The 60,948-nt window shown below is 40.2% G+C and overlaps 1 protein-coding gene across 2 annotated transcripts; it reads left to right on the forward strand.

Annotated features, from left to right (window-relative positions):
- The first annotated feature begins 32,687 nt into the window (after positions 1-32,687).
- On the forward strand, positions 32,688-59,624 carry Tlr8 (toll like receptor 8). Of its 2 annotated transcripts, XM_052170535.1 has the most exons (3): positions 32,688-32,809; positions 33,069-33,208; positions 54,988-59,624. In XM_052170535.1, exons 2-3 carry the CDS (start codon positions 33,206-33,208, stop codon positions 58,081-58,083), a joined length of 3,099 nt encoding a protein of 1,032 aa, XP_052026495.1. In that variant the 5' UTR covers positions 32,688-32,809; positions 33,069-33,205; the 3' UTR covers positions 58,084-59,624. The 2 variants fall into 2 exon arrangements, with proteins under 2 accessions (XP_052026495.1, XP_052026496.1); XM_052170536.1 differs by lacking the exon at positions 33,069-33,208.
- The last annotated feature ends 1,324 nt before the right edge of the window (positions 59,625-60,948 follow it).

The following is a 60,948-nucleotide window of genomic DNA, read 5'->3' on the forward strand; positions in this document are numbered from 1 at the left end:
TTAATCTCAGACCTCCTACAAGGAGATGGGAGGTGGTAACATTACAGTCTCCAGAAGCTTGATGACTAGCTAGATTAAAGTCAAAGAAACTCTGTCACAGACAAAATGGAAAGTGAGGACTAACACACAAAGTTGTCTTCTGACCTCCACATATGCACTGTGACATGAATATAATTCACACACACAAAAAGTAATGAATATAATTTAAAAATATTAAAATATTTGTGTACAAAGGCAGAGAAACTGGGTGGTTATGGTGAGAGTATTATAAAAGAGCTAGGAAGTAAAGACAGGACACTGGTTGAAATAGATGAAAAACTCATGACCAGCCCTTCCTCAAAACAGTAACAGAATGCTTCATGTCATCCAATTTTTAACTTGGGATATTAGTGAAGAGAGATATTGAAAATGATCAGAGCAGAACTTGAGTGGTTAGAGTTGCAATACTGACTTTCCCTGTATTGAACCCTTGTTCTTTGGTCCCAGTTCCCTTACCCATAAGATCTGACGACCCTTTGTAGCTTTTAACTGCTGTGGTTACTTGTCATTATTTGAAAGAGTCTGGCTTAAGGAAATACAGAAAATAATGGGAACTGGGAGGAAGACCTGAGTCTCAGATAATTATTCTTTAGCTCTAGAGGGACTCAAGAATGTATTTGTCAAGAACTGTGTTGGGATCTTGCATTCTCTTGTATCTGTGCAGTTATACTAACCATAGGAAAGGGAAAGGCCCCTTCATCACAGTCAAATGCATTATTGTACACAGTTACAAAGATTATCCTCCACACAACTACATGGTCAAGTAAGTCTGTCATTTAGCCCTCCTTCCTCTTACCTCACTCTGTTCCCTGATTTGGAACTATATCAGCTCACATAGAAGAAGCTAAGTCATTTACCTAAAGAACCATCCATTCCTAATGAGCACTGAGAAGTTGTAGAGTCAAACACTTTGAGCTTGGAGTTGGAGTGAGGAATGAATATGGAAATGGAAAACAACCACTGAGGCTGTGAATGATTAGGGGGTAAATGGTTCACTAGAGAAAAGGGAAAGATGGAATTGGGAGGTATCTAATAGCTTTATTCCTTGCAGGGAAGGGCAGGATACAGAATGTAGAGCAATTCCAGCAGTTACCAATACTAACTCTTGGGCTTGGTCCCACCTTCCCTATCAATTCTTTGTTCATTTTCATCATTGGCTGGGAACAATAATGATTTTTATGCACTTTCCTGGAAGACAAAAGACTGTGTGAGTGTGGTTTGTGCTTGCATGAAATTGTGTGCTTCTTATTAACAGTTCTATAATTGGTTGGTGTTTTGCACCTTTGGACCAAGACTACAAGAGTCAGATTCTTCTATCTAATCCATGATACTCTGCTCAGCCATCTAGACTCACTACTTTTCTGTTTGTGCTGTCATTGTTGCTTATAGTGTTGAGTTTCTAAAATAGGATGTCAGCATGACTTGGAACGCACTATGGAAACCAGGCTGTCTTCAAATGCATGGGAATCCTCCTGCCTTTAACTTCCAAGTGCTCAGACTACAGTGTGAACCATCATACTTGCTTAGAACTTTCTTTTGAACAGTGTTCAGGAGAAACAAAAAAAGTGAGGTGTCTAAATATAGCCTTTGATTCTGAGGCCCTTCACCCCTGAGGCCATGCTTTCCCTGTGGTAATGAATCATATTGATTCTTAAGCTGTAAGCCAAAATAAATCTTTCCCGTTTTATTTTTTCCCCCGATATATTTTTTATTTACATTTCAAATGATTTCCCCTTTTCTAGTCCCCCACTCCCCGAAAGGTCCCGTAAGCCCCCTTTTCTCCCCCTGTCCTCCCACCCACCCCTTCCCACTTCCCCGTTCTGGTTTTGCTCTATACTGCTACACTGAGTCTTTCCAGAACAAGGGGCCACTCCTGTGTTCTTCTTCTACCTCATTTGATGTGTGGATTGTTTTGGGCATTCCAGTTTTCTAGGTTATTGTCCACTTATTAGTGAGTGCATACCATGATTCACCTTTTGAGTCTGGGTTACCTCACTTAGTATGATGTTCTCTAGCTCCATCCATTTGCCTAAGAATTTCATGAATTCATTGTTTCTAATGGCTGAATAGTACTCCATTGTGTAGATATACCACAGTTTTTGCATCCACGCTTCTGTTGAGGGATACCCGGGTTCTTTCCAGCATATGGCAATTATAAATAGGGCTGCTATGAACATAGTAGAGCATGTATCCTTACTACAGGGTGGGGAATCCTCTGGGTATATGCCCAGGAGTGGTATAGCAGGATCTTCTGGAAGTGAGGTGCCCAGTTTTCGGAGGAACCGCCAGACTAAATTTCCAGAGTGGTTGTGCCAATTTGCAACCCCACCAGCAGTGGAGGAGTGTTCCTCTTTCTCCACACCCTCTCCAACACCTGCTGTCTCCTGAATTTTTAATCTTAGCCATTCTGACTGGTATAAGGTGAAATCTCAGGGTTGTTTTGATTTGCATTTCCCTAATGACTAATGAAGTTGAGCATTTTTTAAGATGCTTCTCCGCCATCCGAAGTTCTTCAGGTGAGAATTCTTTGTTTAACTCTGTACCCCATTTTTTAATAGGGTTGTTTGGTTTTCTGGAGTATAACTTCTTGAGTTCTTTATATATATTCGATATTAGCCCTCTATCTAATGTAGGATTGGCGAAGATCTTTTCCCAATTTGTTGGTTGCCGATTTGTCCACTTGATGGTGTCCTTTGCCTTACAGAAACTTTATAATTTTATGAGGTCCCATTTGTCAATTCTTACTCTTAGAGCATACGCTATTGGTGTTCTGTTCAGAAACTTTCTCCCTGTACCGATGTCCTCAAGGGTCTTCCCCAGTTTCTTTTCTATTAGCTTCAGATTGTCTGGCTTTATGTGGAGGTCCTTGATCCATTTGATTTGAGCTTAGTACAAGGAGACAAGGATGGATCAATTCGAATTCTTCTGCATGCTGACCTCCAATTGAACCAGCACCATTTGTTGAAAAGGCTATCTTTTTTCCATTGGATGTTTTCAGCCACTTTGTCTAGGATCAAGTGGCCATAGGTGTGTGGATTCATTTCTGGATCTTCAATCCTGTTCCATTGATCCTCCTGCCTGTCACTGTACCAATACCATGCAGTTTTTAACACTATTGCTCTGTAGTATTGCTTGAGGTCAGGGATAGTGATTCCCCCAGACTTTCTTTTGTTGCTGAGAATAGTTTTAGCTATCATTGGTTTTTTGTTATTCCAGATGAATTTGATAATTGCTCTTTCTAAATCTCTGAAGAATTGAGTTGGGATTTTGATGGGTATTGCATTGAATCTGTATATTGCTTTTGGCAAAATGGCCATTTTAACTATATTGATTCTACCGATCCATGAGCATGGGAGGTTTTCCCATTTTGTGAGGTCTTCTTCCATTTCCTTCTTCAGAGTCTTGAAGTTCTTGTCATGTAGATCTTTCACATGTTTGGTAAGAGTCACCCCAAGATACTTTATACTGTTTGTGGCTATTGTGAAGGGGGTCATTTCCCTAATTTCTTTCTCAGCCTGCTTATCCTTTGAGTATAGGAAGGCCACTGATTTACTTGAGTTGATTTTATAACCTACCACAGTGCTGAAGTTGTTTATCAGCTGTAGGAGTTCTCTAGTGGAGTTTTTTGGGTCACTTAGGTAGACTATCATGTCATCTGCAAATAATGATAGTTTGACTTCTTCCTTTCCAATTTGTATCCCTTTGACCTCCTTATGTTGTCGAATTGCCCGAGCTACTACCTCAAGTACAATATTGAAAAGATAAGGAGAAAGGGGGCAGCACTGTCTAGTCCCCGATTTTAGTGGGATTGCTTCAAGTTTCTCTCCATTTAGTTTGATGCTGGCTACCGGTTTGCTGTATATTGCTTTTACTATGTTTAGGTATGGGCCTTGAATTCCTATTCTTTCCAAGACTTTAAGCATGAAAGGATGCTGAATTCTGTTAAATGCTTTTTCAGCATCCAATGAAATGACCATGTGTTTTTTTTTCTTTGAGTTTGTTTATGTAGTGGATTGCATTGATGGATTTCCATATATTGAACCAACCCTGCATTCCTGGGATAAAGCCTACTTGATCATGGTGGATGATCATTTTGATGTGTTCTTGGATTCGGTTGGCAAGAATTTTATTGAGTATTTTTGCATCTATGTTCATAAGGGAAATTGGTCTGAAGTTCTCTTTCTTTGTTGGATCTTTGTGTGGTTTTGGTATCAGCGTAATTGTGGCTTCGTAGAAGGAATTGGGTAGTATTCCTTCTGTTTCTATTTTGTGGAATAGTTTGAAGAGTATTGGTGTTAAGTCTTCTTTGAAGGTCTGATAGAATTCAGCACTGAAACCATCTGGTCCTGTGCTTTTTTTGGTTGGAAGACTTTCTATGACTCCTTCTATTTCTTTAGGCGTCATGGGACTGTTTAGATGATCTATTTGGTCCTGATTTAATTTTGGTATTTGGTATCTGTCAAGGAAATTGTCCATTTCCTCCAGATTCTCCAGTTGTGTTGAGTACAGGGTCTTGTAGTAGGATCTGATGATTTTTTTGGATTTCCTCAGTTTCTGTTGTTATATCTCCCTTTTCAGTTCTAAGTTTGTTAATTTGGATACTTTCTCTGTGCCCTTTGGTCAGTCTGGCTAAGGGTTTATCTATCTTGTTGATTTTCTCAAAGAACCAGCTCCTGGTTTTGTTGATTTTTTGTATGGTTCTCTTTGTTTCTACTTGATTGATTTCGGCCCTGAGTTTGATGATTTCCTGCCTTCTACTCCTCCTGGGTGAAATAACTTCTTTTTGTTCCAGGGCTTTCAGGTGTGTCATTAAGCTGGTAATGTATGCTCTCTCCATTTTCTTTTTGGAGGCACTCAGGGCTATGAGTTTTCCTCTTAGCACTGCTTTCATTATGTCCCATAGATTTGGGTATGTTGTGTCTTTTCATTGTGTTCTAAAAAGTCTTTAATTCTTTCTTTATTTCTTCCTTGACCAAGATATCATTGAGTAGAATATTGTTCAGTTTCCACTTGTATGTGGGTTTCCTTTGTTTTTGTTGCTATTGAAGACCACTTTTACTCCATAGTGATCTGATAGGAGGCATGGGATTAGTTCAATCTTCTTATATTTTTGTTGAGGTCTGTCTTGTGACCAATTATATGGTCGACTTTGGAGAAGGTACCATGAGGTGCTAAGAAAAAGGTATATTCTTTTGCTTTAGGATAGAATGTTCTATATATATCTGTTAAATCTAATTGGTCAAAGCTTCAATTAGTTTCATTGTGTCCCTGTTTAGTTTCTGTTTTCCTGATCGGTACATTGAGGAAAGTGTAGTGTTGAAGTCACCCACAATTATTGTGTTAGGTGCAATGTGTGCTTTGAGCTTTAATAAAGTTTCTTTTACGAAAAAGGGTTTCCTTGCATTTGGAACATAGATGTTCAGGATTAAGAGTTCTTCTTGTTGTATTTTTCCTTTGACCAGCAAGAAGTATCCCTCAGAGTCTCTTTTGATGACTTTGGGTTGAAATTCAATTTTATCTGATATTAGAATGGCTACACCAGCTTGTTTCCTGAGACCCTTTGCTTGTAAAATTGTCTTCCAGCCTTTTACTCTAAGGTAGTGTTTGTCCTTGACCCTGAGGTGTGTTTCCTGTAAGCAGCAAAATGTAGGGTCCTGTTTACGTATCCAGTCAGTTAGTCTATGTCTTTTTATTGGGGAATTGAGTCCATTGATGTTAAGAGATATTAAGGAATAGTGATTGTTACTTCCTGTCATTTTTGACATTATTTTTTAAATTTGATTGGTTAACTTCTTTTGGGTTTGATGAAAGGTTATTATCTTGCTTTTTCCAAGGTGAAGTTTTCCTCCTTGTATTGGTGTTTTCCTCCTATTATCCTTTGTAGGGCTGGGTTTGTGGATAGATATTGGGTAAACTTGGTTTTGTCATGGAATATCTTAGTTTCTCCATCTATGGTGATTGAGAGTTTTGCTGGATATAGTAGTTTTGGCTGGCATTTGTGTTCTCTTAGAGTCTGCATGAGATCTGCCCAGGATCTTCTAGCCTTCATAGTCTCAGGTGAAAAGTCTGCTGTGATTCTGATAGGTCTTCCTTTATATGTTACTTGGCCTTTTTGTCTTACTGCCTTTAATATTCTTTCTTTGTTTAGTACATTTGGTGTTTTGATTATGATGTGACAGGAAGTATTTCTGTTCTCGTCCAGTCTGTTTGGAGTTCTGTAAGCTTCTTGTATATTCATGGGCATCTCTCTCTTTAGGTTAGGGAAGTTTTCTTCCATAATTTTATTGAAGATATTTGCTGGCCCTTTAAGTTGGAAATCTTCACTCTCATCTATGCCTATAATCCTTAGGTTTGGTCTTCTCATTGTGTCCTGGATTTCCTGGATATTTTGGGTTACAAGCTTTTTGCATTTTTCATTTTCTTTAACTGTTGAATCCATGGATTCTATGGTATCTTCAGCATCTGAGATTCTTTCTTCTATCTCTTGTATTCTGTTGTTGATATTTGCATCTATGTCCCCTGATTTCTTCCCAAGGCTTTCTATCTCCAAAGTTGTCTCCCTTTGAGTTTTCTTAGTTGTTTCTACTTCTGATTTTAGATCCTGGATGGTTTTGCTTAGCTCCTTCACTTGCTTGTTTGTGCTTTCCTGTAATTCTTTAAGAGATTTTTGTGTTTCCTCTTTCATGACCTCAGCCTGTTGACCAAAGTTCTCCTGTATTTCTTTAAGCATTTTTTGCGTTTCCTTATTATTGGCTTTTGTATTCTCCTGGATTTCTTTCAATGATTTTGTGTTTCCCTTGCAAGGGCTTCTAACTTTTGATCCATTTTCTCCTGAATTTCTTTAAGTATGTCCTTCATGTGTTCCTGTACCAGCATCATGACCAGTGATTTTAAATCCAAATCTTGTTTTACTGGTGTGGTGGGGTATCCAGGACATGCTGGTAAAGGAGAATTGGGTTCAGAAGTTGCCATATTGCCTTGATTTCTGTTAGTGACGTTCCTGTGTTTGCCTTTTGCCATCTAGTTCTCACTGGTGTTAGTTGGTCTTGTCAATGCTGGACTCACCAGTGCAAGCTGCCCTTTCCCAGGTGGCCTCTGGTGCACAGCTTACCCCCTGCACTGCCTGGAGTCAGGGTGCTGTTGCCCAGGCTGTTCAGATCCTGAAGCAGACACCTGAAGGCTCCCGCTGGGGCCTGCTGGATTCACTGGAGCACACCGACTTCTCCCCGCTGGCCACCCGGAAGCCCCTCTTGCCTCTTTCAGGACCTGGAGATGTGGTGTTGCCGCCCAGGCTGATCTGGATCCGGAAGCGGAGAGATCTGAGTGCTCCCGCCAGAGGCCTCAGGACTGGAACCTAAGCTCCTTGCCACAGGAGCAAGCAGAGCTCTGCTGTGTGCCTTTGGGTGCACACCAGGTCTCCCGCACTTCCTGGAGACCGGGTGCTGTGGCCCAGGCTGTTCAGATCCCAAACCAGGCACCTGAAGGCTCCTGCTGGGGCCTGCTGGATTCACCGGAGCACACCGATTTCTCCCACCTGGCCGTCCGGAAGACCCTCTTGCCTCTTGCAGGACCTGGAGATGTGGTGTTGCTGCCCAGGCTGATCTGGATCTGGAAGTGGAGAGATCTGAGTGCTCCCCCCCTCCCAATTTTATTTTTTTTAAAAAAAAGATTTCTGGTTATGTCCCAAATGCCTAAGCTGTCTATGTTCCTTAATGACCTAGTTCCTAGAAAGCTCTCTCCAACCATGGCCCAACCTTGGATTCCTCAGGGACTAATCCTCAGAAGTCAGTCTAGGAAAGGAAACCCAAGGCATTCTGTGACTTCCGCAAGGCACTTTTTCCTAACCAGGCTTTCTGTGGTTCACATATCTTCGAATGACAAGCAGTGTGATTACCTCTTAACTGGTAGGAGAGGGTTCTATCAGACAGAGCACCTTACTCTGACTTACTCCTTTCTCCAGAGGCCAGCAAGGACTTTCTGTAAAATGTTGGCTTTGGGGGACAAGAGGTGAATTTTTGATATCATGTATATCCTTACATGGTAACTGAAAAACAATGTCCCACATTTATTTCATTTATAAAATTCAAAACAGAATGATAACTGAGGACAGTATTGTACTATGTGCCTGGTGATTAAAAAATTATATTTTTTAAATATAATTAAAAATTATAATTAGTTTATGAGAAGGGTGTTTTTATAATTAGAGATTGAAGCTAATGCTTTTATTCAAGGTGTCAAATTGCCAAATGTTCCTTAGTAAATTTTTGGGTTTTGGTTTTGTGTATGTGTGTGTGTGTGTGTATGTGTGTGTATGTGTGTATTTACTTGTAGGCCAGATTTTGCTCCAGGATTCTTGGATTGTGGATACCTTTCTAAGGGCTATGTGGTGAGGCCCTGGCCCTAGAAGCTTCAAGTCTAATTTTATCCAACCAAATCAGAAAAGGGAAAATCCCCAGCCTCTAGAGTGCTCATCCAATCACTCATTCTCTCACTCAATGAGCATTTCTTTTATTTTTTTGAATGAGCATTTTTGAAAAGCATGTTCTTTTATTGAAAAGAGAAGCAAAAATGTTTTATGATAAAATTGAAGGTTTACATGAAAAATATTTCTGATAAAATAAAAGAGATATAGAGAAAAACACGTGAAAATTGACTATTTTCATGGAAAATTAAAGAATAAAGTGGTAGACATAAAAACATTGCTGAATTAATTGAAAAAGGAAGTAAAACATTTTATGATAGAATTGAAGATATGTATGGATAATATTTCTTTTTTTTTCTTTTTTTCTTTTTTTTATTCGATATAATTTATTTACATTTCAAATGATTTCCCCTTTTCTAGCCCCCCCCCACTCCCCGAAAGTCCCGTAAGCCCCCTTCTCTTCCCCTGTCCTCCCACCCACCCCTTCCCACTTCCCCGTTCTGGTTTTGCTGAATACTGTTTCACTGAGTTTTTCCAGAACCAGGGGCTACTCCTCCTATCTTCTTGTACCTCATTTGATGTGTGGATTATGTTTTGGGTATTCCAGTTTTCTAGGTTAATATCCACTTATTAGTGAGTACATACCATGATTCACCTTTTGAGTCTGGGTTACCTCACATAGTATGATATTCTCTAGCTCCATCCATTTGCCTAAGAATTTCATGAATTCATTGTTTCTAATGGCTGAATAGTACTCCATTGTGTAGATATACCACATTTTTTGCATCCACTCTTCTGTTGAGGGATACCTGGGTTCTTTCCAGCATCTGGCAATTATAAATAGGGCTGCTATGAACATAGTAGAACATGTATCCTTATTACATGGTGGGGAGTCTTCTGGGTATATGCCCAGGAGTGGTATAGCAGGATCTTCTGGAAGTGAGGTGCCCAGTTTTCGGAGGAACCGCCAGACTGATTTCCAGAGTGGTTGTACCAATTTGCAACCCCACCAGCAGTGGAGGAGTGTTCCTCTTTCTCCACACCCTCTCCAACACCTGCTGTCTCCTGAATTTTTAATCTTAGCCATTCTGACTGGTGTAAGATGAAATCTTAGGGTTGTTTTGATTTGCATTTCCCTAATGACTAATGAAGTTGAGCATTTTTTAAGATGCTTCTCCGCCATCCGAAGTTCTTCAGGTGAGAATTCTTTGTTTAACTCTGTACCCCATTTTTAATAGGGTTGTTTGGTTTTCTGGAGTATAACTTCTTGAGTTCTTTATATATATTGGATATTAGTCCTCTATCTGATGTAGGATTGGTGAAGATCTTTTCCCAATTTGTTGGTTGCCAATTTGTCCTCTTGATGGTGTCCTTTGCCTTACAGAAACTTTGTAATTTTATGAGGTCCCATTTGTCAATTCTTGCTCTTAGAGCATACGCTATTGGTGTTCTGTTCAGAAACTTTCTCCCTGTACCGATGTCCTCAAGGGTCTTCCCCAGTTTCTTTTCTATTAGCTTCAGATTGTCTGGCTTTATGTGGAGGTCCTTGATCCATTTGATTTGAGTTTAGTACAAGGAGACAAGGATGGATCAATTCGCATTCTTCTGCATGCTGACCTCCAGTTGAACCAGCACCATTTGTTGAAAAGGCTATCTTTTTTCCATTGGATGTTTTCAGCCTCTTTGTCGAGGATCAAGTGGCCATAGGTGTGTGGGTTCATTTCTGGATCTTCAATCCTGTTCCATTGATCCTCCTGCCTGTCACTGTACCAATACCATGCAGTTTTTAACACTATTGCTCTGTAGTATTGCTTGAGGTCAGGGATACTGATTCCCCCAGATTTTCTTTTGTTGCTGAGAATAGTTTTAGCTATCCTGAGTTTTTTATTGTTCCAGATGAATTTGATAATTGCTCTTTCTAACTCTGTGAAGAATTGGGTTGGGATTTTGATGGGTATTGCATTGAATCTGTATAGTGCTTTAGGCAAAATGGCCATTTTAACTATATTGATTCTACCGATCCATGAGCATGGGAGGTTTTCCCATTTTTTGAGGTCTTCTTCCATTTCCTTCTTCAGAGTCTTGAAGTTCTTGTCATACAGATCTTTCACATGTTTGGTAAGAGTCACCCAAAGATACTTTATACTGTTTGTGGCTATTGTGAAGGGGGTCATTTCCCTAATTTCTTTCTCAGCCTGCTTATCCTTTGAGTATAGGAAGGCCACTGATTTGCTTGAGTTGATTTTATAACCTGCCACTTTGCTGAAGTTGTTTATCAGCTGTAGGAGCTCTCTAGTGGAGTTCTTTGGATCACTTAGGTAGACGATCATGTCGTCTGCAAATAATGATAGTTTGACTTCTTCCTTTCCAATTTGTATCCCTTTGACCTCCTTATGTTGTCGAAATGCCCGAGCAAGTACATCAAGTACAATATTGAAAAGATAAGGAGAAAGGGGGCAGCCTTGTCTGGTCCCTGATTTCAGTGGGATTGCTTCAAGTTTCTCTCCATTTAGTTTGATGCTGGCTACCGGTTTGCTGTATATTGCTTTTACTATGTTTAAGTATGGGCCTTGAATTCCTGTTCTCTCCAAGACTTTAAGCATGAAGGGATGCTGAATTTTGTCAAATGCTTTTTCAGCATCCAATGAAATGACCATGTGGTTTTGTTCTTTGAGTTTGTTTATGTAGTGGATTGTATTGATGGATTTCCGTATATTGAACCAACCCTGCATTCCCGGGATAAAGCCTACTTGATCGTGGTGGATGATCGTTTTAATGTGTTCTTGGATTCGGTTGGCAAGAATTTTATTGAGTATTTTTGCATCGATGTTCATAAGGGAAATTGGTCTGAAGTTCTCTTTCTTTGTTGGATCTTTTTGTGGCTTTGGTATCAGCGTAATTGTGGCTTCGTAGAAGGAATTGGGTAGTGTTCCTTCTGTTTCTATTTTGTGGAATAGTTTGAAGAGTATTGGTGTTAACTCTTCTTTGAAGGTCTGGTAGAATTCTGCACTGAAGCCATCTGGTCCTGTGCTTTTTTTGGTTGGAAGACTTTCTATGACTCCTTCTATTTCTTTAGGCATTATGGGACTGTTTAGATGGTCTAGTTGGTCCTGATTTAATTTTGGTATTTGGTATCTGTCAAGGAAATTGTCCATTTCCTCCAGATTCTCCAGTTGTGTTGAGTACAGGCTCTTGTAGTAGGATCTGATGATTTTTTGGATTTCCTCAGTTTCCGTTGTTATATCTCCCTTTTCATTTCTAAGTTTGTTAATTTGGATACTTTCTCTGTGCCCTTTGGTCAGTCTGGCTAAGGGTTTATCTATCTTGTTGATTTTCTCAAAGAACCAGCTCCTGGTTTTGTTGATTTTTTGTATGGTTCTCTTTGTTTCTACTTGATTGATTTCGGCCCTGAGTTTGATGATTTCCTGCCTTCTACTCCTCCTTGGCGAAATAGCTTCTTTTTGTTCTAGGGCTTTCAGGTGTGTCATTAAGCTGGTAATGTATGCGCTCTCCATTTTCTTTTTGGAGGCACTCAGGGCTATGAGTTTTCCTCTTAGCACTGCTTTCATTGTGCCCCATAGATTTGGGTATGTAGTGTTTTCATTTTCATTGTGTTCTAAAAAGTCTTTAATTTCTTTCTTTATTTCTTCCTTGACCAAGGTATCATTGAGTAGAGTATTGTTCAGTTTCCACGTGTATGTGGGTTTTCTGTTGTTTCTGTTGCTATTGAAGACCACTTTTCCTCCATAGTGATCAGATAGGAGGCATGGGATTAGTTCTATCTTCTTATATTTGTTGAGGTCTGTCTTGTGAGCAATTATATGGTCGATTTTGGAGAAGGTACCATGAGGTGCTGAGAAAAAGGTATATTCTTTTGTTTTAGGATAGAATGTTCTATATATATCTGTTAAATCTAATTGGTCCAAAGCTTCAATTAGTTTCATTATGTCCCTGTTTAGTTTCTGTTTTCCTGATCGGTCCATTGAGGAAAGTGCAGTGTTGAAGTCACCCACAATTATTGTGTTAGGTGCAATGTGTGCTTTGAGCTTTAATAAAGTTTCTTTTACGAAAGAGGGTGCCCTTGCATTTGGGGCATAGATGTTCAGGATTGACAGTTCTTCTTTTTGTATTTTTCCTTTGACCAGCAAGAAGTGTTCCTCAGGGTCTCTTTTGATGACTTTGGGTTGGAAGTCAATTTTATCTGATATTAAAATGGCTACTCCAGCTTGTTTCCTGAGACCATTTGCTTGTAAAATTGTCTTCCAGCCTTTTACTCTAAGGTAGTGTTTGTCTTTGACCCTGAGGTGTGTTTCCTGTAAGCAGCAAAATGTAGGGTCCTGTTTACGTATCCAGTCAGTTAGTCTGTGTCTTTTTATTGGGGCATTAAGTCCATTGATGTTAAGAGATATTAAGGAATAGTGATTGTTACTTCCTATCATTTTTGACGTTATTTTTTAAATTTGAATGCTTAACTTCTTTTGGGTTTGATGAAAGGTTACTATCTTGCTTTTTCCAGGGTGAGGTTTCCCTCCTTGTATTGGTGTTGTCCTCCTATTATCCATTTTAGGGCCGGGTTTGTGGATAGATATTGGGTAAACTTGGTTTTGTCATGAAATATCTTAGTTTCTCCATCTATGGTGATTGAGAGTTTTGCTGGATATAGTAGTTTTGGTTGGCATTTGTGTTCTCTCAGAGTCTGCATGAGATCTGCCCAGGACCTTCTAGCCTTCATAGTCTCAGGTGAAAAGTCTGCTGTGATTCTGATAGGTCTTCCTTTATATGTTACTTGGCCTTTTTCTCTTACTGCCTTTAGTATTCTTTCTTTGTTTCGAACATTTGGTGTTTTGATTATTATGTGACGGGAAGTATTTCTGTTCTGGTCCAGTCTGTTTGGAGTTCTGTAGGCTTCTTGTATATTCATGGGCATCTCTCTCTTTAGGTTAGGGAAGTTTTCTTCCATAATTTTATTGAAGATGTTTGCTGGCCCTTTAAGTTGTAAATCTTCACTCTCATCTATGCCTATAATCCTTAGGTTTGGTCTTCTCATTGTGTCCTGGATTTCCTGGATATTTTGGGTTACAAGTTTTTTGCATTTTGCATTTTCTTTAACTGTTGAGTCCATGGTTTCTATGGAATCTTCAGCATCTGAGATTCTTTCTTCTATCTCTTGTATTCTGTTGTTGATATTTGCATCTCTGTCCCCTGATTTCTTCCCAAGGCTTTCTCTTTCCAAAGTTGTCTCCCTTTGAGTTTTCTTAGTTGTTTCTACTTCTGATTTTAGATCCTGGATGGTTTTGCTTAGCTCCTTCACTTGCATGTTTGTGTTTTCCTGTAATTCTTTAAGAGATTTTTGTGTTTCCTCTTTCATGACTTCAGCCTGTTGACCAAAGTTCTCCTGTATTTCTTTAAGAGATTTTTGTGTTTCGTCTTTCATGACCTCAGCCTGTTGACCAAAGTTCTCCTGTATTTCTTTAAGTGTTTTTTGCATTTCCTCCTTGTTGGCTTTTGTATTCTCCTGGATTTCTTTCAATGATTTTTGTGTTTCCCTTGCAAGGGCTTCTAACTTTTGATCCATTTTCTCCTGAATTTCTTTAAGTATGTCCTTCATGTGTTCCTGTACCAGCACCATGACCAGTGATTTTAAATCCAAATCTTGTTTTACTGGTGTGATGGGGTATTCAGGACATGTTGGTAGAGGGGAATTGGGTTCAGATGTTGCCATATTGCCTTGATTTCTGTTAGTGACGTTCCTGCGTTTGCCTTTTGCCATCTAGTTCTCACTGGTGTTAGTTTGTCTTGTCAGTGCTGGACTCACCAGTGTAAGCTGCCCCTTCACAGTTGGCCTCTGTTGCACAGCTTACCTCCTGCACTGCTTGTAGACAGGGTGCTGCTGCCCAGGCTGTTCAGATCCCAAAGCAGGCACCCGAAGGCTCCCGCTGGGGCCCGCTGGACTCACTGGAGCACACTGACTTCTCCCCGCTGGCCGCCCGGAAGCCCAGCTAGCCACTTGCAGGACTTGGAGATGTGGTACTGCCGCCCAGGCTGATCTGGATCCGGAAGCGGGGAGAGTAGAGCTGAGGGCTTCTGCCTGAGGCCTTGCCCCAGATTGTGTCTGTGGACCAGATGGAGCCCGTGTGCACCCCCAGGGAGTGCCGACGGTGTATGCTGCTGTGACCTCCCCTGTGTTCCGCTCACTCCGCCGGGCAGCCGATCCGCCAACCAGGCTGTCGCACACAAGGTTAGCCTGTCTGCCCAGTCCCTGAGTCCAGGCAAAAGCCTGGGAGGCCAAGGTCCGAGCAAAGTTCCCCTAGGGCTATGACTGTTAATTGGGTCCGCCAGGTGACTAGGATGGCGGGCGTGCGCGCCCGCGCTCCCTGAAAGTGCCGGGAGAGTCTGCTGTGCTAACAATCACCTGTGCGGGTTGACTCACAGATGGCCCACCAAGCCGCCCAGTTCTTGGGGTCAGCCCTGTGCCTTTTGGGGCCTAGACCCCCTTTGTTAGTCTCAGGCTATGCCTGTTACAGGTCTGCCCGCCAGAGCTCTCTGTCGTCCTGCAGGCAAAATGGCGGCGGCGCGCACGCAGGCCTGGGCAAAAAACCTCCTGGCTGGGTTGGCACCCCTATGCCCCCCCCCCCCCCCGACCAGCCCAGGGCCTGTGTGCAGGGCTCAGACCACCGCAGTGTTGGCCTCGGATTATGTTTGTGTACCTCAGTCTGTCCGATCCCTGGAGTACGGAACCAAGATGGATGCACCTCTCCTGGCTGGTGGGAGGCCGAGTTCTGAAGTGGCTTCCGTGCAGGAAAGGCGCCGCACAACTGCAGTTGCTTGCTGCCCGGCTGGTCAGCGAAGGTCAGTGGTCGTGGGCGCAGGGCCTAGCTGGTCCCTGTGTCGCCTTGGTTCCACTGCTGATGGTCCTTCAGCTGGACCAGCTACTGCTGCACTGGAAAATATTTCTGATAAAACTGTAGAAAAATGTAGAGAAACATGTTAAAATTGAAGATTATCATGGAAAAAAAATTTTTTTTATTCGATATAATTTATTTACATTTCAAATGATTTCCCCTTTTCTAGCCCCCCCCCTCCCCGAAAGTCCCGTAAGCCCCCTTCTCTTCCCCTGTCCTCCCTCCCACCCCTTCCCAGTTCCCCGTTCTGGTTTTGCCAAATACTGTTTCACTGAGTCTTTCCAGAACCAGGGACCACTCCTGCTTTCTTCTTGTATCTCATTTGATGTGTGGATTATGTTTTGGGTATTCCAGTTTTCTAGGTTAATAACCACTTATTAGTGAGTGCATACCATGATTCACCTTTTGAGTCTGGGTTACCTCACTTAGTATGATGTTCTCTAGCTCCATCCATTTGCCTAAGAATTTCATGAATTCATTGTTTCTAATGGCTGAATAGTACTCCATTGTGTAGATATACCACATTTTTTGTATCCACTCTTCTGTTGAGGGATACCTGGGTTCTAATTTTATATAAAAATAATAATGGTAGGCATAAATGTATTCCTAGGTTGATTGACAGTGGAATTATAATCATTTTCTGATAAAGTTGAAGATTTACATGGAAAATATTTGAGAAAATTGAAGAAATATAGAAAAAACATGTTAAAACTGAAGATTATCATGGAAAATTATACAGACAAAATGGTGGGCATAAAAATAATTCTAAGTTGATTGAAAGTAGAATTATAAATGTTTTCATGTAAAATTGAAGATTTACATGGAAAATATTTCTGATAAAATTCAAGAAATATAAGCTGTGGAAAGAGAGAAGCCTCCGCAGCCATATTTGCTGTCTGCAGGGACACAAAAGGATCACTAGGTACTGTAACACCCTGAGCCTTAGATTTCTGGTGGTGCAAACCACCAGGGGTCTGCCTGCACTCAGGAACTGAGCACATAGGCGGCTTTTGTCTGCCAGCCCACCGGGCTGGGGCCAGTGTCCTGCCCAGGAAGCTGTGGAAGGAGAGAAGCCCCGCAGCCATATTTGCTGTCTGCAGGGACACAAAAGGATCACTAGGTACTGTAGAACCCTGAGCCTTAGATTTCCGGTGGTGCAAACCACCAGGGGTCTGCCTGCACTCAGGAACTGAGCACATAGGCAGCTTTTGTCTGCCAGCACGCTGGGCTGGGGCCCGTGTCCTGCCCAGGAAGCTGTAGAAGGAGAGAAGCCCCGCTGCCAAACTCGCTGTCTGCAGGGACACAAAAGGATCTCTAGGTACTGTAACACCCTGAGCCTTAGATTTCTGGTGGTGCAAACCTCCAGGGGTCTGCCTGCACTCAGGAACTGAGCACAAAGGTGGCTTTTGTCTGCCAGCCCGCCGGACTCAGGGCCTGTGTCCTGCCTAGGAAGCTGTAGAAGGAGAGAAGCGCTGCTGCCAAACTCACTGTCTGCAGGGACACAAAAGGATCTCTAGGTACTGTAACACCCTGAGCCTTAGATTTCTAGTGGTGCAAACCGCCAGGGGTCTGCCTGCACTCAGGAACTGAGCACATAGGCGGTTCATCTGCAAGCCAGTCCATCGCAGGACCTGTGTCCTATGTGAGAATCAACAGAGGGAGTGACTCCCACCACAACTTCTTCCCTCCATAATAGAGCAGACAGAGAATACCTGGTCGACCTTGACAACCTAAGTATAGCATTGGTTGAGGCATGATTGAGAAGGGCTCCAAAGGCACAAAAGAGGAAGCCAGCATATCAGTAATCTGTGCCAGAAGAAACCCAGACATCCAGTGTTGCAGAAATAACCTTAAAGATCCATAGTAGGTTGAAGCTCCAGCCAGTGACAATAAGACCATCTAACTCCTGGGAGAACCAGATGGCTAAAGGCAAATGTAGGAACGTTACTAACAGAAACCAAGGCATTATGGCAGCATCTGAACCCAATTCTCCAACATTAGCAAGTCCTGGATACCCCAACACACCAGGAAAACAAGATTTGGATTTAAAATCACTGGTCATGATGCTAGTACAGGAACACATGAAGGACATACTTCAAGAAATTCAGGAGAAAATGGATCAAAAATTAGAAGCCCTTACAAGGGAAACACAAAAATCATTGAAAGAAATTCAGGAGAATACAAAAGCCAATAAGGAGGAAACACAAAAATCACTTAAAGAAATACAGGAGAACTTTGATCAACAGGCAGAAGTCATGAAAGAGGAAACACAAAAATCGCTTAAAGAATTAGAGGAAAACACAAACAAGCAAATGACAGAACTGAGTAAAAATTTCCAGGATCTAAAAACAGAAGTAGAAACAACTAAGAAAGCACAAATGGAGACAACTTTGGAGATAGAAAACCTTGGGAAGAAATCAGGGACCATAGATGCAAATATCAACAACAGAATACAAGAGATAGAAGAAAGAATCTCAGATGCCGAAGATACCATAGAAACCATGGACTTAACAGTTAAAGAAAATGCAAAATGCAAAAAGCTTGTAACCCAAAATATCCAGGAAATCCAGGACACAATGAGAAAGCCAAATCTAAGGATCATAGGTATTGATGAGAGTGAAGATTTACAACTTAAAGGGCCAGCAAATATCTTCAACAAAATTATGGAAGAAAACTTCCCTAACCTAAAGAGAGAGATGCCCATGAATATACAAGAAGCCTAAAGAACTCCAAACAGACTGGACCAGAACAGAAATACCTCCTGTCACATAATAATCAAAACCCCAAATGTACTAAACAAAGAAAGAATACTTAGGGCAGTAAAAGAAAAAGGACAAGTAACATATAAAGGACGACCTATCAGAATTACACCAGATTTCTCACCAGAGACCATGAAAGCTAGAAGATCCTGGGTGGAGCTCATGCAAACTCTAAGAGAACACAAATGCCAGCCGAGACTACTATACCCAGCAAAACTCTCAATTACTATAGATGGAGAAACCAAGATATTCCACGACAAAACCAAATTTACACAATATCTTTCTACAAACCCAGCCCTACCTACAAAGGTTAATAAGGGGAAAGCACCAATACAACAAGGGAAAATATACCCTGGCAAGAGCAGGATATTAAGCTTCTTTCATCAAACCCAAAGAGGATAACCACACATTTATAAAATTAAAATGAAAAATGTTAGGAAGCCATAACCACTACTCCTTGATATCTCTTAACATCAATGGACTCAATTCCCCAATAAAAAGACATAGACTAACAGACTGGTTATGTAAACAGGACCCTACATTTTGCTGCTTACAGGAAACACACCTCAATGTCAAAGACAAAAACTACCTTAGAGTAAAAGGCTGGAAGACAATTCTACAAGCAAATGGTCCGAGGAAACAAGCCGGAGTTGCCATTCTAATTTCAGATAAAATTTACTTTCAACATAATGTCATCAAAAGAGACATGAAAGGTCACTACTTGCTGGTCAACGGAAAAATCCAACAAGAAGATCTCTCAATCCTGAACATCTATGCCCCAAATACAAGGGCAACCTCATTCATAAAAGAAACTTTAAAAAAGCTCAAAGTACACATTGCACCTAACACAATAATTGTGGGTGACTTCAACACTCCACTTTGACCAATGGACCGATCAGGAAAACAGAAACTAAACAGGGAGACAATGAAACTAATTGAAGCTTAGAACCAATTGGAGTTAACAGATATATATATAGAGAGAACTTTTCATCCCAAAGCAAAAGAATATACCTTTTTCTCAGCACCTCATGGTACCTTCTGCAAAATAGAGCATATAGTTGGTCACAAGACAGACCTCAACAAATATAAGAAGATTGAAATAATCCCATGCCTCCTATCAGATCACTATGGAGTAAAAGTGGTCTTTAGTAACAGTAAAAACAACAGAAAGCACACATACACATGGAAACTGAATAATACTCTACTCAATGATACCTTGGTCAAGGAAGAAATAAAGAAAGAAATCAAAGATTTCTTAGAATTTAATGAAAATGAAGGCACGACATACACAAATCTATGGGACACAATGAAAGCAGTGCTAAGGAAAACTCATAGCTTTGAGTGCCTTCAAAAAGAAATTCGAGAGAGCTTACACTAGAAGATTAACGGAACAACTGAAAACCCTGGAACAAGAAGAAGCTAATTCACCCAGAAGGAGGAGAAGACAGGAAATCATCAAACTCAGGGCTGAATTCAATCAAGTAGAAACCAAGAGAACCATACAAAGAATCAACAAGACCAAAAACTGGTTCTTTGAAAAAATCAACAAGATAAATAAACCCTTAGCCAGACTAACCAAAGGGCACAGAGAAAGTATCCAAATTAACAAAATTAGAAATGAAAACGGAGATATCACAACAGAAACCGAGGAAATTCAAAAAATCATCAGATCCTACTACAAAAACCTGTATTCAACACAACTGGAGAATCTGGAGGAAATGGACATTTTCTTAGACAGATACCAATTACCAAAATTAAACCAGGATCAAATAGATCATCTAAACAGACCCATAACCCCTATAGAAATAGAAGGGGTCATAGATAGGCTTCCAACCAAAAAAAGCACAGGACCAGATGGTTTCAGTGCAGAATTCTATCAGATCTTCAAGGAAGACTTAACACCAATACTCTTCAAACTCTTCCACCAAATAGAAACAGAAGGAACACTACCCAACTCCTTCTTCAAAGCCACTATTACGCTGATACCAAAACCACACAAAGATCCAACTAAGAAAGAGAATTTCAGGCCAATTTCCCTTATGAATATCGATGCGAAAATACTAAATAAAATTCTTGCCCACCGAATCCAAGAACACATCAAAATGATCATCCACCATGATCAAGTAGGCTTCATCCCAGGGATGCAGGGATGGTTCAATATAAGGAAATCCATAAATGCTATCCAATACATAAACAAACTCTAAGGAAAAAAACACATGATCATTTCATTAGATGCTGAAAAAGCATTTGACAAAATTCAGCATCCTTTCATGCTAAAAGTCTTGGAAAGGACAGGAATTCAAGGCCCATATCTAAACATAGTAAAAGCAATATACAGCAAACCAGTAGCCAACATCAAATTAAATGCAGAGAAACTTGAAGCAATCCCACTAAAATCAGGGACTAGACAAGGCTGCCCCATCTCTCCATATCTTTTCAATATAGTTCTTGAAGTCCTAGCTAGAGCAATTAGACAACAGAAGGAAGTCAAAGGGATACAAATTGGAAAGGAAGAAGTCAAATTATCACTATTTGCAGATGATATGATCGTATACTTAAGTGACCCTAAAAACTCTACTAGAGAACTCCTACAGCTGATAAACAACTTCAGCAAAGTGGCTGGCTACAAAATCAACGCAAGCAAATCAGTAGCCTTTATATATTCAAAGGATAAGCAGACTGAGAAAGAAATTAGGGAAATGACCCACTTCACAATAGCTACAAACAACATAAAGTATCTTGGGGTGACTCTAACCAAACAAGTGAAAGACCTATATGACAAGAACTTCAGATCTCTGAAGAAGGAAATTGAAGATCTCAGAAAATGGAAAAACCTTCCATGCTCGTGGATTGGCAGGATTAATATAGTTAAAATGGCCATCTTGCCAAAGGCAATCTACAAATTCAATGCTATTCCCATAAAAATCCCAACCCAGTTCTTCATAGAGCTAGAAAGAGCAATTCTCAAATTCATCTGGAATAACAAAAAACCCAGGATAGCTAAAACTATTCTCAACAGTAAAAGAACTTCAGGAGGATTCAATATCCCAGACTTTAAACTCTACTACAGAGCAATAGTGATAAATACTGCATGGTATTGGTACAATATCAGGCAAGCGGATCAATGGAATAGGATTGAAGACCCAGAAATGAACCAACAAACCTATGGTCACTTGGTCTTTGACAAAGGGGCTGAAAGCATCCAGTGGAAAAAAGATAGTCTTTTCAACAAATGGTGCTGGTTCAATTGGAGGTCAGCATGCAGAAGAATGCGCATCGATCCATTCTTATCTCCTTGTACCAAGCTCAACTCCAAATGGATCAAGGACCTCCACATAAAACCTGACACACTGAAACTAATTGAAAAAAAAACTGGGGAAGACCCTGGAGGACATGGGCACAGGGGGAAAGTTCCTGAATAGAACACCAATAGCTTATGCTCTAAGATCAAGAATTGACAAATGGGACCTCATAAAACTACAAAGTTTCTGTAAGGCAAACGACACCGTCAAAATGGCAAAACATCAACCAACAGACTGGGAAAGAATCTTCACCAACCCTAAATCCAACAGAGAGCTAATATCTAATATATACAAAGAACTCAAGAAAGTAGAACCCAGAGATCCAAATAACCCCATTAAAAAGTGGGGTACGGAGCTAAACAAAGATTTTTCACATGAAGAACTTCGGAGAGCTGAGAAACTCCTTAAGAAATGTTCAACATCATTAATCATTAGGGAAATGCAAATCAAAACAACCCTGAGATTTCACCTCACCCCAGTCAGAATGGCTAAGGTCAAAAACTCAGGAGACAGCAGGTGTTGGCGAGGATGTGGAGAAAGAGGAACACTCCTCCACTGCTGGTGGGATTGCAAGATGGTGCAACCACTTTGGAAATCAGTCTGGCGGTTCCTCAGAAAACTGGGCATGTCACTTCCTGAGGACCCTGTTATACCACTACTGGGCATATATCCAGAGGATTCTTCAGCATGCAATAAGGACACATGTTCCACTATGTCCATAGCAACCCTATTTGTAGTAGAAAGAAGCTGGAAAGAACCTAGATGTCCTTCAACGGAGGAATGGATACAAAAAAATGTGGTATATTTACACAATGGAGTACTATTCAGCCATTAGAAACAATGAATTCATGAAATTCTTAGACAAATGGATTGAGCTGGAGAACATCATACTAAGTGAGGTAACCCAGTCTCAAAAGATCAATCATGGTATGCACTCACTGATAAGTGGATATTAGCGTAGAAACTTTGAATACCCAAGACATAATCCACAAATTAAATGATGTCCAAAAAGAATGGAGGAGTGGGCCCTGGTTCTGGAAAGACTCAGTGCAAGAGTATAGGGGAATTCCAGAACAGGGAAGTGGGAAGGGGTGGATGGAAGAATAGGGAGAGGTAAGAGGGCTTATGGGCCTTGCGGGGAGTGGGGACCCAGAAAAGGGGAAATCATTTGCAATGTAAATAAAAAAATAAAAATAAATAAAAAATAAAAAAGGGGGAGTTGTTGGGAACCAGAGACCTTGGCTCAACACCCCCAGCTGAGCTTTTTGCACAGGTTTCTTGAGAGCAAAACATCCCGTGGCTTAGCTTGATTCCTGCCTTCCTGCCTGGTGTGGTACGGACTTCCCAGGTGCCTGACCTATGACTATAATTGATTTTTCCTGTCCCTTCCCTGGCCTCTAGTATATATATTGCTGGTCTCTCAGTAAAGCTTTGGCATTCTCCTTGCAGAATGACCCGTGTCTATGTTTTTTATCACTCCCCCAGGCCTATGCCCGATACTCGGTACCGTGGCAGTACGGGCGCTGTCACAGAGTGGTAGTACCAGCTTGAAACCCCACCAGCAGTGGAGGAGTGTTCCTCTTTCTCCACATCCTTGCCAGCACTATTCAGCCATTAGAAACTATGAATTCATGACATTCTTAGACAAATGGATATAGCTGGAGAATATCATACTAAGTGAAGTAACCCATTCTCAAAAGATCAATCATGGTATGCACTCACTGATAAGCGGAATTAGCCTAGAAAATTGAAATACCCAAGACATAATCCACATATCAAATGATGCCCAAGAAGAACGGAGGCGTGGCCCCTGGTTCTGGAAAGGCTCAGTGCGGCAGTGTAGGGCAATACTAGAACAGGGAAGTGGGAAGAGGTGGATGGGGGAACAGAGGGAGGGAAGAGGGCTTATGGGACTTTCAGGAAGTAGGGAGCCAGGAAAGGGGAAATCATTTGACATGTAAATAAAAATATTCAAGAAATATATAGAAAACATGTTAAATTTGGCTATTTCATGGAAAATTATGCAAATAAAATGGTAGACATAAAAAACCTTTCTAAATTAATTGAAGGTGGAATTAAAGATTTACATTGAAAACATTACTGATAAAATAGAAGAGATATATAGAAAATATGTTAAAACTGAAGATTATCATGAAAAATATTCAGATAAAATGGTAGACATAAAAACATTACTAAATTAATTAAAAGAAGAATTACAAACATTTTCTGATAAAATTGAAAATTTGCATGAAAAATATTTCTGCTAATGTATGTCTTTTTATTGGGGAATTGAGTCCATTGGCATTAAGAGATATTAAGGAATAGTGATTGTTGCTTCCTGTTATTTTTAATGTCATTTCATGTTTGTGTGGGTATCTTCTTTTGGGTTTGTTGAAAGAATGCTTTCTTGCTTTTTCTAAGGTGTAGTTTCCCTCCTTGTGTTGGCATTTTCCATCTATTATTCTTTCTAGGGCTGGATTTGTGGACAGATATTGTATAAATTTGGTTTTATCATGGAATACATGGTTTCTCCATCTATGATGATTGAGAGTTTTGCTGGGTATAGTAGTCTGGGCTGGCATTTGTGTTCTCTTAGGGTCTGTATGATGTCTGCCCAGGATCTTCTAGCTTTCATCATCTCTGGTGAGAAGTCTGGTGTAATTCTGATAGGTCTGCCTTTATAAGTTACTTGCCCTTTTTCCCTTACTGCTTTTAATATTCTTTCTTTGTTTAGTGCATTTAGTGTTTTGATTATTATGTGACAGGAGAAATTTCTGGTCTGGTCCAGTCTGTTTGGAGTTCTGTAGGCTTCTTGTATATTCATGGGCATCTCTTTCTTTAGGTTAGGGAAGTTTTCTTCTATAATTTTGTTGAAGATATTTACTGGCTCTTTAAGTTGTAAATCTTCACTCTCATCTATGCCTATAATCCTTAGGTTTGGACTTCTCATTGTGTCCTGGATTTCCTGGATGTTTTGGGTTACAATCTTTATGTATTTTGCATTTTCTTACACTGTTGAGTCAATTTTTTCTATGGTATCTTCAGCCCCTGAGATTCTTTCTTCTATCTCTTGTATTCTTTTTTGATGCTTGCATCTATGACTTCTGAATTATTTTCAAGGTTTTCTATCTCCAGAGATGTCTCACTTTGTGATTTCATTATTGTTTCTAGTTCCATTTTTAGATCCTGGATGGTTTTGTTCAGTTGCTTTACTTGATTGTTTGTGTTTTCCTGTAATTCTTTAAGGGATTTTTGTGTTTCCTCTTTAAGGGCTTTTACCCGTTGACCCATGTTCTCCTGTATTTCTTTAAGGGAGTTATTGAAGTCCTTCTTGAAGCCTTCTATCAGCATCATGAGATAGGATTTTAAATCCAACTCTTGCTTTTCTGGTGTGTTGAGGGTATCCAGGACTTGCTATAGGGAAAGAACTGGGTTCTGATGTTGCCAACTAGCCTTGGTTTCTATTGGTGGGGTTCTTGTGCTTGCCTTTTGTCATTTGGTTATCTCTGGTGTTAGTTTGTCTTGCTGTCTCTGGCTGGAGCTTCTCCCTCCTGTGGGCCTGTAAGCCTGTGTCTGTACTCCTGGGAGAGCAACTCTCTTCTGGCAGGGTTTGTGCACAGAAGGCTGTGGAGCCGCCTGGTGCAAATGGCTGCAGGAAGACTTCCATCCCAGCTGCTCCACTGATCATATGCTCCTTGTGCTCCTAGATGTTCCTCTCCAGAGAGAAGGTCTTGAATGAACATTTATTGACCTTACATTGCATGCCAGGTGCTGCATGTAGAAGCACCCCAGGTACAATTGGCAATCCCTAGCCACCTATGTAGTATGGCAGTCTAGAAAAGGCATGGAACAAAACAGAAGGATGTGTGAGTTAAATATCTCTAAAGATAACTTTCAGAAAACCTAAATTTGAAATGAATTTATGGTAAATGTGTTTGCTTTTTAAAAACACAGATTTTGACCCCGCAGCCATATTCGCTGCCTGCCGGAGCAGAAGAGTGTCACTAGGTACTGTATCACCCTGAGCTTTAGATCTCTGGGGGTGCAAACCGCCAGGGGTCTGCCTGCACCCAAGAACTGAGGACAGAGGCAGTTTGTCTGCCAGTCTGCTGGGCATGGGGCCTGTGTCCTACCTGGAGAGCAGCAGAAGAGAAGCCCCGCAGTCATATCCACTGCCTGCTGGGGCAGAAAAGGTCACTAGGTACTGTATCACCCTGAGCTTAATATCTCTAGAACACCAATAGCTTACGCTCTAAGATCAAGAATTGACAAATGGGACCTCATAAAACTACAAAGTTTCTGTAAGGCAAAGGACACTGTCAAAAGGACAAAAGGTCAACCAACAGATTGGGAAAGGATCTTCACCAACCCTAAATCCGACAGAGGGCTAATATCTAATATATACAAAGAACTCAAGAAGGTAGAACCCAGAGAACCAAATAGCCCCATTAAAAAGTGGGCTATGGAGCTAAACAAAGAATTTTCACATGAAGAACTTCGGAGGGCTGAGAAACACCTTAAGAAATGTTCAACTTCATTAGTCATTAGGGAAATGCAAATCAAAACAACCCTGAGATTTCACCTCACACCAGTCAGAATGGCTAAGGTCAAAAACTCAGGAGACAGCAGGTGTTGGCAAGGATGTGCAAAAAGAGGAACACTCCTCCACTGCTGGAGGGATTGCAAGATGGTGCAACCACTTTGGAAATCAGTCTGGCGGTTCCTCAGAAAACTGGGCATGACATTTCCTGAGGACCCTGCTATACCACTCCTGGGCATATACCCAGAGGATTCTTCAGCATGCAATAAGGACACATGCTCCACTATGTTCATAGCAGCCCTATTTGTAGTAGCCAGAAGCTGGAAAGAACCCAGGTGTCCTTCAACTGAGGAATGGATAGAAAAAATGTGGTATATTTACACAATGGAGTACTATTCAGCCGTTAGAAACAATGAATTCATAAAATTCTTAGACAAATGGATGGAGCTGGAGAACATCATACTAAGTGAGGTAACCCAGTCTCAAAAGATCAATCATGGTATGCACTCACTGATAAGTGGATATTAGCCTAGAAACTTTGAATACCCAAGACATAATCCACAAATTAAATGATGTCCAAAAAGAATGGAGGAGTGGCCCCTGGTTCTGGAAAGACTCAATGCAACAGTATAGGGGAATATCAGAAGAGAGAAGTGGGAAGGGGTAGATGGAGGAACAGGGAGAGGTAAGAGGGCTTATGGGCCTTGCGGGGAGTGGGGACCCAGAAAAGGGGAAATCATTTGAAATGCAAATTAAAAAATATATCAATAAAGAGAAAAAAAGATCTCTGGGGGTGCAAAAACACCAGAGGTCTGCCTGTGCCCAGGACCTGAGCACAGAGGTGGTTCATCTCCCAGCTGGTAGGTCGTGGGGCCTGTGTCCTGTGCGGAGAGCAGCAGAGGGAGCAACTCCCCACGGCTATCTTCGTGGCCTGCTAGGGCAGAAAAACATCACTAGGTACTGTATTATCCTGAGCTTAAGATCTCTGGGGGTGCAAATCTCCAGGGGTCTGCCTGCACTCAGGACCTAAGAACATAGGTGGTTTATCTGCAAGCCGGTTGGTCTTGGGGCCTGTGTCCTACGTGAGAATCAAGAGAGGGAGTGACCCCCCACACACACCATCTTTACTCCATAACAGAGCAGTCTGGTTCACCTTGATAACCCAAGTATAACATTTCTTGAGGCAAGACTGAGCAGGGCTCCAAAGGCACAAAAGAGGAAGGCAGCATATCAGTAATCTGTGCCAGAGGAAACCCAGTCATCCAATGTGGCAGAAACAGCTTTAAAGGTCCACAGTAGGTTGAAGCACCAGCCAGTGACAATCAGACCACCCAACACCTGGGAGAACTAGATGGCTAAAGGCAAGCATAGGAACGTTACTAACAGAAACCAAGGCATTATGGCAGCATCTGAACCCAATTCTCCAACAATAGCAAGTCCTGGATACCCCAACACACCAGAAAAACAAGAGTTGGATTTAAAAGCACTGGTAAGGATGCTGTTAGAGGAACACATGAAGGACATAAATAAATCTCTTAAAGAAATTCAGGAGAAAAATGATCAAAAGCTAGAAACCCTTACAAGGGAAACACAAAAATCACTTAAAGAAATTCAGGATAATATGGGTCATAAGTTAATAGCCAATAAGGAGGAAATGCAAAAATTACTTAAAAAATACAAGAGAACTTTGATCAATAGACAGAAGTGATGAAAGAGGAAACACAAAAATCTCTCAAAGAATTAGAGGAAAACACAAACAAGCAAAAACTTCCAGGATCTAAAAACAGAAGTAGAAACAACTAGGAAAGCACAAAGGGAGACAACTTTGGAGATATAAAACCTTGGGAAGAAATCAGGGACCATAGATGCAAATATCAACAACAGAATACAAGAGATAGAAGAAAGAATCTCAGATGCCGAAGATACCATAGAAACCATGGACTCAATAGTCAAAGAAAATGCAAAATGCAAAAAGCTTGTAACCCAAAACCTATCAAAATTACACCAGACTTCTCACCAGAGACCATGAAAGCTAGAAGATCCTGCTTGGATATTAAGGAGTAGTGGTTATAAAAGAAGCTTAATATCCTGCTTTTTCCAGGGTATAGTTTCCCTTGTTGTAATGATGTTTTCCCCCATTATCCTTATTAGGGCTGGGTTTGTGGAACGATATTGTGTAAATTTGGTTTTGTCATGGAATATCTTGGTTTCTCCATCTATAGTGCTTGAGAGTTTCGCTGGGTATAGTAGTCTTTGGCTGGCATTTGTGTTCTCTTAGAGTCTGCATGAGCTCTGCCCATTACATCGAGGGAAACTATACGCTGGAAAAAGCAGGATATTAAGCTTCTTTCATCAAACCCAAATATCTCTTAACATCAATGGACTCAATTCCCCAATAAAAAGGCATAGACTAACAGACTGGGTATGTAAACAGGACCCTACATTTTGCTGCATACAGGAAACACACCTCAGTTTCAAAGACAAAAACTACCTTAGGGTAAAAGGCTGGAAGACAATTCTACAAGCAAATGGTCTCAGGAAACAAGCTGGAGTTGCCATTCTAATATCACATAAAATTGACTTTCAACCTAATGTCATCAAAAGAGACATGAAAGGTCACTTCTTGCTGGTCAAAGGAAAAATCCAACAAGAAGAAATCTCAATCCTGAACATCTATGCTCCAAATACAAGAGTGCCCTCATTCATAAAAGAAACTTTACTAAAGCTCAAAGCATACATTGCACCTAAAACAACAAATGTGGGTGACTTCAACACTCCACTCTCATCAATGGACGGATCAGGAAAACATAATCTAAACAGGGAGACAGTGAAACTAATTGAAGCTTTGGACCAATAATATATATATAACTTCCTCCCAAAACAAAAGAATATACCTTTTTCTCAGCACCTCATGGTACCTTCTACAAAATCGATCATATAGTTGGTCACAAGACAGACCTCAACAAATATAAGAAGATTGAAATAATCCCATGCCTCCTATCAGATCACTATGGAGTAAAAGTGGTCTTTAATAACAATGAAAACAATAGAAAGCCCACATACACATGGAAACTGAACAATATTCTATTCAATGATACCGTGGTCAAGGAAGAAATAAAGAAAAAAATCAAAGATTTCTTAGAATTTAATGAAAATGAAGGCATAACATACACAAATCTATGGGACACAATGAAAGCAGTGCTAAGAGGAAAACTCATCGCTTTGAGTGCCTCCAAAAAGAAATTCGAGAGAGCATACACTAGAAGATTAACAGAACAACTGAAAACCCTGGAACAAGAAGAAGCTAATTCACCCAGGAGGAGGAGAAGACAGGAAATCATCAAACTCAGGGCTGAAATCAATCAAGTAGAAACCAAGAGAACCATACAAAGAATCAACAAAACCAGGGGCTGGTTCTTTGAAAAATCAACAAGATAGATAAACCCTTAGCCAGACTAACCAAACGGCACAGAGAAAGTATCCAAATTAACAAAATTAGAAATGAAAAGGGAGATATTACAACAGAAACTGAGGAAATTCAAAAAATCATCAGATTATACTACAAAAGCCTGTACTCAACACAAATGGAGAATCTGGAGGAAATGGACAATTTCTTAGACAGATACCAAATACCAAAATTAAATCAGGACCAAATAGATCATCTAAACAGACCCATAACCCCTAAAGAAATAGAAGGTGTCATAGATAGCCTTCCGACCAAAAAGAGCACAAGACCAGATGGTTTCAGTGCAGAATTCTATCAGACCTTCAAAGACATAACACTAATACTCTTCAAACTATTCCACCAAATAGAAAGAAACAGAAGGAACACTACCCAACTCCTTCTACAAGCCACAATACACTGATACCAAAACCACACAAAGATCCAACTAAGAAAGAGAATTTCAGACCAATTTCACTTATGAGTATCGATGCAAAAATACTCAATAAAATTCTTGCCCACCGAATCCAAGAATACATCAAAACAATCATCCACCAGGATCAAGTAGGCTTCATCCCAGAGATGCAGGGATGGTTCAATATAAGGAAATCCATCAATGCTATCCAATACATAAACAAACTCAAAGAAAAAAAACACATGATCATTTCATTGGATGCTGAAAAAGCATTTGACAAAATTCAGCATCCTTTCATGCTAAAAGTCTTGGAAAGGACAGGAATTCAAGGCCCATATCTAAACATAGTAAAAGCAGTATACAGCAAACCGGTAGCCAACATCAAACTAAATGGAGAGAAACTTGAAGCAATCCCACTAAAATCAGGGACTAGATAATGCTGCCCCCCCTCTCCATATCTTTTCAATATAGTTCTTGAAAACCTAGCTAGAGCAATTAGAGAACATAAGGAGGTCAAAGGGATACAAATTGGAAAGGAAGAAGTCAAACTATCACTATTTGCAGATGATATGATAGTATACTTAAGTGACCCAAAAAACTCTACTAGAGAACTCCTACAGCTGATAAACAACTTCAGCAAAATGGCTGGCTACAAAATCAACTCAAGCAAATCAGTAGCCTTTATATACGCAAAGGATAAGCAGACTGAGAAAGAAATTAGGAAAATGACACCCTTCACAATAGCCACAAGCAGTATAAAGTATCTTGGGGTGACTCTAATCAAACAAGTGAAAGACCTTGAATTTCAATGACAAGAATTTCAGATCTCTGAAGAAGGAAATCGAAGAAGATCTCAGAAAATGAAAAAAGCTTCCATGCTTGTGGATTGGCAGGATTAATATAGTTAAAATGGCCATCTTGCCAAAGGCAATCTACCGATTCAATGCTATCCGCATAAAAATCCCAACCCAGTTCTTCATAGAGCTAGAAAAAGCAATGCTCAAATTCATCTGGAATAACAAAAAACCCAGGATAGCTAAAACTATTCTCAACAGTAAAAGAACTTCAGGGGGATTCAGTATCCTCAAACTTTACTACAGAGCAATAGTTATAAAAACTGCATGGTATTGGTACAATACCAAGCAGATCAATAGAATAGGATTGAAGACCCAGAAACGAACTCACACACCTATGGTTATCTGATCTTCGACAAAGGAGCTAAAAGCATCCAGTGGAAAAAAGATAGTCTTTTCAACAAATGGTGCTGGTTCAATTGGAGGTCAGCATGCAGAAGAATGCGAATTGATCCATTCTTATCTCCTTGCACTAAGCTCAACTCCAAATGGATCAAGGACCTCCACATAAGACCTGACACACTTAAACTAATAGAAAAGAAACTGGGGAAGACCCTTGAGGACATGGGCACAGGGGAAAAGTTCCTGAATAGAACACCAATAGCTTATGCTCTAAGATCAAGAATTAACAAATGAGACCTCATAAAACTACAAAGTTTCTGTAAGGCAAAGGACACTGTCAGAAGGATAAAATGTCAACCAACAGATTGGGAAAGGATCTTCACCAACCCCAAATCTGACAGAGGGCTAATATCTAATATATACAAAGAACTCAAGAAGGTAGAATCCAGAGAACCAAATAACCCCATTAAAAAGTGGGGTACCGAGCTAAACAAAGAATTTTCACATGAAGAACTTCGGAGGGCTGAGAAACACCATAAGAAATGTTCAACATCATTAATCATTAGGGAAATGCAAATCAAAAAAACCCTGAGATTTCACCTCACACCAGTCAGAATGGCTAAGGTCAAAAATTCAGGAGACAGAAGGTGTTGGCAAGGATGTGCAGAAAGAGGAACACTCCTCCACTGCTGGTGGGATTGTAAGATGGTGCAACCACTTTGGAAATCAGTCTGGCGGTTCCTCAGAAAACTGGGCATGACATTTCCAGAGGACCCTGCTATACCACTCCTGGGCATATACCCAGAGGATTCTCCGGCATGCAATAAGGACACATGTTCCACTATGTTCATAGCAGTCCTATTTGTAGTAGCCAGAAGCTGGAAAGAACCAGGTGTCCCTTAGCGGAGGAATGGATACAAAAAATGTGGTATATTTACACAATGGAGTACTATTCAACCATTTGAAACAATGAATTTATGAAATTCTTAGACAAGTGGCTGGAGCTGGAGAACATCATACTAAGTGAGGTAACCCAGTCTCAAAAGATCAATCATGGTATGCACTCACTGATAAGTGGATATTAACCTAGAAACTTGGAATACCCAAGACATAATCCACATATTAAATGATGTCCAAAAAGAACGGAGGAGTGGCCCCTGGTTCTGGAAAGAGTCAGTGCAACAGTATAGGGGAATACCAGAACAGGGAAGTGGGAAGGGGTAGATGGAGGAACAGGGGGAGGGAAGAGGGCTCATGGGACTTGCAGGGAGTGAGGTCCCAGAAAAGGGGAAATCATTTGAAATGTAAATAAAGAATACATCGAATAAAAAAACAAAACAAAACAAAAAACAAACAAAACAAAACAAAAAACCCACAGATTTTGTCATTAAAATATTATTTTCTCCCCCATTTTATTGCCTGTTCCCTCCTAATCCTACTCACCCAAACCCTACAGATATCCATAGATATAAATATATACCAACTCACAAAAGTATGCTATGAGGGTTATATGAAAATAATTGTATAAATGACTTTTCCTCTGAATTCAGTTTCGAAATTTTTAAAGCACAGCCAGTAAGTGATTTGGCAACAATTAAGAAATCACAAGTTCCTGTCTTCCAACATAAACTTCTGCAAATCCCATGCTAGATTCTGCTGATGCTAAAGCAGTCAGATTTCAGAAGTTTACCAAAGTCTGCTCTCTGCACACCTACTGTCCACAGAGGACTGCACTGCACCGCTACTACAAGCTATTGAAAGAGAACCTTGAGGGGATCTCAGCTGGAAAGAGGTAAGTTGTGCCTGAGCTTGTCTCAAAGATCTCTTGCAAAATATAATTTCCCATCTAGAGATCTGGGTTGGTGGTTACTGATGCAAACAAATAAAGTACTAACTGAGCCAAGTAATAGCAGAAGCCAGAGGAAACCAGCAGCACACATTGTATGCTGGGAGGACTGCCTGTCTGATGAGCTTTGTGAATGTTAAAAGAAACTAATTAGAGAAGAAACTTTGAAAGCTGAAAGCAATGATAATCTTATCATTCGGAACAGGAAAGCAAAACCCTTACAAGGAAGAATTTGAGCTGTTCTATTATTTTCTGGCCCAGCTAAAGAGCACATCTTCCAGGAAAACAGAGTTGGAGGTTAAAAGAGGAACAAATGTTTTTACCTTCCTTTGTCTATAGAACATGGTAAGTTCCAGACCTCTAGACCTGTGGTTCACAACCTTTCTAATGCTGTGACACTTTAATATAGTTCCTCATGTTGTGGCAACTTCCAACCACAAAAATATTTCATTGCTGCTTCATTACAGTAATTTTGCTACTGATAGAAATTGTAATATAAATATCTGTGTTCTCCTATGGACTTAGGCAACCCCTGGGAGAGGGTTCTTCGACCCCAAAGGGGTCATGATCCACAAGTTGAGAACCATTGCTTTAGAAACATACTTCAGTATTTGCAGCCTGGGGATAGTTGGTCTTAACTACTAAAAGGTGGGATTTCTGTAGCAGCAGCTACTTTTCCTGTTTGGAGTTTTAAAATGCCCATCTCCCCCCATCTGCTGCTATTGCCTTACACTGTCTAGATACAGCAAGAGGTCTGTTTTTATCGTTGTCAAAGGTATCATATTGAAAAGCAAACAAACTACAAATCTTTTTTTCTTTCTTTTTATTTTTTTGATATATACTTTATTTACATTTCAAATGATTTCACCTTTCCTGGATCCCTGAAAATCCCATAAGCCCTCTTCCATCCACCTGCTCCCCAATCCACCCCTTCCCGCTTCCCTGTCCTAGTGTTCCCCTACACTGCTGCACGGAGCCTTTCCAGGACCAGGGGCCTCTCCTTCCTTCTTATTGGGCATCATTTGATATGTGAACTGTGTCTTGGGTATTCCAAGCTTCTAGTCTAATATCCACTTATCAGTGAGTACATACCATGTGTATTCTTTTGAGACTGGGTTACCTCACTTAGGATGATGTTCTTCAGCTCCATCCATTTGTCTATGAATTTCATGAATTCATTGTTTTAATGGCTGAATAGTACTCCATTGTGTATATATGCCACGTTTTCTGTATCCATTCCACCATTGAGGGACATCTGGGTTCTTTCCAGCTTCTGGCTATTATAAATAGGGCTGCTATGAACATAGTGGAATATGTATCCTTATTACATGATGGGGAATCCTCTGGGTATATGCCCAGGAGCAGTATAATGGGGTCATCTGGTAGTATCATACCCAGTTTTCTTTGGAACTGCCAGACTGATTTCCAGAGTGCTTGTACCAGCTTGCAACTCCACCAGCAGTGGAGGAGTGTTCCTCTTTCTCCACATCCTCACCAGCACCTGTTTTCTCTTGAGTTTTTGATCTTAGCCATTCTGACTGGTGTGAGGTGAAATCTCAGGGTTGTTTTGATTTGCATTTCCCTGATGACTAAGTGTGTTGAACATTTCTCTAGATGTTTCTCTGCCATTCGATATTCTTCAGGTGAAAATTATTTGTTTAGCTATGTATCCCATTTTTAATGGGGTTATTTGGCTCTCTGGAGTCTGCCTTTTAAGTTCTTTGTATATCTTAGATATAAGTCCTCTGTTGGATGTAGGGTTGGTAAAGAACTTTTCCCCATTTGTTGGTTGCCATTTTGATCTTTTGACAATGTCCTTTGCCTTACAGAAACTCAGTAATTTTATGAGCTCTCATTTGTCAATTCTTGATCTTAGAGCATACGCTATTGGTGTTCTGTTCAGAAACTTTCTCCCTGTACCGATGTCCTCAAGGGTCTTCCCCAGTTTCTTTTCTATTAGTTTCAGTGTGTCAGGTTTTATGTGGAGGTCCTTGATCCACTTGCACTTGAACTTAATTCAAGGAGATAAGAATGGATCAATTTGTATTCTTCTGCATGCTGACCTCCAGTTGAACCAGCACCATTTGTTGAAAAGGCTATCTTTTTTCCATTGGATGTTTTCAGCTCCTTTGTCAAATATCAACTGACCATAGGCATGTGGGTTCATTTCTGGATCTTCAATTATATTCCATTGATCTACCTGCCTGTCATTGTACCAATACCATGCAGTTTTAAACACTATTGCTCTGTAGTACTGCTTGAGGTCGGGGATACTGATTTCCCCAGAAGTTCTTTTACTCTTGAGGATAGTTTATCTATCCTGGGTTTTTTGTTATTCCAGATGAATTTGAGATTTTCTCTTTCAAACTCTATGAAGAACTGAGTTGGGATTTTGATGGGGATTCCATTGAATCTGTATATTGCTTTTGGCAAGATGGCCATTTTTACTATATTAATACTGCCAATCCAAGAGCATGGAAGATTTTTCCATCTTCTGAGGTATTCTTGGATTTCTTTCTTCAAAGACTTAAAGTTCCTGTCATACAGATCTTTCACTTGTTTGGTTAGAGTCACACCAAGATACTTTCTACTGTTTGTGGCTATTGTGAAGGGTGACATTTCCCTAATTTCTTTCTCAGCCTGTTTATCCTTTGAGTATAGGAAGACTACTAATTTGCTTGAGTTAATTTTGTATCCAGCCACTTTGCTGAAGTTGTTTATCAACTGTAGGAGTTTTCTGGTGGAGTTTTTTTGGGTTGCTTATGTATATTATCCTATCATCTGCAAATAGGGATAATTTAACTTCTTCCTTTCCAATTTGTTTCCCTTTGATCTCCTTATGTTGTCTAATTGCTCTAGCTAGAACTTCAAGTACTATAATATTGAATAAATATGGAGAGAGAGCGCAGCCTTGTCTAGTCCCTGATTTTAGTGGGATTGCTTCAAGTTTCTCTCCATTTAATTTGGTGTTGGCTACTGGTTTGCTGTATATTGCTTTTATTATGTTTAGGTATGGACCTTGAATTCCTGTTCTATCAAAGACCTTTAAAATGAAAGGATGCTGAATTTTGTCAAATGCTTTTTCAGCATCTAATGAAATGACCATGTGGTTTTTTTCTTTTAGTTTGTTTATATAGAGGATTACATTGACAGATTTCCATATATTGAACCATCCCTGAATCCCTGGGATGAAGCCTACTTCATCATGGTGAATGATCATTTTAATGTGTTCCTGGATTCAGTTGGCAAGAATTTTATTGAGCATTTTTGCATCTATATTCATACGGGAAATTGGTCTGAACTTTTCTTTTTTTGTTAGATTTTTATGTGGTTTTGGTATCAGCGTCATTGTGGCTTCATAGAATAAGTTGGGTAATGTTCCTTCTGTTTCTATTTTGTGGAATAATTTGAAGAGTATTGATAGTAAGTCTCCTTTGAAGGTCTGATAGATTTCTGCACTAAAACCATCAGGTCCTCTACTTTTTTTGGTTAGGAAACTGTCAATGACCACATCTATTTCTTTAGGGGTTATGGGACCGTTTAGATGGTCTAGCTGATCCTGATTGAATTTTGGTATTTGGTATCTGTCTAGGAAATTGTCCATTTCATCCAGATTTTCCAGTTGTGTAGAATATAGGCCTTTGTAGTAGGATATGATAACTTTTTGAATTTCCTCAGTTTCTGTTGTTATTTCTCCCTTTTCATTTCTGATTTTGTTAATTTGGATACTGTCTCTGTGTACTCTGGCTAGTCGGGTTAAAGTTTTATCTATCATGTTGATTTTCTCAAAGAACCAGCTCCTGGTTTTGTTGATTCTTTGTATAGTTCTTTTTGTTTCTACTTGGTTGATTTAGGCCCTGAGTTTGATGATTTCCCGACTTCTACTCCTCTTGGGTGTATTAACTTCTTTCAGTGCTAAAGCTTTCAAGTGTGCTGTTAAGCTGCTAGTGTATGCTTTCTCCAGCTTCTTTTTGGACACACTCAGAGCTATGAGTTTTCCTCTTAGCACTGCTTTCATTGTGTCCCATAATACGGGTATGTTGTACCTTCATTTTCATTAAATTCTAAAAAGGTTCTGATTTTTTTCTCTATTTCTTCCTTGACCAAGGTATCATTGAGTAGAGCATTGTTCAGCTTCCATGTGTATGTGGGCTTTCTGTCGTTTTTGTTGCTTTTGAAGACCACCATTACTCCATAGTTATCTGATAGGAGCCATGGGATTTTCTTATATCTGTTGAGGTCTGTTTTGTGGCCAATTATTTGGTCAATTTTGGAGAAGGTACCATGAGGTGCTGAGAATAATGTATATTCTTTTGAATTAGGATGAAATGTTCTATAGATAACTATTAAATCCATTTGGTCCAAAAACTTCTGTTAGTTTCACTGTAACTCTGTTTTGTTTGTGTTTCCCTGATCTGTCCATTGAGGAGTGTGAGATGTTGAAGTTACCCTCAATTATTGTGTGGGGTGGGATGTATGCTTTAAGCTTAAGTAAAGTTTCCTTTATGAATGAGGGTGCCCTTGTATTTGGGGCATAGATGTTCAAATTTGAGAGTTCTTCCTGATAGATTTTTCCTTTGATGAGTATAAAGTGTCCTTCTGTGTCTTTTTTGATGACTTTTGGCTGAAAGTCTATTTTATTGGATATTAGGATGGCTACTCCAGCTTGTTTTCTGGGACCATTTGCTTGTAAAACTGTTTTCCAGTCTTTTACTCTGAGGTAGTGTTTGTCTTTGACACTGAGATGCAGCTCCTGTATGCAGCAAAATGTTGAGTCTTGTTTATGAATCCAGTCTGTTAGTCTGTTAGTCTATGTCTTTTTATTGGGGAATTGAGTTCATTGATGTTAAGAGATATTTTTTGTTTGGGTTTCTTGAAAGAAGATTAATTTCTTGCTTTTTCTAGTGTATAGTTTCCCTCCCTTTGTTGGTATTTTCCATTCATTATCCTTTGAAGGGATGGATTTGTGGAACGATACTGTGTAAGTTTGTTTTTGTCATGAAATACCTTGGTTTCTCCATCTATGGTAATTGAGAAATTTGCTGGGTATAGTAGTCTGGGTTGGCATTTGTGTTCCCTTAGGGTCTGAATGGCATCAGCCCAGGATCTTCTGGCTTCCATAGTCTCTGGTGAGAAGTCTGGTGTAATTCTGATAGGTCTACCTTGATATGTTACTTGACCCTTACTGCTTTTAATTTTCTTTCTTTGTTTAGTACATTTGCTGTTTTAATTATTATGTGACAGGAGGAATTTCTTTTCTGGTCAAATCTATTTGGAGTTCTGTAGGCTTCTTTTATGATCATTGGCATCACTTTCTTTAGGTTAGGGAAGTTTTCTTCTATAATTTTGTTGAAGACATTTACTGGCCGTTGGAAATCTTCACTCTCTTCTATACCTATAATCCTTAGATTTGGTCTTCTCATTTTGTCCTGGATTTCCTGGATGTTTTGGGTCAGGAGCGTTTTGTATTTTTCATTTTCTTTGACAGTATTATCAATGCTTTCTATGGTATCTTCTGCATCTGAGATTCTCTCTTCTATCTCTTGTATTCTGTTGTTGATGCTTGGATGCATGAATCCTGACTTTTTTTCCTAGGTTTTCTATGTCTTGAGTTGTTCCCCTTTGTGATTTCATTATTGTTTCTTCCTCCTTCTTTAGATCCTGGATGGCTTTATTTAATTCCTTCACCTGTTTTGTTGTATTTTCCCTTAGTTCTTCAAGGGATTCTTGCTGTTTACATGTGTCCTCCTGTATTTCTTTAAGGGAATTATTTATGTCCTTCTTGAAACCCTCCATGAAGCCCTCCATCAGCATACTGACCTGTGATTTTAAATCCAAATCTTTCTTTCCTGGTGTGTTGGGGTTTCCAGGACTTGCTGTTGCTGTTGGGTTAGGATGGTGCCATATTGCCTTGATTACTGTTAGCAACATTTGCCTTTTGCCATCTGGTTATCTCTGTTGTTAGTTGGTCCTGCTGTCACTGGCTGCTGCTTGCCCCTTCTATGAGCCTGCAGGCCTATCTCAGCAACCCTAGGTGACCTGTTTTTCCCCTGGCACAAATTACTGTGGTGTTGGTGAGTTCCTGGGTACAGGTAGAGTCCTGGTGGAGTGTGTCCTAAGCGACCCTCTACTCTGGTGATCCCTGCCTACCAATCTGTTACACAGTCATAGGAGCAAAGATGGTGGCCAAAACCTACTCTCTTGTAATTGTATTTGGGTATGTAGCTCTGTGGCCCTGATCAACTCTGGATGCAGGTCGTGCTGCCTGTCTCCTCCATGCTGGTTGCTGGGTGGATATCTGTCTTCCTGTGCCACTTGGTGATGGCGTGCTGTGGCAGAGGATGTTCCCAATCCAACTACAAGTCTTTCTGAATGGTGTATTTTATAGAAAATTCAGGGGAGTTTAAAGAGCAATTGGACATCTTACTTGAAAAGAATCTCACTTAAAATTGACCACGTATGTTTTCCCTAGCCATTTAGTGCATATTAAAGGCCTTAGTGTGCTTTTTTTGACACAAATTTAATGTCTATTTTGCTTATTGGAAGTTAATTTTTATGCTCAATTAAAGTCCATTATGGATCTTGAATATCAATTCATTTTGCAGTAAAATTTTATGATCCTTACAAATGACTGCAGTGATGTATATGGGATTGGTCCAAATAAACCAAAAGCACATATGACACTGCAATTGAAGTTGTCAAGTTTCTACTTAGTAAATTGCTATGATAGTCAACATAGCTGTGTTATTGTTCTATAACATAGAACAATAAGAGAATCAAAGTAAACTTGTAAAAGGTCCTTGGCTTCATCCTGTCACCAGAGGGAAAGAGCTGGGTACGTTTTACAAGCTTACTTTGATTCTCTTACTGTTCTGTATTTTACTGTATTATGATACAGTTATGTGGACTATCATTTCACTTTCTTTCAATCACTGCTTCTCATCCTATGTGATAATCCTAAAACCAGCAGAACTGATGGGAGAAAAGGTAGGCTATTTGGAAGCCCCGACTCTGAGGACACCATACACAGGAACTCATTACCCATAATGAGTTGGTTAATTTTTTTCAGGCACATCTTAGTGACTCCCAGAGGCTCTATTCTGGTGTTCACCATTTGGAAGGAATGCCTAAGTTCTTCTGTGATATTGTGTGTGTGTGTGTGTGTGTGTGTGTGTGTGTCTGTGTCTGCAGATGCACATGTGCACATTCCTTAATGTTAAGACAGGGTTCCTTTCTTGTCTGGTACTTGCCAAATAGGCTATGTTGGGTGATCAGCGATGCACCTGTCACCTGTCTACTCTTTCAGCCTTATACCTAGCTTTTCCTTTCTTTTTCTTCCGTCCTTCTTTTTGTGAATGTGGTTCTAAGAATTAAACTCAGTTCCTTAAGCTTTCAAAGCAAGTATTTTATCAGCAGAGCCACATCCCCAGTCAGATATAATATTTTCAAACTAAGGACTCAAGCATATGCTTATTTGGAGATATAAACAAAGTATTTTTTTTAAAAAAACAAAAGACAAAACAAACACAAAGCCTGTGGCCCTGGGTGGATATTAATAAATCCAAGTTGTGTGTCCTTTTCAGGTGATTAGAGAACTGATTCTTGATGCCTACATCTAAACTCAGTACCTTTAGTGTCATCCTATAGAAAGTCAAAGTATCAGAAATGTCAGGGATGCTTGCTATGGTAGCCTACTCAGCACAGAAAGGCAAAGTAGAATATTTGTCTCCAGTGTCTATATCCTGTAGGTTTGAAATGTATGGTGGTTTATTACATTTTTTATTTGTTTATGTGTTTGAATGTTTTGCATGCCTGTGTGTATTGCCTAGTGCCTATAGATGTCAGAAAATGATGTCAGATTGTCTGGAACTGGAGTTACAGATAGTTGTGAGTCAGTATATATGTACTGAGAAGAGAATCCAGGTTCTCTGCAAAAGCAACACACACTCCTCACTGCTGAGTCATTTCTCCAGCCCCTATCTATGATACTTTTGCTCATTCCTGCAACCAGACCATTCTCAATTTATTCTTTAGCTTCCAGCAGTAACTCATGAATTATTTGAGCATATCTATGCTCTTGTTTCAGGTTGGCTGCTTACTATGAGAGTGACCTTGGGTAAAGTAACCTTTCAAAGCATCAGGGTCCAAGTCTGAGAAACAGGTTTTTGATACTACCCACCTAACTTGATTTGGATGAGGATGAAATAAATATATGTATGCTTTGTTCTCTACTTATGGCAAATTCCTCTATGATCCAAAAAGCATATTTTTTACATATCTTTAGTTGTGCTGAATCAGGAGGCATCTCTTTAGCATCAAGTTCATTTGACTGGCATTATGTTTCTTTTGCTCTCCAAAGTGGCCCATAAATCCATCAGATTTAGAGTAGACAAAATAAAACTTCTACTATTAATTTCAACTGAGATGATAAATCATATCTGTATATCTTTTTTTTTTTTTTTGGAATTTTTTTTTCGAGACAGGGTTTCTCTGTATAGCTCTGGCTGTCCTGGAACTCACTCTGTAGACCAGGCTGGCCTCGAACTCAGAAATCCACCTGCCTCTGCCTCCCAGAGTGCTGGGATTACAGGCATGCGCCACCACCGCCCGGCTGTATCTGTATATCTTTTATAAAATATTTTTATTTTATGTATATGAGAGTTTGCCTGTGTATATATAACTGTACTGCATGCATGGCTAGTGCCCTCAGAACAATATCAGAACCTTTGGAACTGGAGTTATGTATTGTTCTGAGCTACTATATGGTACTGAATCCAGGTTCTCTGCAAGAACTCTTAGACACTGAGCCATCTCTCCAGTGCCCTGTATATAGATATTCCTTAATTAGTTAGCTGGTATCAGTTAATCAGTTAATGAGTTAATCAGTGATCAACATCATCAGACAAAAACTAATTTGAGACCATTAAAAGTAAGAAAGAACTCCAGGCTAGCAAATTTTCACCACACATCATACTGGAATAGCAAAATGATTCAGTTTGTCATGTATAATAGCCAATAAAATTATGGATACTTTGGAGTTATCATGACTAAGGAAGAACATTTCCAGAAGGGGTACAGCTTGTATGAGGTAAATCATGCCATGTTAAAGGGAAATAATTTTCTTACATTGCTACTGGGAAGGCTTCAAGGCCTTTGCCATGCTAGGTGAGCACTCAAGTGCTAAGCTATACTACCAAATCCTTTTGCTGGTTTAGTTTGGATTTGATTTGATTTGATTTTGAGACAGGATTTTACTAGATAGCTCAGGTTGGTCTTGAACTCATGATTTCTTTGCCTCTGCATCCAGCTTGTCTTGAAGGAAGCCTTAAAGAAGGAGAGCAGAGTTATCTGTGCAGATTGACTACTTGAATCCTAAGAGCTCTATACCCTCCTACCCGACTTGCACTGTGGATTGGGTGGCATTCATTTTGGCCACACTGGGAGGTGCTGTGGTTCTAGTACTCATATATTTCAAGTTTTCCTGTCTGAAAACCACTGGATCAATGTGTACAGAATGGCTCCAAGCCCACCCATAATCAGTTAGGGGGAGACTTTGGAGCTGTTCTTTTCATCACAATAATGTTTTCAAAGGGCTTATTAGGTGTCCATTGAGGTGGAGTTCCTTCAGTTGTTTTGTGTCCTCAGGAGAACTGAAGGATGAACTGATGGATGCAAGCAGTGTGCAGATCATGTACAGAAAAATAGGGGAAATGCTGTGAATTGGCTACCAGAGTATGACAGCTGCTCTGGAATATGCAGAAAGGGAAGTTAAGCAGTTTTCCTTATTTCTGTTGTTAATTTTTTGGTTGGTGTTTATGATTCATAGACTTCCTTTAGACAAATGAGTTTCGGTTTTCTCCAGTTGACCAAGGCATCACCACGTCAATTCTTTGGGTCCTGCAGCTCCACTCTCTTCTTCCGGGCTTTTCATGCTCTCACCTCATGCATGTGTCTGTGCAGAGACCATTTTGGATCAATTTCCCTGGTAGTGGGACCCACTAAATCATGTTTGTTTATACACTATCACTTTCAGTGTCACCAATGTGAGCACTGATGGGCTCAAACAGCAAAAATATGTTCCTTCACAGTTTTACAAGTCTAAAATCCATGTGATATAGGGAGACTTGAATCTTTTGTGGGTGCCCTGAAGAAAACCTAGGAAAGGTCAGGGGCACCAGGAAGCTCAGTATTCAAGATAAATAATCACTTTCTGCTATCATTAAAAACAAACCAAGGACTGGAGACATTATTCAGTAGTTAAAACCATGCATTGTTATTATAAAGGATCTGAGTTCAGTTCTGAGCACCCAACTAGGGCAGCTCACAACCACCTGTAACTTCAGCTCTAGGAGATCTGATGTCTTGTTCTGACCTCCAGGGGCACCAGGAATCACATGTACTCACCCCCCCCCCACACACACACACAGACAGAAGTATATTAAAAATAAGAATAAACTTTAAAAAATCTTTTTAAAAAATGTACAACTCAGGCCAGGTATGCATATGTGATTCTGGCATTCTGGTGGCCAAGAAAGATTATGAATTCTTGGCCTTTCTGAACTTCAGAGTGAGATACTATCTCAAAACAAAAAGATAATCAAAAAACTTGGCAAACCTTAGCCTTCAACCCTGTTTGTGTACAGAAAGTTATGTTGCAACTGGAGCCAGGCTGAGGGAAGCAAATAAGGTCCTGTATTAATGCAATCCCCATCAAAATTCCAACCCAGTTCTTCATAGAGCTAGAAAGAGCAATGCTCAAATTCATCTGGAATAACAAAAAACCCAGGATAGCTAAAACTATTCTCAACAGTAAAAGAACTTCAGGGGGATTCAGTATCCCAGACCTCAAACTTTACTACAGAGCAATTGTGATAAAAACTGCATGGCATTGGTACAATATCAGGCAAGCAGATCAATGGAATAGGATTGAAGACCCAGAAATGAACTCACACACCTATGGTCACTTGGTCTTCGACAAAGGAGCTGAAAGCATCCAGTGGAAAAAAGATAGTCTTTTCAACAAATGGTGCTGGTTCAATTGGAGGTCAGCATGCAGAAGAATGCCAATCGATCCATTCTTATCTCCTTGTACTAAGCTCAACTCCAAATGGATCAAGGACCTCCACATAAAACCTGACACACTGAAACTAACAGAAACGAAACTGGGGAAGACCCTTGAGGACATGGGCACAGGGGAAAAGTTCCTGAATAGAACACCAATAGCTTATGCTCTAAGATCAAGAATTGACAAATGGGACCTCATAAAACTACAAAGTTTCTGTAAGGCAAAGGACACTGTCAAAAGGACAAAACGTCAACCAACAGACTGGAAAAGGATCTTCACCAACCCTAAATCTGACAGAGGGCTAATAGCTAATATATACAGAGAACTCAAGAAGGTAGAACCTAGAGAACCAAATAGCCCCATTAAAAAGTGGGGTACCGAGCTAAACAATTTTCACATGAAGAACGTTGGAGGGCTGAGAAACACCCTAAGAAATGTTCAACATCATTAATCATTAGGGAAATGCAAATCAAAACAACCCTGAGATTTCACCTCACACCAGTCAGAATGGCTAAGGTCAAAAACTCAGGAGACAGTAGGTGCTGGCGAGAATGTGGAGAAAGAGAAACACTCCTCCACTGCTGGTGGAATTGCAAGATGGTGCAACCACTTTGGAAATCAGTCTGGAGGTTCTTCAGAAAACTGGGCATGGCACTTCCCGAGGACCCTGCTATACCACTCCTGGGCATATACCCAGAGGATTCCCCAGCATGTAATAAGGACACATGCTCCACTATGTTCATAGCAGCCCTATTTGTAGTAGCCAGAAGCTGGAAACAACCCAAGTGTCCCTCAACGGAAGAATGGATACGAAAAATGTGGTATATTTACACAATGGAGTACTATTCAGCCATTAGAAACAATGAATTCATGAAATTCTTAGACAAATGGATGGAGCTGGAGAACATCATACTACGTGAGGTAACCCAGTCTCAAAAGATCAATCATGGTATGCACTCACTGATAAGTGGATATTAACCTAGAAACTGGGAATATCCAAGAAATAATCCACATATTAAATGACGTCCAAAAAGAACAGAGGAGTGGCCCCTGGTTCTGGAAAGACTCAGCGCAACAGTATAGGGGAATATCAGAACAGGGAAGTGGGAAGGAGTAGATGGAGAAACAGGGGGAGAGAAGAGGGTCTTGCGGGGAGTAGGATCCCAGAAAAGGGGAAATCATTTGATATGTAAATAAAGAATACATCGAAAAAAAAAAAGAAAAAAAAGATTCTTTTTTGATCAGCATGGATTTTCATTGACCAAGTTCCTCATGGTCCTCTAACAGTTTGCAGTTATAGCATGTGTCTGCCTAGCCTCACCTTGATTACGCCCTACTTCTCCAAAGTGAGTCTATGTAGCTTCCCGTCTGGGATACTGAAGTGGATGTTCATAAGCAAGGTAGATGCTAGAGATCTCAGAACTGAGCCTGCGATGAGTATCGTGTCATGTGTTCCCCCAGCAAAGCATCCTTTAATCCTTCATCTCCCCTGTTTTCTCTCAGGATAGCTCATCCTGGCGATGAATTGTGTCTAAGGCTTATAGATTTCATCATTTGAGACTGTAAATCTTGTCAGGGGATGGAACAAAAAATAATTACACACACAAACTTGCTTGTAGGTCTGTCCATCACTTGCATGCAGTGCCTGGGGAAGCCAGAGGAGGATGTTGGGTCCTCTGGAACTGGAGTTTAAAATAATTATACACTACCAGGTGGGTGCTGGGTATATATTGCAGGTCTTCTTGTAGAGAAGTCAGTGCTCTTCACCACTGAGCCCTGACTCCTGTCACCAGTACAGTTACTGAGATTCTTAGTTAATCCACTGGCCTGCCTCCTTTGAGATTCCTTTACCTCCCAACTCCAGAACCTTCCTAGGATTTTATACTGCAAACTACTCCATGAATTCTCCACCCCCACCCCAATGTATCTGTCTCTGTTTGTATGTACTGTCCATATATATTTTATTTTCATTCATGCATTCCTGTAGTATACTTGAAACATTGCTGCTTCTCTAGTTTATTCTCAGTTATCAGGTCACATGTGTTTTAATTCTTACACTACTGTGAACGCGAAGTTGTGATAGAGTGCTGGAGAACATGCCCTAGCATGCACAAGGCCCTGTATCCCATCGCCAACATGTCAAGGAAGGGCATGGATAGAAGAAGAGGAGGGAAGAGAAGAGAAGAAGAGAATAAGAAAAAAGAGAGAAAGGAGGAGAAGCTTCCAGTTTCTATCTGTGCCCAGAAATGACCCTGTACCATGGTGCTCCATACCCAAATCCCACTGGGAGAGAGTTGGTCTCCCATGAGTGCTGAAACATCTGAGAGCACAGGTGAGACCACCTTTTCTGCTCTGAGGGACATATCCAGAACCCTCAGGATGTAGGAACTGAGGAGCAGCCTGTGATAGGATCCTTCCAGTTTCCATTGGTGCCCAGAGCTTACCCTGTTCCACAGCAATCCATACCCAAATCCCACTGGGAGACAGACAGTCTTCTAAGAGTTCTGACAAAGCTTAGAGCACAGGTGAGACCACCACTTCTGCTTAAATTCCTGATCCAAGAGAGTCCAGCCAGAGCCATCAGGACACAGGAACCAAGAAACAGCCTGGGACAGGATCCCTCTGGTTTCAGTCTGTGCCCTGGAGCTGACCCTCATCCAGCTCTCCATAACAAAATTCTATCTGGCCAGAGCTGGTCTCCCAGGAGTATAGACACACAGGCTTATAGGAGAAACACCACAGTCAGAGACAGCAAGAACAGCTAATACCACAGACAATCAAGTAGTGAGAAGCAAGTGCAAGAATATAAGCAACAGAAACTAAGGCTACTAGGTATCACCAGAACCCAGTTCTCCCACCACATCAAGCCCTAGATACCCCAACACACCGGAAAACCAAAACTCTGATTTAAAATCACATCTCATGATGATGATAGAGGGCTTTAAGAAGGACATAAATAACTCCCTTAAAGAAATACAGGAGAACATAGGTAAACAGGTAGAAGCCCTTAAAGAGGAAACACAAAAATCCCTTAGACAATTACAGAAAAAAAAAAAAAAACAACCAAACAAGAAACGAACAAAACAATCCAGGATCAAAAAATGGAAATAGAAGCAATAAAGAAATCACAAACAGACAACCCTGGAGATAGAAAACCTAGGAAAGAGACCAGGAGTCATAAATGCAAGCATCACCAACAGAATACAAGAGATAGAAGAGAGACTCTTAGGTGCAGAAGATACCATAGAAAACACTGACACAACAGTCAAAGACAACACAAAATTAAGAAGTTCCTAACCCCAAACATCCAGGAAATCCAGGACACAACAAGAAGACCAAACCTAAGGATAATAAGTATAGAAAAGAGTGAAGGTTCCCAACTTAAAGGACCAGTAAATGTCATCAACAAAATCATAGAAGAAAACTGTATTTTCTATGTGTAAGAGATACCCATAAACATATAAGAAGCCTACATAACTCCCGATAGATTGCACTAGAAAAGGAATTGGACTATGCCTCCTGTCACTTAATAGTCAAAACACTAAATGCACAAAACAAAGAATATTAAAAAGCAGTAAGGGGGGAAAGGTCAAGTACCATTTAAAGGCAGACATATCAGAATTACACCAGACTTCTCACCAGAGACTATGAAAGCTAGAAGATCCTGGGCAGATGTCATACAGACCCTAAGGGAACACAAATGGCAGCCCAGGCTATTATACCCAGAAAAACTCCCAATTACTATATATGAAGAAACCAAGATATTGCATGGTAAAAACCAAATTTACAAAACATCTTTTCACAAGTACAGCCCTACAAAGGACAATAGATAGAAAACACTAACAGGAGAAGGGAAACTACACCCTATATAAAACAAGAAAGTAATCGTCCAACAAACCCAAAAGAAGATAGCCACACAAACACAATTCCATCTCTAACAACAAAAATAGCAGGAAGCAATTCTCACTATTCCTTAATATCTCTTAACATCAATGGACTCAATTCCCCAATAAGAAGACATAGACTAACAGACTGGATACATAAACAGGACCTAGCATTTTGCTGCATACAGGAAACACACCTCAGTGACAAAGACAGATACTACAGTTTTCCAAGCAAAAGGTCCCAAGAAACAAGCTTGAGTAGCCATTCTAATATCAAATAAAGTTGACTTTCAACCAAAAGTTATGCAACGTTCAAGTCCAAGTGAATCGAGGACCTCCATGTAAAACCAGATACACTGAATCTAATAGAAGAGAAAGTGGGAAAAACCTGGAACACATGCACACAGGGGAAAATTTCCTGAACAGAACACCAATAGCTTATGCTCTAAGATCAAGAATTGACAAATTGGACCTCATAAAATTACAAAGCTTCTGTAAGGGAAAGGACACTGTCAATAGGACAAAACAGCAACCAACAGATTGGAAAAAAGATCCAATATATACGAAGAACTCAAGAAGTTAGACTCCAGAGAACAAAATAACCCTATTAAAATGGGGAATAGAGCTAAACAAAGAATTCTCAGCTGAGGAAACTCAAATGGCTGAGAAGCACCTAAAGAAATGTTCAACATCCTTAGTCATCAGGGAATGCAAATCAAAACAACCCTGAGATTCCACCTCACAGTAGTCAGAATGGCTAAGATCAACATTCAGGTGACAGCAGCTGCTGGCAAGGATGTGGAGAAAGAGGAACATTCTTCCACTGTTGGTGGGATTGCAAGCTGGCACAACCACTCCAGATATCAGTCTGGCAGTTCCTCAGAAAATTGGACATAGGACCCAGCTATACCATTCCTGGGCACATACCCAAAAGATGCTCCAATGTATAACATGGACACATGCTGCACTATGTTCATAGCAGCCCTATTTATAATAGCCAAAAGCTGGAAATAACCCAGATGCCCCTCAACATCTGGGATGGATACAGAAAAATGGGATATTTATACAATGGAGTACTATTCAGCTATCAAAAACAATGACTTCATGTAATTCACAGGCAAATGAATGAACCTAGAAAGTATCATCCTGAGTGAGGTAACTCAGTCACCAAAGAACATACATGGTATGTACTCACTGATAAGTGGATATTAGGCAAAGAGCGTGGAATACCCATGAAACAACTCATGGACCACATGAAGCTCGAGAGGAAGGAAGCCCAAAGAGTGGATGCTTCAGTCCTACTTAGAAGGGGGAACAAAAAAAATCAAGGAAGTAGAAGGTGGGGGTGGAGACTTGGGAGGAAGAAAGGAGGGGGAGGGGAAAAGAGGGGCAGAATCAGGTATGGGAGGAGATGGAGGAGATGTTCAGAGGGTCAGGAAATTTAACAGAGGTGTGTAGCAATGGGTGATGCAGAACAGGAGGTAGCAACCAGAAAGTCCCAGATGCTAAGAAAGCAAGATCTTTCCAGGACCCCACGGGGATGAAATTAGCTGAAATATCCCACAAAGTTGAGGAAGAACCTGTCAAGACCATATCCAGAGGTTAGACATGGACCCCCAGTTGAGGGATGGGGCCACCCACCTATCTCCAAAATTTTAACCCAGAATTGCTCCTGTCTAAAGGAAGTACAGAAACAAAGAATGGAGCAGGGACTGAAGGAAAGGCCATCCAGATACTGTCCCACCTGGGGATCCATCCCATATACAGTCACCAAATCTGGACGCCATTGTGGATGCCAGGAAGTGCTTGCTGAAAGGAACCTGATATAGCTGTCTTCTAAGAGGCTCTGCCAGTGCCTGACAAATACAGAGGAGGATGCTTGGCAGCCAACCATCAGATTGAGCACGGGTTCCCAATGGAGGAGTTAGAAAAAGAACTGAAGGAGCTGAAGGGATCTTATCTGGCATTAATGGGAGGGGAGGCCCTTGGTCCTGTGAAGGCTTGATGCCCCAATGTAGAGGAATGCTAGGGCGGTGAGGCATGAGTGGGTGGGTGGGGAACACCCTCATAGAAGCAGGGTAAGGGGGATGTAAGAAGGGGTCTGCAGAGGAGAAACTGGGAGAGTGGCTAACAATTGAAATGTTAAATTAAATAAATATCCAAATTTTAAAAAAAAAGAAAGGAAAAAAGAGAGAGGAGGGAAAGAGGGAATGGAAGGAGTGGGCAAGGAGGAGGGAAAAAAGAGGAGTAGGAAAAAGGAAATATATTTTAGTCCATGTTCTTTTGGGCTGTGTTCATAAGAGGGCTCTACATATTAAATGTGTATTAAATATAGAGGGTCAAATGAAATAGATCAAAGAGTCTAGAAAAGAGAAGAGGAGGAAGATGAAAGGAGGAGAGAGGGGAAAGGGAGACAAGGAAAAAGAAGTCTGCCTTACTTCATCTGGGATTCAGCTTCTGTTTGCTATCCTTTTGGTAAGCCTTTAGAAAAGAAAAGTAGCTCTCTAGGGGTTTGTTTTGTTTTGTTTTGTTTTTTGTTTTTTGTTTTTTGTTTTTTTTTGTTTTTTGTTTTTTTGTTTTTTGGTGTCTAAGCTCCCTGCTGCTCTAACATCCTAATGGATGTGCTATGTTCAGCCAGGGAGTGTTTAAAGACAGCTGAATACCTTGGGAAATGAGCATTAACAATTGTGCTGGTTTGAATAAGAATGACCTCTACCTTGGGCTCATGTATTTGAATGTCTGGTTCCCAGTTGGTAGACAATTTAGGATTAGCAGGTATGACCTTGTTGGAGGAGGTGTAGATGGACTTTGAGATTTCAACAGCCCAAACCAGGGTCAGTCTTGCCCTCTTTCTGCCTCCAACTTTTGTATTAGATATGAGCTCTCAGGTACTCCAGGGTCATTCTTGCCTGCCTGTCACTATGCCCCTCACTATGGTGTTCATGGACTAACCCTCCGAAACTCTAAGCAGGCCTCCAACTAAATGTTTTTTTTATATCAGCTGCTTTGGTAATAGGTTCTCTTGACAGCAATAGACCAGTGACTAAGACAGAAATGCACAGAAATGCTGTAAGGAACCCTGTGGAGTATCAAGGTGTGACCACCGATTAATTAACCATTTTCCCTCAACTTCCTTGCTGTCCACTGCTCACCATTTGATGCACTTTTCAAATTTTGGTTATTTGGAATTTGCCCACTTATGTTCTTGCCTCAGTGACTTCTTAGGATGCTGGTGTTAGAAACTTCAAGCTCTTCTCTCAGGAATATCTCAACTTCTGTTCATTTCCATGACCCATAATTCCTACTGTTACTTTAGACTGTGTGAGAGACTGGTTTCATCCTGAAGAAACTTTGACTCCCAATATATTCCTCTGCTCACAACAAAAGGTTCCCGGAGCTTTTCATGCCCAATTGCTCTGCTCTGTATAAAATACATAGTTGTATTTGAAGTTAGATTCGGAAACCTTAGTTTGAGGAAGTGGAGCCACAGTAGACATAGTCTGTTCTCTTGATTGACTAAGAATGTCTTACCAACCAATAACTCTATTAGCTACAAAGGAAAATGTCTGGAATATGTTTTTACCAGGACACATGTTCCCCATAGCCTCCTTTACAAATTAATGGTTCTTTAAGTAAAAAATTAAAATAGGAACCTTATCAATACTCAGTCAGTGAGATGATCAAGGTCTGCATCAACTGGAAAAGTCATGTTCATAGCATATAGTCTTGGTCTTGCTAGAATGACACACTGTGACACACATCTTTCTCCTGAAACCAATAACCTCAGTCTAACAATAACAAAATGTCATGTAAGTCCAACACAAGGACTTACATAAACCTCCACCTTTCATTCTTTACTCTCTTCCTATCTAACATTCTATCTAAATTTCTAATTTTTATTATATATATATATCAGATAGGAAGTATTTTTGTATTTCTTTCTAGTGCTGGGTTTGAAAACAGTTCCTGAAATAAAATACATGCTTGATAAATATCTGCTCAATGAATAAAATTTCTTATACTTTTCCATTCCATTTCTACATGGTATTCTGTCATATGATTACAACCAGACCACTATCCGTAGATGTTGAGATTATTTCCAGTCTTTTGATATTCCTAAAAAGCTTTGCTTAGAGTATCTTTCTATGTAGACATTGGCATCTGTGGCTGTCTTCAGGATCTCCTTCTAGAATTGAAATTGATGAGTCCAAGTTTACATTTCTAGTTTTGAAAGAAGTTTCAAACTTCTGTCCATCTTAGAAGTACATTAGTTGCTATTTTTTGAGATCAAGAAATAAGCTATTTCATGACATGTCCAGCTGCACAGTACATTCATTTTAAAACTCAGATCAGTGTAATTTACTGAGTGATATTGGAATAACTTCTTGTATGTTTAAGAAGTGTTCACAGGGGAAGAAGAGATGGCTCAGCAATTGAGAGTATTCTTTCAAAGCACTTGCGTTCAATTCCCAGCACCTATACTGTGGCTCACAACCATCAGCAATTGCAACTCCAGGACACCCAAGAGACTTTTCAGGCCTCCAAGGGTACCAGGCACACATTCATGCACAGGCATACATGCACTTAAACATCCATACACATAAACATCACTCACATTTCAGGTTTTTTTTTTAAGTTTTATTTATTATGTACAGTGTTCTGGCTGCACATGTGCCTCCATACCAGAAGAGGGCAACAGATCTCATTGTAGATGGTTGTCAGCCACACAAGTGTTTGTTGGGAAGTGAACTCAGGTCCTCTGGAAGAGTAGTCAGTGTTCTCAACTTCTGAGCCATTTCTCTAGTCCCACATTTCATTTTTTATTCTTAATATATTTTGGTCCAGTTTCTACTGGATTGTGCACATAAGATTCTACATAATAAGAACATATTAAATATAAATAAACAGATGAAACAGATCAAGGAATTTAGAAATGAATCCAAACATGCAAGAAAGTTGGACATGCGTTAGCATTATCACAGCGGGGATTTGGTGATTCCACAGATGATAGAAACAACTGGGTCTATACTGAGAAAAGAATAATTTGGGTTTACTTCTCATACAGTTCAAGTTGGGTAAAATATTTTAATGTGGAAAATAAAGCCATAAATTTAATAGGAAAAAAGTTAGGAAAATTGTTGTTTCTAGAATTGAAGTGTGGAAGCCATTCCTAGACCCTACAAATAAGTCAAATGCCCTTATTGGGTTGCTTATAGCATCAAGTAATTTTTAAAGTTATAGGTAAAATCTTATAACATTATTGTACGTGACTCATGTTTATCTACCCAGAATACTATAAAATAACCAATAAAATGGAGTTCCCGGGATGTTTACTGCTGACTCGTGCAGGACACTATATAAAATGACCTTCAGACCTGACAATGTTCAGATTGGAATACATGTAGACTTAGACATGCATAGGGCCCTAGATAAATATAATATTTCCCACAGTATCTTCCAAGTTGTTCACATTCCTGAGAGTTTACAATGCTTCATGTTCTCCAGCACTATCTTATAATGCTGTTTTGATCTAGGGTCTCATGTAGCCCAGATTTGTCAGGAGCTAGCAGAGAGATGAAATTGAACTCCTGATCTTCCTGTTTCACCTACCGGGTGCTCAGATTACAAGCTTGTGCAGTGCCGCTCCAGTTTAATCAGTGCTAAAGACTGAAGACACGGGGCCACTGGAATGCTAAGCTGATGCAACTGAGCTACAGCCTAGCTGAAGTCATCTTATGAACACAATTTCAAGCTATATTAGTTTTCTATTGCTGCATATTAAGTAAACTCTATGTTTATAGTTTTTGAGTGAGATCCATTTGCTTTCTTAGAGATGAAAGCTCAGTTTGAACAACAGCTTGATTTCTACTCTAGGAGTACATTCAATACTCTAGATTGCTGGAAATACTTTTAAGAGTCAGTCATGAGTTCCTTAGAGAAATTTCAAATTTAGCAAGTAAGTAGCTATTAATCTCATTGTTTTCATGGTCAATAATACACATTTTTTGCATCACCACTACATTTGAGGCACCATTTTGCCCCATAGATTTCAAAAAAATTATGGAATATAGCAAGTGGCTTAAAAGAAATTGAAATCAGATTAGCTTAAGGCCCACCACAAAACCATATCATTTTGGAAGTTATTTAACTCTCAGAGTGCTCTTGTTAACCTGAAAAGTATGGATAATAAATTGTGTTCTTATGAGCCTTATTGTGGGTAAGGAAATGTTGATGTAGCGATTAGTGTAGTGCCTGACATTTTTTTTTTTTGTGTGTGTGTGTGTGTGTAATGGATTTTTTATGTTTTCACAATGTAAGGAACTAAGAGAATCTGATATGTATCATCACCGTAGAGAAACAGAAAAGGAGGAAATAATTGTGAGAACTATGGAAAGCAAGTGATGACTTTGACTTAAGTGTCTTGGATGATTCTACAATGGATAATTCCTACAGTGAGCTCTTTTTGGTTGCTGGCCAAAGTTTTATCAAGAGTCACGCCAAGAAGGATTGGGGAAACAACTCAGTGGATAAAGCACTTGCTGTGTAGTTTGATGACTGAAGTTCAGAGCCCCCAGCACCTACACATGAGCCAGAAAAAGTGGTAGATGCCCGTAATCCCAGCTCTTAGGAAACAAACACACTATGTGTCTGGGGCAAGCTTGCTATCTAGACTGGCAAAATCGGTAAGCTCTTTGTCTCAGGAGAGAGATCCCACCTCAATAAATAAAGTGGTGAATGTTTGAGAAAGAGAATTTGTGTCACTGTCTGTCTTCCACATGCAGATATCCACACACATGTACGCATGCTACCCTTTCAAAAGAATAGTTATACAAGTAGTTGGTTGCTAAAAATATGTGCCATATTATGCTATACACTTATTTGACCCACACCCATGCTTCTTCTCAGACTTAATATAGTGGTAGGGCATCTTTTCAAAAGCTTCCTATCATCAGGCCTTAGAGTTTTATCTTTATGTTTTCAGCTCCCTAAAAGCTAAAAACATGAATATTCTGAAACTCATTTAATGCAACATATTATCAATTTATTTATTTAATGCAACATAGCATTTCACATCTCAAAATTCATATGTATGGTGGAACACTGTTAAGTTTGCCAAGAAAGACCCATGAAATATTGCTACTCTAATGCGATTCTTCCACTTTTTGTTTCCTTAGGAAAACATGTCCCCTCAGTCATGGATTCTGACGTGCTTTTGCCTGCTGTCTTCTGGAACCAATGCAGTCTTCCTCAAAGTGAACTATTCCAGAAGCTATCCTTGTGATGAGATAAGGCACAATGCCCTTGTGATTGCAAAATGCAATCATCGTCATCTGCGTGAGGTTCCCCAATCTATAGGCAAATATGTGACAAAAGTAGACTTGTCAGACAATGCCATTACACACGTAACAAAAGAGTCCTTTCAAAAGCTGCAAAACCTCACTAAAATCAATCTGAACCATAATGGCAAACAACAGCACCAAAATGAAAATAAAAATGGCATGAATATTACAGAAGGGGCATTCCTCAGCTTAAGAAATCTAACAGTGTTACTGCTGGAAGACAACCAGTTATATAATATGCCTGCTGGGTTGCCGGAATCTTTGAAAGAACTTAGCCTAATTCAGAACAATATATTTCAAGTAACTAAAAACAACACTTTGGGGCTTAAGAACTTGGATAGACTCTATTTGGGCTGGAACTGCTATTTTAAATGTAAACAAACCTTTAAGATAGAAGACGGGACATTTAAAAATCTTGACCAATTGACGGTACTCTCATTATCTTTCAATAACCTTTTCTCTGTGCCTCCCAAACTACCAAGCTCTCTAAGGAAACTTTTTCTGAGTAATGCCAAGATCATGAACATCACTCAGGAAGACTTTAAAGGTCTGGAACATTTAACATTACTAGATCTTAGTGGAAACTGTCCAAGGTGTGACAATGCTCCATTTCCTTGCACACCTTGCAAAAAAAACTCATCTCTCCACATACATCCTCTTGCTTTTCAAAATCTCACCCAACTTTGCTACCTAAACCTCTCCAGCACTTCCCTCCAGATGATTCCTTCTACCTGGTTCGACAATCTGACAAATCTTAAGGAACTCCATCTTGAATTCAACTATTTAATTCAAGAAATTGCCTCGGGGGCATTTTTAACGAAACTACCCCATTTACAAATCCTTGATCTGTCCTTCAACTCTCAACCTAAGGAACATTTACAATATATTAATATTTCCTCCAACTTTTCTAAGCTTCGTTCTCTCAGGAAGTTGCACTTAAAAGGCTATATGTTCCGAGAACTTAAAAAGGAGCATCTCAAGCCCCTCCAGAATCTTCCAAACTTAACAACCATCAACTTGGGCATTAACTTTATTGAGAAAATTGATTTAAAAGCTTTCCAGGATTTCCCCCAACTGGATGTTATTTACTTATCAGAAAATCGTATAGCATCCATAATAGATAGTACAGAATACTCCTCTTGGAGACATCATCTTCGGAAACCTCTCTCAACAGACTATGATGAGTTTGATCCACATGTAAATTTTTACCATCGCACCGAACCTTTAATAAAGCCACAGTGTACTACTTATGGCAAGGCCTTGGATTTAAGTTTGAACAATATTTTCTTAATTGGGAAAAGCCAATTTGAAGGTTTTCAGGACATCGCCTGCTTAAATCTGTCTTTCAATGCCAATAGTCAAGTGTTGAATGGCACAGAATTCTCCTCCATGCCCCACATTAAGTATTTGGATTTAACTAACAACAGACTAGACTTTGATGATGAAAAGGCTTTCAGTGACCTTCATGATCTAGAAGTGCTGGACCTGAGCCACAATGCACACTATTTCAGCATAGCACAGGTAAGACACCGGCTAGGATTTATCCAGAACTTAATAAATCTCAGGGTGTTAAACCTGAGCTACAATGACATTTACACTCTCACAGATGAAACTGAGCTGAAAAGCATATCCCTGAGAGAATTGGTTTTCAGTGGAAATCGTCTTGATCGTTTGTGGAAAGTAAATGACTGCAAATACTGGTCCATTTTTAGATGTCTCCAGAATCTGACACACCTGGACTTATCATACAATAACCTTCAACAAATCCCAAATGGAGCTTTCCTCAACTTGTCCCGGAGCCTCGAAGAGTTACATATCAATGGTAACAGATTACGTTTCTTTAATTGGACCTTGCTCCAGTATTTTCCTCACCTTCACTTGCTGGACTTAGCCAACAATCAGCTGTATTTTCTACCCAATTGCCTATCTAAGTTTACACATTCCCTGAAGACACTGCTGCTGAGCCACAATCATTTCTCTCACCTACCCTCTGGCTTCCTCTCCGAAGCCAGGGATCTGGTACACCTGGATCTAAGTTTCAACACAATAAATACGATCAATAAATCCTCCCTGCAAACCAAGATGAAAACAACCTTGTCTATTCTGGATCTACAAGGGAACCATTTTGACTGCACGTGTGATATAAGTGATTTTCGAAACTGGCTAGATGAAAACCTGCATATCACAATTCCCAGATTGGTAGATGTTCTTTGTTCCAATCCTGGGGATCAAAAATTGAAGAGTATCATGAGCCTAGATGTCACGACTTGTGTGTCAGATACCACTGCAGCTGTCCTGTTTTCCCTCACATTCCTTACCACCTCCATGGTTATGTTGGCTGCTCTGGTTCACCACCTGTTTTACTGGGATGTTTGGTTTATCTATCACATGTGCTCCGCTAAGTTAAGAGGCTACAGGACTTCATCCACATCCCGAACTTTCTATGATGCTTACATTTCTTATGACACGAAAGATGCATCTGTTACTGACTGGGTAATCAATGAGCTGCGCTACCACCTTGAAGAGAGTGAAGACAAAAGTGTCCTCCTTTGTTTAGAGGAGAGGGACTGGGATCCAGGATTACCCATCATTGATAACCTCATGCAGAGCATAAACCAGAGCAAGAAAACAATCTTTGTTTTAACCAAGAAGTATGCCAAGAGCTGGAACTTTAAAACAGCGTTCTACTTGGCCTTGCAGAGGCTAATGGACGAGAACATGGATGTGATTGTCTTCATCCTGCTGGAACCAGTGTTACAGTACTCACAGTACCTGAGACTTCGGCAGAGGATCTGTAAGAGCTCCATCCTCCAGTGGCCCAACAACCCCAAAGCAGAAAACCTGTTTTGGCAAAGTCTGAAAAATGTGGTCTTGACTGAAAATGATTCACGGTATGACAGTCTGTACATTGATTCCATTAGGCAATACTAATGCTGGGAAGTCATGACTCTGCCATCATAAAAACACACAGCCTTCTCTTTACAATGACAAATGAATGGGCACGTGGCTACTTGACGTGCTGAGAATAAGTGACTATTGGTGCTCAGCCCTAAACAGGACAATCATACCAGCCTCTCTAAGGCTCGGGTAACTTTGGGCAAGAGGGAACTGGAAAAATGTATGAGCTAGAAGACAGGGAGAAGGGCTGGAAAATGCTATCTTCTGGGCATGGCAGTCATTGCAGCCATAATGACACAGCAGCTAGTGTTGCCTGCAGTGATCCACCACAAGACTGGGCCTCTTATCAGTCAATTATGGGCAGGTCCATAAAACTATACTCCATCTTTCTGAGGGGGCAGGTCTGTACTTCTGTACTATCAGCTATTTGTGGGTCCTGGGAAAGGGGCAATCAGTGTCTTCAGCTGTGTACCCACTGATGAGCCCAGATTCAATAGATGGTTACAGATTCAATAGATGGGTTACAGAGCCCAGATTCAAATCTCATGGTTACACAGATAGCACTGGTAAAGTCAGTACACCAGGCCTGAACATGAGAAATGGTCTTGTAGGGAGGTGGATCGGCTGGCAGCAGTGGGGGAAGAGATAGGACAAGGTGGGCATGAGAGTAACCAGAATGCATGGGTCTCTCTCAGAGACTTCACTCCGGGATCTACTCCCAAGCTTACCCCCATGCAGTTGTCCTCAAGATTCAGCTTCTCCTGTGTGCTAGCCAAAGGAGAAAGGCTCAGCTCCCTGCTATGTAAACTTCTTTCCCAAGGCAGCTTGTTTCATCAAGGCCAGCGAGAGGGTGCACAGAGCCAGTATTTTGGAAATGAATCAGAAAAGGATAGCCTACTACTGCAGCTATATTCTAATTGGTAAAAGTCAACCACAGATCTATCCTACCAGCTCCAGGCACCAAGTACCTCAGTTTCAGGGAAAGCTATCGAAAACCAAGGTAATAAATCTAGGGCTCTCTCAGATAAGAGCAAAGAGTTTGAGATAAGTGATTGAGTTAATCATTATCCATTTTTCTGAACTGAAATTAAAAGACAACTTACCATCTTGGTCATAGATCATCAGTACTGGGACGGTCAGATCACATGGGCAATCTTAGCTGGAAGCTTATTATACCTAAGAACATTTGCCACTGTATCTAATGATCTTGACATTAAGATGCTGGTGAAGTTGATATATCCACGACTATGGGGTTATATTACATTGTGATTGCATTAATCTTTCTTTTACAATGACACTGTAAGTTTTGAGATAGTAACTACATCATTTCCTCCTCTTTCCTCTCTCCAAACCTTCTCCTGTGGCCCACTCCGACTTTTATAAATGCTTCCTACACGATTTCCTTTTTAAGCTTTTGATGTTGCTTAAACACTGAAAAGTATAGGTTTTAAAAGCCTTGTAATTCTTAATCATTTTAAAGGTATTCATTTAAATGGAAAGCTTTTGGGGTATTTGTTATTTCCCTTTGGTATATATTTTCAAATGAATGATTAAAATTTCATTTTACATGACAAGTGTGTGATAAATTTGTAGTAAAAAAACAGAACTCTAATATAAAAGGTGTCATTTGCACTGATTAGTTTTTAGATCCCTTTTTTATTACTATTATTTTACACCCCAATTGCAATTTCTCCTTCTTCCTCTCCTCCCCATTCCTCCCTCCACCTCCCCCTTTCCCCTCCCCATTCACTCCTTCATTTCTTGTTTTTTCTAGATTTATTTATTTATTGTATGTGAGTACACTGTAGCTGTCTTCAGACACACCAGAAGAGGGCGTCAGATCTTATTACCGATGGTTGTGAGCCACTATGTGGTTGCTGGGATTTGAACTCAGGACCTTCAGAAGAGTAGTCAGTGCTCTTAACCACTGAGCCATCTCTCCAGCCCCTCCTTCTTCATTACTATTCACAAAAGGGCAGGGCTCCCATGTATATCAACCAAACATGGCATAGCAAGTTGCAGTAAGACCAGGCACTTTCTGCCTTAAATGTCCTTTCATTTTATGGCTGGATGAGGCAACCCAGTAGGAGGAAAGGGTCCCAAATGCAGGCTAAAGAGTCAAATACAGCGCCTGCTCCCACTATTAGGAGTCCCACATGAAGACAAAGCTACACCACCATAACATATATGCAGATGTTCTTGGTCAGTGCCATGCAGGCTCCCTGGTAGTTCAGTCTATGAGCCCCTATGAGCCCAGGTTAGTTGACTGTGAATTTTATTTTCTTTTTTCTTTTTTTTTTATTTGTTTTTTTTCCGAGACAGGGTTTCTCTGTATAGCCCTGGCTGTCCTGGAACTCACTCTGTAGACCAGGCTGGCCTCGAACTCAGAAATCCGCCTGCCTCTGCCTCCCAAGTGCTGGGATTAAAGATGTGTGCCACCATTGCCTGGTGCTTGTCAATGCTCTTAACAGAACATTTCATTCTTTTACATGTACAGCTGCAAATTTCCCATTTTATGCTCTATTTATCTCTTATTATAATTTTATTTACTTAGTGGTCTGTCCTTTACCCACTCATCTTACCATAAATGGTTGTATAAGTTACTTTTCTCTTTGCTGTGACTAAATCACTATTAAGAAACAGCTTAGAGGAGGGAGGATTTGCACTGGATTATAAAACTATCAAAAGGGATAAAATTAAAATAGCCATATTGTAAGTCATGACTTAGGTAAGTTTTAGGTATTACCTTAAACCAGTCATAAGAAAGTAGGTAAATATTCCTTAGACCATTCATTCTCAAGGTGCTGGAGAGATGGCTCGCTCTCCCAGAGGTCCTGAGTTTAATTCCCAGCAACTACATGGTGGCTTTCAACCATCTGTAATGAGATTCGATGCCCT

This window comes from Apodemus sylvaticus, chromosome X, assembly GCF_947179515.1.
Source record: "Apodemus sylvaticus chromosome X, mApoSyl1.1, whole genome shotgun sequence".
Taxonomy (NCBI): Eukaryota; Metazoa; Chordata; class Mammalia; order Rodentia; family Muridae; genus Apodemus; species Apodemus sylvaticus.